This window comes from Patagioenas fasciata, chromosome 11, assembly GCF_037038585.1.
Source record: "Patagioenas fasciata isolate bPatFas1 chromosome 11, bPatFas1.hap1, whole genome shotgun sequence".
NCBI classification, from domain to species: Eukaryota; Metazoa; Chordata; class Aves; order Columbiformes; family Columbidae; genus Patagioenas; species Patagioenas fasciata.
The window spans coordinates 2,866,364-2,937,205 of NC_092530.1; the positions used below are offsets into that span (position 1 = coordinate 2,866,364).

Consider the following 70,842-nt stretch of genomic DNA (forward strand, 5'->3'; position numbering starts at 1 on the left):
GGATGTGAGTGAATATATATAGATGATATTTATTACCTATTTAGACTATGTAACATGTAGTAATTATACATAGCTCTACCTACTCACACTTTTTTCTATTTTAAATTCCTGTCTAGATACTTTTTTCTTTTTCAAGTCCTTCATTTTTTAATCTACAAATAGATAAGATGTTTGTATTCTTAAAACCATCAACAGAAATTTTTTACGTTCTAAAATCCTTTATATAATATAGTAGAAAAGGGGTTTTATTTTAAAATCATTTTATATATACATGAATACCATTCTGCAATATATAAATACAAACGACAGACTTCTCTCTGTTTGAAATTCTCACGCTCATATTTACAGGGTTTAATAAGTTTTATCCTCCCCCAGGAATTTTCAGGCATTTTTGGACTGTGACCCCCTCTTTTCAGGGGGACTCCCTTTTGAGCCCCACATTGTGGGAGATTTGAGGGATTTTCTTGAAGTCAATGAACATTGTATGGAACTGAACTGAACTGAACAGGCCTCTGAGGCCTCTGTGTCCTGTAAGAAAGCAAGAGAGCAAGAGTCGAGCAGCCTGCGTGTCTTACGTGACTCTGTACAACCTTGAGTAAAACAAAAGAAAGACTGTCTAGTGAAAAAAGAGTCAGCAAGTCAGCTGTAATACAGATACATTTTGCTTAATATTAGAGCTTGTGCAGAAATGTATAAACCAATCACCTATTAGTTTGCAACACGTGAACAGTAGCTATTGACCAATTACAAGCAGCCTCTGATGCTTGGGCAGCGCATGGACAGATCAAAAGATACTTAAGGAGAGCTGAAACAACCAATAAACGGCTTTGCTTAAATTCACATTGGATTGTGTGGAGTCCATGAATTTTCGCCCTCACACCACATCCCCCACTCACCTGCTCCACCACCCGCATCACCAACCCCTGGTCACACTGAGGTGCCACAAGTGACACCATCAAACAAAACAAGGGAAACGGCCCCAACAGGCAGCTACTTACTCTCATAATGCCATTTACATATGTACATACCACAACCCCCAAAAAGTGGGGGGGACTCCCCGAGGAGAACAAAACGGGAGCAGCACCCCAAACAGCCGCAGCCCCCATCCCGCAGGCCGGCAGCTGCCCCGTGGCACAGTGGTAACGGAGGATGGTGCTGCGTCTCACGCTCGGGCACTGCTCCCCACGTTCTGCTCCCTGCCTGGGCTGGGAGGTCTGTGAGCATCAGGCGTTCACAGCTCCCCCTCTGAACAACAGAAATTCCAAACTAGAGTTCCGCTCAGCTTTTTTCTCGTGTAACTGTGAAATGTCAGTACAGGGAATCCGCCTCTGTCAAACACACGTCAGTCCTGCCTCACTTTTGCTTTGTTGCCTCTACCTAGATGATTTCCCTTTCCTCTGTTCACTTGAGCAGTCATGGCTGTGCTGTGTTACACACAGACATAGCAAACGCACACCAAGTGTCGAGAGACACACTCCGCTGAGCTCAACACTAGCACAGATGCACATGTGCGACGAAATCAGCACACATGCTTGTGGAGGGAAAGCCATGTCACGTGCTTGTGGAGAGACAGATAGATTTAGCAGGCTCTAACAAACACAGGCTTTCAGGCACACTGTCTCCACACAAACAGGGTCCAGTCTGCAGGTATCCTAGACGTTGATAGTCGAGCCCACCACATGTAACTGTGCAAAACTATTAAACGTTGTAAGTAAGAAACCAATCTTTTACTTATGTAACTGTGTACTAGTTGTGGTTCCAGGAGAGCTACTGACGTGGAGAGGTCAATCGGCTGAGACTTGAAGCTCCTCAGAAGCCCCACCGAAACAGACTGCATATGCTCTCTAAAATACGCTAGATGGCAACAAAGACTGTGAAATAACGAATGTCAGTTTAACTCTAGGTTTATGCAATTGTTTTTTACTATAGATGCATTGCATGTTAAAAATTCCCCCAAAGTGTAACAAATATGCAATAATTCTGTGAATACAAGCACCACAAGAATGTTCAGTTTTGTAGCAGTTATGGACCGTGACAAACCCTGACAGAGCCTGACAGTACTCAATAGGGCCTGACAAATCCCGACAGTGCCTGACAGCGAACAGTGGAGTCTGGCAGGGTCTGACAGAGGCTATCAAAGCACGACAGAGCCTGAAAGAGCTCAACAAAGCATTTCAGAGCCTGACAAGGCCCAACAAGGCTTGAAAGACTCCAATAGCCCCAAAGGAGCCTGACAGAGCCCGACAATACCCAACAGTGCCCAACAAAATCCAACAGAGCCCTACAAATCCAGACATGGCCTGACAGAGCCTGATAGACCCTAAGAAAACCCGACAGAGCCCAACAAAGCCTGAATAATGGCAAGAAAGCCCGACAAAGCCTGACAGAGTGCCACAGTGATCAAAAGTGCCTGACAAAGCCTGAGAGAGACTGACAGGTATTGACAGGGCCCGACTAAGCCAAAAAGTGCCTGAGAAAGCTCAACAGGGCCCGACAGAGCCAGACAGAATCCAACAGACCTTGACAAAGCTTGACATAGCTCAACAGAACCTGAGAAAGCCTGACAGAGCCTGATACAGTCTCACAGGACCCGACAGAGCCAAACAGGGCCTGAAAGAACACAACAGAGCTCGAAATGGTTCGACAAATACTGAAAGTGCCTGATAGCGAGTAATAGAACCTGGCAGGACCTGACAGAGGATGACAAAGTGCAACAGAGCAGGACAGAGCCCAATAAAGTGGGAAAAAGTCCCACATTGCCAAACAAAGCTTGACAGAGAGTGATAGAGACCGACAAAACCTGACAGAGCCAGATGGAGCCTGACAAAGCCTGACAGAGCCCAACAAACCCAACAGGGATCAACAAAGCCTGACAAGGCCCGACAGAGCCTGAAAAAGCCCATCAGTGCTCAACAGGGCCCAACAAAGACCGACAAATCCTGACACAGACCTTCAAAGCCAGAAAGAGCTTGACAGAGCCTGAAAAAGCTGGAATGAGCTGACAAAGTACAACAGAGATCAACAAAGCCAGACTTTTTGAGGTTCTGTAAAACCCTCTCATGCTCTGTCAGGTCATGTCAGGTTCTGTGAGGTTCTGTCAGTCCCTGGCGGGCTCTGTTGGGCTTTGTCATGCTCCATAAGTGCTCCAAAAACTGGATGCTCTTGCGATACTTGTATTCGCACAATTATTGCATATTCATTACAATTTGGGGGAATATTGAACATACAACACATCTATAGAAAGAAATAATTGCATATACCTAGGGTTAGGCAGACGTTTGTTATTTCACAGTCTTTGCTGCCATCTAGTGTATTTACAGAGAATGCAGTCTGTTTCGACAGAGCTGCTGAGGAGCTTCATGTCTCAGGTGATCGAACTCTCAACGTTACTGCAACTGCACCTAGTACACAGTTACATAAGTAAAAGATTGGTTCCTTACAATGTTTGATAGTTATAGGGAGAGGAAGAGAGAGCATGGGAAATCTTGCCTTCTGCCTTCCTCAGTGTTGGAACCTAGTTGCTTACGCTTTCTGTTTGTCCACGTGCACACACACCATTCCTCACTGAAAAACAGGCAGAAACCTTTCGACAAGCACCCAGGTCTGTGCATCCAGGCTTTGTCTATTCCTGTCAGGTTTGCTGGGCTCTGTCAGCCTCCTCTGGCTCTGTCGTGCTTTGATAGCCTCGGTCAGACCTTGTCAGACTCCACTGTTCGCTGTCAGGCGCTGTCGGGATTTGTCGGGCCTTGTTGAGTTCTATCAGGCTCTGTCAAGCCCTGTTGGGCTCTTTCGTGCTTTGCCAGGCTCTGCCTGGCTTTATCATGTTCCATAAGTGCTCCAAAAACTGGATGCTCTTGTGATGCTTGTATTCACACAATTATCGCATATTCATTACAATTTGGGGGAATTTTTAACATCAAACGCATCTATAGTAAGAAAAAACTCCATAAACCTAGGGTTAGACTGAGGTTAATAATTTCATGGTCTTTGCTGCCATCTAGCGTCGTCTACAGAGAATGGCCCAGAAGACACATTTGGAGGGTGCCTGCAGATACGTGCCTGTTCTTGGACGAACCTGTGCATGAAAGCATTCGTGCCAATAACCGTTTATTTGTCCACATGCGTGTGCCTTGATGTAAGTTCCCTTCATGCTTAAGCTGGAGTACAGAGCTGTGCTGTTTCTTGGCAAGGTTCCTCGTGCTGCACGGTCCTGCATTTCTCGTGCGGACAGATGCAAGGGAGCTCTGCTGGTAAAGGAGCAAAGACAGTCGTAGGCAGTACTGAATGCTGGTCCATGCTACTTCTCTCCTATTGCAAATGCTTCACAGTCGTCCGAGGAAAGACACTTAGCAATCGATCCACAAGAGAAGCGAAACAGACCATGACATAACACGAAAGAGCAACAGGGTGTCTCCTCAAAAGCTTGTCCCTAATCTATAGCTGAGGGTAGACATTTGTGTGCTTGTGGGAGAGCATGTGTCTTTCCTCTAAGTGTTTGGGAGTTTTGCGTAGGTCCCTGTGGTGGGTTCGATAATCAACGTCTAGGATACCTGCAGACTGGTCCCTGTTTGTGTGGAGACAGTGTGCCTGAAAGTCTGTCTTTTTTAGTGCCTGCTGAATCTATCTGGCTCTCCACACGCGTGTGGGTACCTGCCTTTCCCTCCACAAGCATGTGTGTTGATTTCGTCGCACATGTGCATCTGCGCTAGTGTAGAGCTCAGCTGAGTGTGTCTGTTGGCACTTGGTCTGCGTTGGCTGTTCCTGTGTGTAAGACAGCACAGTCATGACTGTGAACTGAGAAACGGCGAGGCAACAAAGCAAAACCGAGGCAGGATTGATGTTAGCTAGATAGAGATGGAATCCCTGCGCTGACATTTCACAGTGTAGATCGACCGGAGAAATGTTTCCAAAGAGGTCATTTAGCGAGTGAACAGCAGTGTGGGTGGCTTTCAGGAGTGTGCCTGAAAATTGCCACAACCAGCACAACCTGTGTTCAGAAGTTGGTGGCTATGTGACTGCCTTTATGCAAGTTCCTGTGTCTGCAAGTGTATAGACGCCTGTGGCATTTTCACACAAAGGTCAGTTGTCAATTTTTTACTCTGTGCGTGCATACACGATTCAACTGTCACGTCCAAACAGAGGTACGTCTGCGCATGCAAAACTACGTGTTAAAATGCGTCTGCATATGTTTTGGTAAACAATAGAGTGTGCATGTTCAGATAGCGGCATCTATGCAGACATCTCTACGGACACAGTTCTGAAAACCCTGCACCCAAGGACTGAATGTATAAACAACCAATTGCACCAGTGTGCGCAATCACATATTCAGACAGACGTCTTTAATCTCACAGAAGCACAAACATATTTGCGTTCAAGCATATATCAGAAACAATGTTGTGAACCGAGGATCTGTTGGCATTTTCTCCGTCCGACACACTACGTTGTAGCTCTCTTGTCGATCGCAGGCTTAGAGGTTTTTTTTACACGACTAGGTATAGCGAGAGAAAGAGAGAGTGTGGGAAATCTTGCCTTCTGCCTTCTTCAGCACTGGCTCCTAGTTGCTACGCCTTCTGTTTGTCCACGTGCACACACACGATTCCTCACCGAAAACCATGCAGAAACCTTTCCACAAGCACCCAGGTATGTGCACCCACCACCGCGTGCACACACACACACGCAGCTACACACTGATGTGTAAGCAAACACGTGGCCACACACATGCACACTTCCACAAGCATGCCCAGTCCCATCTATTGACAGAAAGACGTACGTGAAATGTACTGACATGATTGAGGGTAAACACGTGCGTGGATGTTGGGCATACTGCACACACGCACACGTCTGAACGATAATGCTCCAACTTTAGCATAAATGGAGCTTACATCAAGGCACACACATGTGGACAGACCAACGTTTATAGGCACTAAGGCTTTTGCGCACAGGTTCGTCCAAGAACAGGCACATATCTGCATGTACCCTCCAAATGTGTCTTCTGGGCCATTCTCTGTAGACGACGCTAGATGGCAGCAAAGACCATGAAATTATTAACCTCAGTCTAACCCTAGGTTTATGGAGTTTTTTCTTACTATAGATGCGTTTGATGTTAAAAATTCCCCCAAATTGTAATGAATATGCGATAATTGTGTGAATACAAGCATCGCAAGAGCATCCAGTTTTTGGAGCACTTATGGAGCATGATAAAGCCAGGCAGAGCCTGACAAAGCTCGACAGAGCCCAACAGGGCTTGACAGAGCCTGATAGAACTCAACAGGGGCCGACAAATCCCGACAGCGCCTGATAGCAAACAGTGGAGTCTGGCAGGGCCTGACAGAGGCTATCAAAGCATGATAGAGCCTGAAAGAGCTCACCAATGCATTACAGAGCCCAGCAAGGCCCAAGAAAGCTTGAAAGACCCCAACAGAACCAAACAAAGCCTGACCATACCCAACAGGGCTACACAAAAGTCGACAGAGCCCTACAAATCCTGACATGGCCTAGGAAAGCCTGATAGACCCCACCAAAGTCTGACAGAGCTCGACAAAAGCCTGAATAAGGGAAGAAAACCTGACAAAGCCCGGTAAAGCTTGACAGAGCCAGACAGGTGTTGACAGAGCCTGACTAAGCCTCACAGTGCCTGACAAAGCTCGACAGAGCCCACAGAGTCATACAAATCCAACAGAGCCCAACAGACTATGACAGATCTCCACAAAGCCATACAGAGCAAGACAAATCCCGACAGAGCTTGACAGGCCCTGACAGAGTACGACAGAGCCCAGTAAAGCTGGACAGAGTTTCACATTGCCAAACAAAGCCTGACAGAGTCCGACAGTGACTGACAAAGCCTGACAGAGCACAGCAAACCAAACAGGGATGGACAAACACTGTCAAGGCCTGACAGAGCCTGAAAAAGCCCATCAGTGCTCGACAGTGACTGACAAATTGCGAGAAACAACTACAAAGCCCAGAAGAGCTTGATAGGGACTGAAAGGGCCTTAATGAGTGAAAAAGCACAACAGAGATCAACAAAGCCTGACAAAGAGTGACAGAGCTCAAAAGAGATAGACAGAGCCCAACAGAGCCCGCAGAGCCCAACAAGACCCCGAGAAAACCTGAAGAAGCCTGACAGGGCCTGACTGAGCTTGACAGAGCCCTCAAGACCTATCGGGTTTGAATAGTTTTTCAGGATTTCTTGGGATTTGTCAGGCTCTGTGGTCTCTCTAGAGCTGTTTTGGGCTCTGTCAAGCTCTGTCAAGGCCTTTCGGGCCTTTTCTGGATATGTCAAGGTCTGTCGGGCTTTGCCCTGCTCTGTTGGGCTCTGTCAGGCTGTCAAACCCTTTTGTGCCTTGTCGGGCTTTGTCAGGCTCTGTCCAACCCTGTCAGGCTCTGTTAGGTTCCTTCAGACTCTTTTGAGCCTTGTTGGGCTGTGTTGAGCCTCTTTGGGCTCTGTCCGGCATTGTCAAGTTTTGTCAGGTTGTGTCGGGCACTGACTCTGGCAGGAACTGGCAATTTCCGTCAAGCTCAGTCGAGCTCAGTCAGGCTCTCTCGTGCTCAGTCAAGCTCAGTCGGGCCCTGTCGGGAACTTGCTCTCACACAAGAACACAAGTGTTCTCCCTCAGCTTCTATATCCCGAGCAACATTGTGAAGAGATGCTCTGCTGTTCTTCCGCATTATGGCATGATCGCTTTTCGTTTCTCTTGTAGATCGATTGCTAAGCGTTTTTCCTCAGGCGACTGTGAAGCCTTTGCCATAAGAGAGAAGTAGCACGGAGCATCATTCAGTACTACCTTTGACTGTCTTTGCTCCTTTACTAGCAGAGCTCCCTTGCATCTATCCGCAGGAGAAATGCAGGACTGTGCAGCACGAGGAACCTTGCCAAGAAACAGCACAGCTGTGCACTCACTCAGGCTTAAGCATGAATGGAGCCTTCATCAAGGCACACGCACGTGGCAAGAAAAACGTTTTATAGGCAAAAATGCTTTCATGCACAGGGTCATCCATGAACAGGCACATATGTGCAGGTACACTCCAAATGTGTATTCTCCTGCAACCACGTATACAGTTGTGCAGTACGCCAACCATCAACGGACATGTTTACTCTCAATCATGTCGGTATGTTTCACGTACGTCTTTCTGTCAATAGATGGGAGTGGACGCGCTTGCGGATTTGTGCGTGTGTGTGGCCATGTTTGCTTTGGCATTGGTGTGTGAAAAGGTAGGTGCTTTTCTCTAGCTGCGTGTGCGTGCACGTGGTGGTGGGTGCACATACCTGGGTGCTTGTGGAAAGGCTTCTGCATGGCTTTCGGTGAGGAATCGTGTGTGTGCACGTGGACAAACAGAAGGCGTAGTAACTAGGTTCCAGCGCCAAAAATGCAAAAGGCAAGTTTTCCGATGCTATCTCTTTCTCTCCCTATACCTAGCCACGCAAAGAAAGCCGCTAAGCCTGCGATCGTCAAGAGAGCTACAATGAAACATGCTGAAAGGAGAAAATAGCAGCAGCTCATCTGTTCACACATTGTTTTTGCCATATGCCTGAACGCAAACACGTTCCTGCTTCTGTGAGATGAAGGACGTCTGTGTGAATTTGTGATTGTTCACAACGGTGCACTTAGTATATACCTTCAGTCCTGGGCTGTGGGGCATTCAGAAGTGGGTCTGTGGAGACGTCTGCATAGAGGCAGCTGTCAGAACACGCACACTCGATTGTTTACCAAAACATATGCAGACAAGTCTTTACCACGTAGTTTTGGATGCACAGAGTTACCTCTGTTTGCAAAAGACCACGTAATCGCATCTCTACGCACAGAAGAAAAACCAGGGACCATTTCCCTCTGAGTGAACATGAAACAACCGTCTATACACTCGCAGACACGGGAACGTGCATCGATGCAGTCACAGAAGCACCAGCTTTTGAACACAGGCTGTGCTGGTTTTGGCACTTTTCAGGCACACTCCTGAAAGCTGCGCACACTACTGTTCATTCGCTAAATTGACCTCTTCGGCAACATTTCTCTGGACGATTACCGCTCAGTTTTCTTCTCGTGTAACTGTGAAATGTCAGTGCGGGGAATTCGTCTCTACCTAACCAACATCAATCCTGCCTCGGTTTTGCTCTGTTCCCTGTACCTAGATGATTTCGCGTTTCTCTGTTCACTGGAGCAGTCATGATTGTGCTGGGTCACACACCGACACAGGCAATGCACACCAAGTGTCAAGAGACACACTCCGCTGAGCTCAACACCAGCGCAGATGCACATGTGTGACGAAATCAACATACATGCTTGTTCAGAAAAAGACATGGACTTACATACGAGCGGAGCGATGGATAGATACAGCAGGCGCTAACGAACGCAGAGTTTCAAGAACACTGTCTCCACACAAACAGGGACCGGTCTGCAGGTATTCTGGATATCTATTATCGACCTTGAGGAAACATGGATTTGAGCAAATCTCCCAAGCGCTTCCAGGAAAGACACAGGCTCTCCCACAAGCACACAAGTGTTTGCCCTCAGCTATAGATCAGGGACAAGCTTGTGAAGAGATGCCCTGCTGTTCCTTCACTTTATGGCATGATGTGCTTCGCTTCTCTTGTATATCTATTGCCAAGCGTCTTTCCTTGGGTGACTGTGAAGCATTTGCCACTAGAGAGAAGCAGCACAGAGCAGCATTCAGTACTGCCTACGACTGTCCTTGCTCCTTTACAAGAGGAGTTCTAAGAACAGGCACATATCTTCAGGTAGCCTCCAAATATTCTCATGTAGCCACGTATGCGGGCGTTCAGTACACCAGCCATCAGCGGACGTGTTTACCCTCAAGCATATCAGTACGTTTGACGTACGTCTTTCTGTCAACAGATGGGAGCGGGTGCGCTTGCAGATGTGTGCATGTGTGTGGCCACATGTTTGCTTAGGCATCAGTGTGTGAAAAGGTAGGTGCTTTTCTCTAGCTGCGTGTGCGTGCACGTGGTGCTGGGTGCACATCCCTGGGTGCTCGTGGAAAGGTTTCTGCATGGTTTTCGCTGAGGAATTGTGTGTGTGCACATGGACAAACAGAAGGTGTAGCAACCAGGTTCCAGTGCCGAAGAAGGCAAAAGGCAAGGTTTCCGGCGCTATCTCTTTCTCTCCCTATACCTAGTCACGCAAAGCAAGCCGCTAAGCCTGCGATCGGCAAGAGAGCTACAACGAAGCATGCCGAAAGGAGAAAATACCAGAAACTCATCTGTTCATACATATTTTCTGCCATATGCCTGAACGCAAATACGTTCGTCTTTCTCTGAAATGAAGGACATCCTTCTGATTATGTGGTTGCTCACACCGGTGCACTTGTTAGTTTATACATTCAGTCCTGGGCTGCGGGGCATTCAGAAGTGTGTCTGAGGAGACGTCTGCATAGATGCAGCTGTCAGAACATGCACACTCGATTGTTTACCAAACACATGCACACGCATTGTATCTCGTAGTTTTGGATGCCCAGAGTAACCACTGTTTGCAAGAGACAAGGGAATTGCGTCTGTACGCACAGAAGAAAAAATGGACTGTTTCCCTCGGAGTGAACATGAAAGAGCCATCTATACACTCGGAGACTCGGGAACGTGCATCAATGCAGTCACAGAGGCACCAGCTTTTGACCACAGGCTGTGCTGATTTCGGCACTTTTCAGGCACACTCCTGAAAGCCGCGCACACTGTTGTTCCTTCGCTAAATGACCTCTTCGGCAATATTTCTCCGGTCGACTACCGCTCAGTTTTCTTCTTGTGTAACTGTGAAATGTCAGCGTGGAGAATTCGTCTCTACCTAGCTAACATCAATCCTGCCTCGATTTTGCTGTGTTCCCTCTGCCTAGATGATTTCCCTTTTCTCTCTTCACTTGAGCTGTCACGACTGTGTTGTGTCACACACCGATACAGCCAACGCAAACCAAGTGTCAAGTGACACGCTCTGCTGAGCTCAACACTAGCACAGATGCACATGTGCGACAAAATCAACACACATACCCCAAGGAATCCAGGAGTTCGAAAGACACCCAGGAGTTTAGGAGGGACCCAGCAGCGCCCCAAATGACTGAGGAGTTTGGGGAGGGATCCAAAAGTGCCCCAAGGGACCCAGGAGTTTGGGAGGGAACCAGGAGTTTGGGAGGGACCCAGGGGTGCCCCAAGGGACTCAGGAGTTCCTTAAAGGACCCAAGACTCTGGGAGGGACCCAGGATTTCCCCAAGCGACCCAGGACTTCAGGGTGGACCCAGGAGATCAGGAGGGACCCAGGAGTTCCCCAGCGGACACAGGAATTCGGGACGGATCCAGGAGTTTGGAGAGAGACCCAGGAGTTCAGAAGAGACCCATGAGTTCGGGAGGGACCAAGGAGATCGGGAGGGACCCAGGAGTGAGGGGAGGACCCAAGAGTTCGAGGAGGGACCCAGGAGGTTGAGACAAACCCAGAAATGCCCCAAGGGATCCAGGAGTGCCCTCAAGTACACAGGACTCTGTGAGGGACTCAGGAATGCCCCAAGGGACCTAGGAGTTCGATAGGGACCCAGGAGTTCGGGACGGACCAAGGAGTGCCCCTAGGGACCCAGGGGTTCAGGGTGGATCAGGGTGTGTCGAAGGGACACAGATATCAGGAGGGACCCAGGAGTTCCCCAAGGCACCCTGGATTTTGAGAGGGACGCAGGAGTTTGGGATGGACCCAGGAGTGCCCCAAGGGACCCAGGAGTTCGGGAAAGTGACCCAGGAGTTGTGGGAGGGACCCAAGAGTCAAAACGGAACCAGGAATGCCTTAAGGGACCCAGGAGTTCGGGGAGGGACTCAGGAGTTTAGAAAGGACCCAGGAGTTCCCCAAGGGACCCAGGAGTTTGGGAGAGAACCAGGAGTTTGGGAGGGACCCAGGAGTGCCCAAGGGACACAGGAATTCGGGAAGGACCCAGGTGTTTGGGAGGGACCCAGGAGTGCCCCAAGGGATCCAGGAGATCGGGACGGACCCAGGAGTTCAGGAGGGACCCAGAAGTGCCCCAGGGGCCCAGGAGTTCAACAGGGACTCAGGAGTTCAGGAGGCACCCAGGAGAGCCACAAGGGACCCAGGAATTCAGGGGGAACTCAGCATATCGGGGAGGGACCCAGGAGTGCCCCAAGGTACTCAGGTTTGCCTTAAAGGACCCAAGAGTCTGGGAGGGACCAAGCAATGCCCCAAGGCACCCAGGAGTTCGGGAGGGACCCAGGAGTACCCCAAGCGACCCAGGATTTTGGGGGGGAGCCAGGAATTCAGAGGGCGACCCAGGAGTTCGGTGAGGGACCCAGGAGTTCAGGATGGACCCAGGTGAGCTGAAGGGACCAGGATATCAGGAGCGACCCAGGAGTTTCCCGAGGGACCCAAGAGTGCCCCAAGGGACCCAGGAGTTTGGGACGGACACACGAGTGCTGCAAAGGACCCATGAGTTTGAGGGAGACCCAGGAGTGCGGGAGGGACCCAGGAGTGTCCCAAAGACCCATGAGATCCGGGAGGGTCCCAGGAATTTGGAACAGACCCAGGAATCTCCCGAGAGACCCAGGCATTTGGGAGGGACCCAGATGTTCAGGAATGACCCAGGAATTCCGCAAAGGACCCAGGAGTTCGGAGAGGAACCCAGGAGTTCAGGAAGGACCCAGAAGTACCCCAAGGACCCATGACTTCTGGTAGGGTCCCAGGAGTTCGGGATGGAGCCATGAAATTGGGAGGGACCCAGGACTGCCCCACAGCACCCAGTACTCTTGGAGGGACCCAAGAGTGCCCCAAGGGACCACAAAGTTTGGGGGGGGGACCGAGGAAATGGGGATAGACCCAGGAGTGAGCCAAGGGACCCAGGAGTTCCCCCAGGTACCCAGGTGCTCGGGAGGGACCCAGGTGTCCCCCAAGGAACGCAGGAATTTGGGAGGGAACCAGGAGTGCCCCAATGGACCCAGTACTCTGGGAGGAACCCAAGAGTACCCCAACGGACCTAGGAGATGGGTATAGACCCAGGAGTGACCCAAGGGACACAGGAGTTCTGGAGGGACCCAGAATGACCCAGGGGACCCAGGAGTTCAGTAGGGACCCAGGAGTGCCCCAAGGGACCCAGGAGTGCCCAAGGGACCCAGGGGTGCCCCAAGGGAAACAGGATTTCGGGAAAGGGACCCAGGAGTTCAGGGTAGGACTCAAGAGAGTTTCAAGGGACACAGGAGTTCTGTGAGGACCCAGGAGTTCGGGATGAACCCAGGAGTATCCCAAGGACCCAGGTGTACAGAATGGACCCAAGAATGCCCCAAGGGCCCCAAGAGTTTGAGAGGGAGCCAGGACTTCGGGGAGGGACCCAGGAGTTCGGGACGGACCCAGGGGTGCCCCCAGGTACCCAGGAGTTCAGGAGAGACCCAGGAATTTAGGAGGGACCCAGGAGTTCTCCAAAGGAACCAGGAATCTGGGAAGGACTCAGGAGTGCCCCAAGGGACCCAGAGGTTTGTGGGGGACTCAGGAGTGCCCCAAGGCAGCCAGTACTCTGGGAGGAACCCAGGAGTGCCCCAAGGGACCCAAGAGTGCCCCAAGGGACCAAGGAGTTCGGGGCATACCCACACGTGCCACAAGGGATCCACGAGTTTGAGGGAGACCCAGGAGTGCAGGAGGCACCCAGGAGTGCCCTAGTTGACCAAGGAGTTCAGGGAGGGACCCAGGTGTTTGGGAGGGACCCAGGAATGCCCCAAGGGACCCAGGAGTACCCCAAGGCACCCAGGATTTGGGGGGGAGCCAGGAGTTCGGAACAGACCCATAGTTCGGGGAGGCACCCACAAGTTCCCTAAGGGATCATGAGTTCAGGAGGAACCTAAGAGTTCGGGACAAACCCAGGAGTCCCCCAAGGGACTGAGGAGTTCTGGACGGATCCAGTAGTTCGAGATGGACTGAGGAGTGTCCTATGGGACCCAGGAGTGCCTGAAAGGACCCAGGACCCTGTGAGGGACCCAGGAATGCGCCAAGGGACCCAGGAGTTTGGGAGGGACCCAGAAGTTCAGGGAGGGACCCAGGAGTTTGGGAGAGACCGAGTAGTTTGGGATGGACTGAGGAGTGCCCTATGGGACCCAGGACTGCCCCAAAGGACCCAGGACTCTGTGAGGGACCCAGGAATGCCCCAAGGGACCCAGGAGTTTAGGGAGGGACCCAGGAGTTTAGAGAGGGACCCAGGAGTTCAGGACGGACCCAGGAGTGCCTTAAGGGACCCAGGAGTCCGGGGAGGGACCCAGGAGTGTCACAACGGACCCAGGAGTGTCACAACAGTCCCAGGAGTTCAGGGGAGACCCAGGAGTACGGGGATGGACCCAGGAATGCCCCAAGGGACCTCAGAGTTCAGGGAGGGACCGAGCAGTTTAGGGGAGACCCAGGAGTGCCTTAAGGGACCCAGGAGTTCGGGAAGGGTCCCAGGAGTTTGGGAGGGATCCAGGAGAGCACCCAGGGATGCAGTAGTTCAGGGGTGACCCAGAGATTGGGGATGGACCCAGGAGTACCCCAAGGGATCAAGGAGTTCAGGAGGGACCCAGGAGTGCCCCAAGGACCCATGAGTTCCGGGAGGATACCAGGAATTCGGAACATACCCAGGAGTCCCCCAAGGTACCCAGGAGCTCAGGAGGGACCCAGGAGTTTGGGAGGGACCCAGGAGTGCCCAATGGGACCTAGGAGTTCGACGGAGACCCAGGAGCTTGGGAGGGACCCAGGAGTATGGGATGGACCCAGGAGTTCCCCAAGGGATCCAGGAGTTCAGGAGGGACCCAGGAGTGCCGCCATGGACCCAGGAGTTCAAGCGGCATCCAGGAGTCCAAGAGAGACCTAGGAATTCAGAACTGATGCAGGAGTTCTGGAAGGACCCAGGAGTTCGGGAGGGACCTAGGGATCCCCTAAGGAATCAAGGAGTTCAGGAGGGACCCAGGAGTGCTTCAAGGACCCATGAGTTCCGGGAGGGTCCCAGGAATTTAGAACGGACCCAGGAGGCCCCCAAGGGACCCAGGAGTTCGGGCAGGGACCCAGGCATTCGGGAGGGACCCAGGAATTTCCCAAGACATCCAAGAGTTCGGGAGGGACCCAGGAATTTGGGGAGGGACCCAGGAGTACAGGGAGGGATCCACGATTTCAGGAGGGACCCAAGAGTGCCCCATGGAACCAGGAGTTCAGGGAGGGACTCAGGAGTGCCCCAAGGTATACAGGAGTTTGGAAAGGACCGAGGAGTTAAGGAGGGACCCAGGAGTTCGCCATGGGCCCAGGAGTTCTGGAGGGACCCAGGAGTTCCCCAATGGACAGAGAAGTTTGGGGAGGGACCCAAAAGTCCTCCAAGGGACACAGGAGTTTGGGAGGGACCCCGGAGTTCAGAGAGGGACCTGTAGTGTTCCAAGAAACCCAGGACTTCGGGACAGACCCAGGAGCATCTAAGGGATCAAGGAGTTCAGGAGGGACTCAGGAGTGCCCCAAAGACCCATGAGTTCCGGAAGGATACCAGGAATTCGGAACATACACAGGAGTCCCCCAAGGTACCCAGGAGTTCAGGAGGGACCCAGGAGTGCCCAATGAGACCCAGGAGTTCGACAGAGACCCAGGAGCTTGGGAGGGACCCAGGAGTATGGGATGGACCCAGGAGTTCCCCAAGGGACCCAGGAGTTCAGGAGGGACCCAGGAGTGCCCCCATGGACCCAGGAGTTCAAGTGGCATCCAGGAGTTCAAGAAGGACCCAGGACCTCGGGACGGATCCAGGAATTTTGGAGGGACCCAGGAGTTCGGGAGGGACCCAGGAGTGCTCCAAGGACCCATGAGTTCTGGGAGGGTCCCAGGAATTTAGAATGGACCCAGGAGGCCCCCAAGGGACCCAGGAGTTCGGGCAGGGACCCAGGCGTTCGGGAGGGACCCAGGAATTCCCCAAGGCACCCAGGAGTTCGGGAGAGACCCAGGAATTTGGGCAGGGACCCAGGAGTACAGGGAGGGACCCACGATTTCAGGAGGGACCCAGGAGTGCCCCAAGGGACTCAGGAGTTCCCTAAAGGACCCAGGACTCTGGGAGGGACCCAGGAGTTCCCCAAGTGACCCAGGACTTCGGGGCGGACCCAGGAGTTCAGGAGGGACCCAGGAGTTCCCCAATGGACAGAGGGGTTTGGGACGGACCCAGGAGTGCCCAATTGGACCAAAGAGTTTGCGGGGACCCAGGAGTTCAGGGGAGAATCCAGGAGAGTTCCAAGGGACTCAGGACTCTGTGGGGGACCCAGAAGTTCAGGAAGGACCCAGGAGAGTCCCAAGGAACCAAGGAGTGCCTCCAGGGACTCAGGAGTTCAGGACGGACCCAAGAGTTCGGGAGGGACCCACGAGTTTGGGAAGGACAAAGGAGTTCAGCAGGGACCCAGGAGTTCGAGGGGACCCAGGAGTTCCCCAAATGACTGAGGAGTTTGGGGAGGGACCCAGGAGTGGCCCAAGGGACCCACAACTCTGGGAGTGACCCAGAAGTGCCCCAAGGGACACAAGAGGATTCCCTTGGCTGCAGCTCACAGCTACAAGAGCGTCCGCTGATGAGTACTCACACACGTACTTCATGGAGGACTCTGGACAAGAAATCCCTTCCAAGCGGAGCGTTCCTCTCACCGTCGAGCTTCAGGGTGGGTTGGTCTTGTCTTATGGCTCGGCTGCCATCAGAGCTGGCACCACGTACCGCCCTCGAGAGCGACATCTTGGCCGATGGCCTTGTCCTTGGGTCACCAGTGGACACATAGAGCTGCTCTGACCTCTCACAAGCTTTTGTGCTCCTGGATTGCTCTGACAAAGCAGGAATTTGTTGGCCTGACCGCTGTGTCAGCTCCAGGAAAACTTCCAGCAGGGTTTGGATTATATTAATGCCTTCTTACTTTGGGCACGTCAAAATACTTATTTTCTGCACTTCAGTGAATGGAAAGAAATAGTGGAAGCTGCGCTGAGCTCTGAGATGCACGGGCCTTTTTTCCTCTGCCCTTGGACACAGAAAAGAGAGATACAAATGACCCCCACACTCTGTTTTTTGTTTAAGGCTCCGTATTTGCCTCAACAGCAATCAGAAAAAGAGTAAAATGATTTTCTAGGCTGAGTCATTGCTTTCTGCACAGGTCCTGGTGTCAATGCATAGGCAATTGTTTGAGTTCTGTGTTGCGTTATCACAGTATCACAGTTTCACAGTATGTTTGGGATTGGAAGGGACCTCAAAAGATCATCTAGTCCAATCCCCTTGCTGGAGCAGGAACGCCTAGGTGAGGTCACACAGGAAGGTGTCCAGGCGGGTTTTGAATGTCTCCAGAGTAGGAGACTCCACAACCTCCCTGGGCAGCCTGGGCCAGGCTCTGCCACCCTCACTGAGAAGAAGTTTTTTCTCAAATTTAAGCGGAACCTCTTGTGTTCCAGCTTGATCCCATTACCCCTTGTCCTATCTTTGTTTGTCACCGAGAAGAGCCTGGCTCCATCCTCGTGGCACTCACCCTTTATATATTTATAAACATTAATAAGGTCACCCCTCAGTCTCCTCTTCTCCAAACTAAAGAGACTCAGCTCCTGCAGCCTTTCTTCATAAGGGAGGTGCTCCACTCCCTTAATCATCTTTGTTGCCCTACGCTGGACCCTCTCCAGCAGTTCCCTGTCCTTCTTGAACTGAGGGGCCAGAACTGGACACAATATTCCAGGTGTGGTCTCACCAGGGCGGAGTAGAGGGGAAGGAGGACCTCTCTTGATCTACTGACCACCCCCCTTGTAATACACCCGAGGATGCCATTGGCCTTCCTGGCTACAAGGGCACAGTGCTGGCTCATGGTCATCCTGTTGTCCACCAGGACCCCCAGGTTCCTTTCCCCTACACTGCTCTCCAATATGTAATTTCCCAGCCTATACTGGAACCTGGGGTTGTTCCTGCCCAGGTGCAGGACTCAACACTTTCCCTTGTTAAATTTCATCAGGTTATTTCCTGCCCAACTCTCCAGCCTGTCCAGGTCCCGCTGGATGGCAGCACAGCTTCCAGTGTCAGCCACTCCTCCCAGCTTGGTGTCATCAGCAAACTTGCTGATAGTACACTCAATTCCCTCATCCAAATCATTAATGAATATACTGAATAATATTGGCCCCAGTACTGACCCCTGAGGCACTCCACTAGATACTGGCCTCCAACTGGACTCCGCACCATTGACCACCACTCTCTGGCTTCTCTCCTTAAGCCAGTTTGCAACCCACCTCACTACCCTATTGTCCAGACCGCACCTCCTCAACTTAGCAGTGAGGATGCTGTGGGAGACTGTGTCAAAGGCTTTACTGAAGTCAAGGTAGACCACATCCACCGCTCTGCCATCATCCATCCACCTTGTTACATTCTCATAATAGGCTATGAGGTTGGTCAAGCATGACTTACCCTTGGTAAAGCCATGCTGACTGCCCCTAATAACCCTCTTATCCTTGATATGTCTTCAGATGGCACCAAGGACAAGCTGTTTCATTACTTTCCCAGGGACAGAGGTGAGGCTGACCGGTTTATAATTACCCGGGTCCTCCTTCTTGCCCTTTTTAAAGACTGCAGTGACATTTGCTTTCCTCCAATCCTCGGGCACCTCTCCTGTTTCCCAAGACTTGGCAAAAATGATGGAGAGCGATCTTGCAAAGACTTCAGCCAGTTCCCTCAGCACCCGCGAGTGCATCTCATCTGGACCCATGGATTTATGGATGTCCAGATTGCCTAACTGCTCCCTAACCCAGTCCTCATCGACTAAAGCAAACTCCTCCATTGACCTGGCTTCATCCGGGGTCTCAATGGTACGGGGCTCCCCAGGACAGCCTCCAGCAGAGTAGACAGAGACAAAGAAGGCATTCAGCAATTCTGCCTTCTCTGTATCTTCTGCCACCAGGGCACCCACTCCATTCATCAGTGGGCCTACATTGCCTCTGGTATTAGTTTTATCTGCCATGTATTTGAAAAACCAGCCATTATCAAAAAAACCAAAGCCCTGCCTGTAGCACCAGTCTTGGAGCCAACCATTTAGAGATTGAATCTTCCCATTCCACCCCACATCGTCACTTGAAGATGGAAGGAGCGAAGAGAAGATCACTTGAGCCCCTGAGTCTTTCACCATCCTTCCCAAGACCTTGAAATCGTTCTTCATTCCCCTCAGATTATGGGAAGCAGCTTCCTCCCCATCTGTCTGGAAGACCATCAGCGGGTAGTAGTCTGTCGGGTGCACCAGTCTGGGGAGCTCTCTAGCAATATCCTTGATCCGGGCTCCAGGTAGAATACAGACTTCCCTAAGATGAGGATCAACCCTGCATATTGGGCCCTCTGTTCCTTTCAGAAGGGAATTTCCTATTACAATCACCCTTCTTTCTTTCTTATCGGAGGCAGTCTTCAGTTGTGTAGTCAACCGCCTCTTCCTATGTGATCTTGTAGGCAGGCTTGGCACCACCTCCTCACCTACCTCCTCCTTCAGATCCAGGGCCTCAAGCCTATTACAAAGGGGCACCTGGGGAGGCAACGCAGGCAGGGAGGGGGGCTGCCCATGGTGCCGAACTGGAATACACTTCCAACCCTCGTGGTCTTTTAGGTCCCCTACCTCTGCCCGTCAGTGACAAGGGTGGGGCTGTCTCAGGACCTCCACCTCTGTCCGAGAGGGCAGGAGGTCCATATCCTTTTCTGGGATACCTCCTTGGGGCCTTTCCGACTGGCACATCAGGATGTTACTCCACCAGTCGATCTCCCTTTCGCACTCCCTGATGGACCTCAACATCTCAACCTCCTCCTTCAGTTTCACAACCATGTCGAGCAGATCTTGCACCTGCTCACACCTCACACAAGTAGAGTGCTGGCCTCCATCCCCTGGCAGCAGCAGGCTCTGGCACTCCCTGCAGCCGGAGACCTGAACAGCCACCATTTGGGACAGAACCTCAGTCTGCGTTGCCACAGTCTTTTTGAGACAAGCTCTCCTTCTGGAGGTGACCATGGTCATCAGCAGAGACACTGGCAATAAGTCGGAGGGAATGACAAGCAACAAGTGCTCTCTGCACCCTGCTGCACAAGGTACCACACCCACTGCTGCAGCACAGTGTGGGTGGGACTCACCCGCTACACAACCTGGATGCTCCTCTCTGCACCTAGTGGGCAGTGACTAGTACCTGCCCTCCCAAAGGCTTTTTCAAGCCAAGAGGAGGGAGTGTGGTGGCCGTCAACGTGAGAACACCCCCCACCACCTCAGCCGCTCTCTCGCAATGGCTGCCAGGACTTCAGAGGGATTGGGACCGCTGGGAATCACGCTGTCCCTGTACATTTCCCTCTGAGCTTCCCAATCTTGGCTGAACCTCGTGGTTGCCTGAACCTCGTCAGCTCTGGCTCTTGCTGCGCTGGCTCCGATCAGCTGACTGATGTTGGTTTGTTGTGTTGATTTTGGTTTTATTAATTTTTTTTTTCCAGCTGCTCCCGTGGCCCCAACTTTTTCCCTTTCCTAAAATCCTGACTCTACTCTTCACCTGGCCCATATCCCTCAAGATTGCAAACTCCACCAGGGCGTAATCACTGCCTCCCAGGTTGCCACAAATCTCTGCCACCAATCGTGACATTTCTAATTAGTTCATCTACGTTGGTATGCAACAAGTAAGTAGCACTTCTCTTCTAGTCAGGCTGTCTTTCACCTGGATTAAGAAATTATCCTTGTCACTCACCAGGAGTCTCCTGGACTGCTTACAGTTTGCTATGCTGCTATTGCAACAGATGTCAGGGAGATTGAATTCCCCCAACAGGATCACAGCCTGCAAGCATGATGTTTCCCGTCGCTATCTAAGAACACTTCATCAACAGGCTTCGCTTGATCAGGCAGCCTGTAGAAAATACCAACCATGAGGTTTCTTTGGTTGGTATGGCCCCTCATTTTTTTACCCATAAGCTGCCTGCTGCTTTTCAATCACCACTCTGTGCAGTCAATACCCTTTTATACACAGAGTAAAACCCTCCACCCCTCCTTCCTTGTTTGTCCTTCTGAACAGTTTATAGCCAGGTTTATAGAACCGCGAACTACGTCAGGCTCCTCTGCTCCATCCCCTCGTCTCCGGATGATGTCAGAGAAGTCCAGAGCTACACTCACTTTGGCCTTGCAGTCTCCATCCCAGTGTCGAACATGAACAACTACAACTACGATCTCGGACTGACGGGAGATAACTCATGGGCTCCTACAGCTGTGCCTATTTTGAATATAAATCTGCTCGTCCCATTGGCTCAGAGAGAAGCCACTGGATCCGTGTGACTGTGAAATGTGAGTGTTCAAACCCTTCCTCACTGGAGCCTCTGGGAACTGCCGCCCCATCATTAGTTAATTAATTCCCCATGTGTTTGTCTATGGATTCATCCCTGAGTCCCATCTCCATCCCTTCCTGTCCTATCACTGTGATTCAGTCCAATATTTGAGCCCGGGCTCTTCCTGCTTCTCGTTGGATCTTTTTTCACTGATCTCAGATGAGCCTTTGTTTTGTCAAACTGCCGATATTGTTTCTAGTCCATCACCCTGAAGGGGTTTAGTCTGAATAAATCCTTTTCTTCCCAGCAAAGTGCACAACAGGCCCTGTCATGTCTTCCTTTTAGCCTTGAAGTCGTTCTTTTCTCCCCAGTCGATTCCGTTCTTCCCAGCAAAGTGCGAACCAGACCTGATCTCACAGGTGGTCAGTGCAGTCTGGAGCCGTTTTGGTGAATACCAGCAGAATTCTACTGCTTCAGATTTCTGCAAATTCAGCTCACAAAGTACCACGAAGCAAAGAGGATATTAAAAATCACACAACCTTATCATGCTGGGTGATTCGTTCTATCTAGGAGGCATTTATTTAAGCCAGGTGATTGATGTAAAACTTAAATGGGGCTCGTCCACTGACCCATGAGCAGCACAACCATTGCTGTACGGGCAGCTTGTTCAGCAGAGAGCTCACAGCAGCTCCCCAGGCTGCCATACTGATGGAACAAAGTGGCTGTTTTGTAGTCCAGTGGTAGACCCTGGGAAAGGTCTGCACGAGGCTCCGTGCACCCACATCTTGAACCTCTCTGGATCTCCTAACCAGCCCCCTTCTAATCCACCCCAGGATGCCATTGGCCTTCGTTGTCGCAGTTCAGAGTGTTGTTTGCTTCCTCGGGGTTTCCCAGCGGGAGTTCTGGGCTCAGCTGCTGCTCTGGCCTTTCCCTCCTCTGGAACCTGCACCCAACTGCTGCAGGTTTGGCTGGGGGGTCGATGCCTCCGCCAACTCCCCCACTCGAAGCCACAGGACGAGCCCCAGGTTTGCCCGTCTGCAGCTCAGAACCTGCGCTCGTCCCGTCTCCTTCCCCGCGGGCTGCTGGAAACCACGTTCCTGACCCCATGAACGTCCCCGTTCTCCATCTGGCTCCTCTGCTGAGGGGGCGTTTATGCCCGTGCAGGCGGCAGCCATGTTGCCCCAGCAGAGCCCACAGGGTGTCCCCGCCCTGCTCAGCCCTGGGGACCCCAGTGTGACGTCAGAGCCGCCACTGTGATGTCAGAGTAGGCAGCGTGGCCTTCCCGCCTGGGGAAGGAGCCCCAGCTGCCATTTGGCTGCGGCCCTGGGCAGGCAGCTCCTGCTGCGCGTGCTGTTGGGCTGCTCGAGCTGTTGGTGCCTGGACAGGCCAAGTGCTGCGCTGAGCGGGGAGCCCCCCTTTGCCAGCCATGGCCAGGAGAAAGGCACCCCAGAGAAGATGCCGAGAGGCCTCCAAAGGCTCCTCGGAGGCCAAGGTCGACCAGGAGCCGGCAGGGGAGGCAGCGGGGCTGAGCCGCTGCCACACGAGTGGGTAAGAATTGGCTGCTCCTGCCCGGGGCAGCGGGTTGGGGTGGGAGCTGGGACGCAGACGGACACGACCCGTGGGGCGGGGAGCAGCGTGGGGAAGATGACAGAGGCTTCTGGAGAGAGAAACGGAGCTGGGGAAGGGGCTGCCTCTATCCCCGCAGCTGGGACGTCCCCTGCGAGGCTTCCCGAGGCCGAGCTCTGGTCAGAGCCTCTCCTCACACAGCGTGGGACTGGTGGGCAAGCGGCATCTCCCTTTGTCCTCCCGCAGGAGCGCCGGCACGAGGTTGGAGCTGGTGACGCGATTGTGGAAGTCAAGTCCCGGCTCGGCCACTCAGGGATTTGCAACGTGGCGCAATGAGGCCACAAAAATTGCATGTAAGCTCAGCCACTGCTGCTCACTGTGAAGTGCTTGGGGGTGAACTCCTGGAGAGGAGACCTCAAGAGACAGGCCTGACTTTTCCCTCTTTTTTTTGCCCAGGGATGGTCTTCAGCCTCACTTGCCTTGGGGCAGGAGCCCTGGTCTCCCTGTGGACACGTCTGCTGAGTGTGTCCATCTTTGCCGTGTACGTAGTGCAGGTTTCTGCTGCGGACGGGGGGAAGGGGATGTCCAGGGCCAGTGCAAGCAAAGGGGAGAACAGGGCGCGTTCCCCAGCCCAGACACGAGGCAGAGATTGTTGCCCCTGAGGGTGGTGAGAGCCTGGCCCAGGTACCCAGAGAGGTGGTAGTTGTCTCATCCCTGGAGACACCCCAGGCCAGGCTGGATGGGGCCCTGAGCAACCCGATCAGGGTGAAGACGTTCCTGCTCATGGCAGGAGGTTGCACTCAATGTGCTTTGAAAGTCCCTTCCAACCCAAACTATTCTGTGATTCTATGTGAGAACAGTCCTGGTTTCTCAGCCAAAGAGAGAGCGAGGTCCACACCACAAGGCTGCTGACAAATGTCTTCAGTTGCTCTTTATGGGTTATTTTCCTTCTCTTTCAGAAGGTGCTCCTGTGGCTCTTCCTCTGGGTAAGAGCTGCCGGCAGTGTTGAGCAGTGTGGACAGAGATAATTTTCCTCCAGTTTTTCAGCCTAAGAATGCAAATCCAGCTGTGAAGGGGTTTGCTCGAGACTTGGTTCCCTGACAGCCCCTGGACTCCCTCTTTTTCAGGCACAAGATGGCCCCAAGAAAGAAGTGGTTTGTGATGGACAGGCAGAGGATGCACTTCATGAGGGACATGAGGTTCTTCCAAGTCATCCTCCTGTTGCTCCTGGTGGCTCTTGGCATTCACTCTGCGACCTCGATGCCAGGGTGGACAACACGGGCAAAGGGATGGATGGAGGTGGGTGACTCCTGCAAGGCAGCGCTGCTGACAGCGGTTGGAGAAATCAGGGGCTCTTCTGCTTCCGTGCAGGGCGACCCGAAGAAAGAGCAGCTTGTGCCGTGTCTCCTGGGGAAGCCTCCCCCGGGGAGCCCCGGCAGCTCTGGTGGTGGAGACTCTAACGGGGAACTGTTCCCTTTCAGGAGCAGATATGTGGGTCTGCGATCGAGCGGAAGATCCGGAGGTAAGAGATGTTTCCTGAGCTGGAACTGGGTCTGCGCAGAAGCCTCAGCCCACACCTCGTGCTACCTGCACCCATTTTCCTAAAGCCAGGGCTCCCGCCATTCCCTCTGGCCTTTGCATTGCTCGGCCTGGTGAGGAGGGAAGCGCTGGCAAAGCCGGGCGAGCACACGTGTCTGTGCTCCGTGCTGAGCTCCGACGCTCCCCAGAGGGGATGGACATCTCTCTGACGAGATCTGCTTTCCTGGTCCTTCAGCGATTACCAGGCTATGCTGGCAGCACAAACTCTAAAGGTGCGGCGTCTGCTGCAGGAGGTGGCTCAGCTGAGGGTGCAGGTCATCAGTGCGAGGAAGGTGAGCGTGCATTTGGGGAAGGAGGTTTGGCTGGGCAGAACCCCTGAGAAAGCCTCCTTGGGGTTGTTGGTGGGCTTGGACTGCTGACCGTGCTGTTCCTCAACCAGGCAGCGTCCGAGGCGGCTTCGCCAGTCTCCGTGGAGATGTCTGACTGGGCCCTGCAGAGCGCTGGTACGGACACAAGCAGCCCAGCCGTGCTCCCGGCGCTGCTCTCCAAACTGGTGATGAGGACAGGACTGGAAAACGAGGAGCTGGCAGCGGCCTCACAGGTCGCATCTGAGCACCGAGTCCTCCGCCTGCAGTCATCTGCCTCCCCTTCCTTCCAGGTGCCACCATCGACACGCGGAGAACTTCCCAGACCTACGGCTGCCAAGGGAATTGGATCTGCAGCATTATACAGCTGTTTCGTGCTGCCAACACTCCTGAGGCTGTTCTGCAGGTATGGCAGCAGAAATCCTCAGTGCTGGTTTCCTTCCTTCCTGGGAAGTTGCAGGCTGAGCTCAGGGGCATTTCCGAGCTGCAGCAGACCCCACAGACACCCTGGTGCGTGCGCTGCAAACTCCAGGAGCAGTTGTGTTGGCCCCAGCGCTCTCTCACGCTTCATTTCTCTGCTGTTCTGGTTGCAGCCGGATGTTTCCCCAGCAAACTGCTGGCCTTTCCAAGGGCGTCAGGGCCAGGTGGTCATCCGGTTGCCAGCTCGAGTCCACCTGAGCGCCGTCACCGTGCAGCACATCTCCAAGGAAGCCTCTCCCTCTGGGACCATCATCAGTGCCCCCAGAGACGTCGCCGTCTTTGTAAGTGTCTGCTGGGCGCTTCTGCCCTGGAGCAAAGCCATGACAGCGACTTTGTGCATCCTCGGAGGTTTGTGTCCCTCTCTCTCCTGAGCCCGGCCGTGCCCTAGCGTGACACTTCAAGGGCTCGAGAGGTTTCCTCCCTCTCCAGACTTAGTCTGGCCAGGGCACCTCAGGGTTCTTCACCAAAACTGCAGGCGGAGACTGAGCTCCAGCCCAACCAGTACCAGACAAGCGCTGGGGTCCCAGGAGAGGCTGGGAACACGATGGGGCTGATCCAGCGCGTACGTCCCCGCGGTGCTGGGATGAGTCTGAGCTGCTCTCCTTGTGCTTTGCCCCTGAGGGACTGGATGCGGACGGAGAAGAGGAAACGCTGCTGGGGACGTTCATGTACAACGTGGCGAAAGAGCCCATCCAGACGTTCCCTCTGAAGGTACGGTCCGCACGCGGGGGAAAGGTGCCAGGGAGCAAAGCAGGTTTGCCCGCAAGTCCGCAGCAGGAAGAGCGTGAACGCTTTCTCGCTGGGCACAGGGGCCCGCAGCACTTTTGGGAGCTGGTTCCTGCGCAGGAGCCGGGCTGGCAGGGGCAGATCCATTGACTGCACTCTGGCTCTTAACGCCTCCCTTTCCTTTTGCCTCTTTTCTTCACAGGCACTTCCCAGAGCCTTTTCATATGTCAAATTTCTTGTCAAGAGCAACTGGGGAAACCCGAAGTATACCTGCATTTATCGAGTGCAGGTTCACGGGAAGATGGCGAAACCAGAAAGCCTCAGCTGAAACCAGAGCAGAAGCAAAGGCAAAAAATAAAAAATGATGTGTTGGTTTAGATCGGTGTAGAAGATTTGCAAACCTGATTCCTCACCCCATGAATGTTGGGGAGAGACCAAAAACAGCACTTATGGGCAACTGCTGCAGTTTCTTGCGCTCTCCCAGGAGCTGCGTCACCGGGAGCCTCGAGTGCAGTGCTGCCTGCCCTGGGCCCGATCCTGCGCCCTGGTGGAATAACGGAATCAGAGAATGTCCTGGCTGCCAGGGACAATGGTGGCTCATGTTCAATTCGCTGTCGACCAGAACCCCCAGATCCCCTCACGAACCCGCGCTGGCTGGGACCAATGACTGCGTTGTCGTTCAGATGTTTTTCATCTGAAGGCGTTGCCCAGAGTTACCCCCGTGCCTGTGTCTTTCTAGCAAGGGGTCTGTCCTGAGAAGGGGATCCAGTGCATCCTCTGCCGCTCTCTGGAGAGACCAACCCTGTGTCCATGGCACCGGGGGACACAAAGGGTGACTTGTGCAAGACCACCCTTCATCTGAACCACTTAGGTATGTGCTTGTGGATGGGTATCAAACCTTAGAGTGTAAACGCCCACATAACTGGCACTACCCAGAACGGCTACCACAGACTGCTGTGTTGCAGAGATTTATATTTAGGCAGATTAACCTTTTGTTTCCTTTTTGATTTTTATCCCACCCCATCTCACGGGCGTGAGTTTTAATGTCATGCATTAATTCTGCCCATGTGGGGGCTGGAATCTGGGCGGCATTGGGGCCTAATCCATTACTGTAGTGTGGGTCTCTCCTGATTTCATCTCGTTTTGCAACCAGGCAGGGTTTAAGAATCGCCGGAGCCCCTCTTATCAGTGGTTCTAGCCTTGCAGAATCACTTATGGCAGACACTGGGGTTGCGTTCTCTCCTCTTTCATACATTGCTTGTGTGCAGGCAGCTTTTGTAATAGCTGTCTGCATGTCATCAACAGGTTTTCTGAGGATCATCGAGGGTTCACCTCATTCCGTAACATCTGTTAGATTCAGCTCCAATAAGAGTTATTCGGTCACTGCCAGTTAGACAGACTCACCACAAATACTCTGTCTCAGTTTCACCTGGTTTTCTGCTGTACTTTTCCTGTAAATTTTCCAGTTGCACCAGATCCCAGGGAGTAACTCGCACATGAGGTCGCTGCGCACCACTGTTGGACTCAGCAGACGTTTCTGTTTAACAACAGGAATGGCTTCATATTCAGGGGAGTCCAAAGAAGACGAGGAATCATCCTCCCTTAGATCACTGTCATCAGGTTCACCCCGACCATTTCCCTTCGTTCTTCAGGGGACACAATTAGTTTCTTAATCCGTAGAATATCAGGGGAGTGAGGAACCTGCATAAGTATCATGTCATTTTTTTCCTCTAATTTTCTTTCCCCCTCCCTTTCTTCTTGTAGCTCTTTCTGCAGTTGCTCACTTTTCAAGGACAATAACAATTCAGCAGCCTTTTTACTTTCTATTACTGCCCTCAGATCTTGTTCTTCCTGATTCAAGGTTTTCCACTCCTCACAAGCACTTTCTAGGCAAGGACATAACACTTTGCAAATCATTCCCTTTCCAAGGCTGAACACCAGGACTGGCCACTGCCCCGCCCACTTTTTCAGAGTCAGGCTGACTCACCAGGAGCCCATGGGCAGAGGCACGGTTCTTCATCGGGTGCTCATCAAGCACCAGCCAAGGTTCTAGCTACAAAGCTGAAGGGTGGTCTCCTGGAAGCATAAAAGTGTCTCTGTGTGTGACAGTAGGGCTTGTATGAGAAATGGCTTTGATTTTGCTCAGAGAATTCTTTTTCAGCTTGTCATTGTCTTTTTCTCCTGTGACATTGTCCTCATGCGCACAGGCAGCAAATGTCCAACAGCAGCTCCATCACCCAGTTCCTCCTCCTGGCGTGCACAGATACACGGGAGCTGCAGATCTTGCACTTCTGGCTCTTCCTGGGCATCTACCTGGCTGCCCTCCTGGGCAACGGCCTCATCATCACCACCATAGCCTGGGACCAGCACCTCCACACCCCCAGGTACTTCTTCCTGCTCAACCTCTCCTTCCTCGACCTGGGCTGAATCTCCACCACTCTTCCCAAATCCATGGCCAATTCCCTGTGGGACACCAGGGCCATTTCCTACACAGGGTGTGTTTCTCAAGTCTTTCTGTTCGTCTTTTTAGCTTCAGCAGAGTATTGTCTCCTCACCGTCATGTCCTATGACCGCTACGTTGCCATCCGGAAACCCCTGCACTACGGGACCCTCCTGGGCAGCAGAGCTTGTGTCCACGCGGCAGCAGCTGCCTGGGCCACTGGGTTTCTCACTGCTCTGCTGCACACGGCCAGTTCATTTTCACCTCCACTGTGCAAGGGCAATGCCCTGGGCCAGTTCTTCTGTGAAATCCCCCAGATCCTCAAGCTCTCCTGCTCAGACACCCACCGCAGGGAAGTTTGGCTTCTTGTGATTAGTGCCTTTTTGTTCTTTGGCTGTTTTGTGTTGACCGTGGTGTCCTATGTGCAGATCTTGAGGGCCATGCTGAGGATCCCCTCTGAGCAGGGACGGCACAAAGCCTTTTCCACGTGCCTCCCTCACTTGGTCTTGGCCTCCCCGGTTTTGATCACTGCCATGTTTGCCAATCTGAAGCCCCCCTTGTTCTCCATCCAATCCCTGCACCTGGGGATGACAGTTCTCTACTCATTGGGGCCTCCAACATTGAACCCCCTCATCTACAGCATGAGGAACCGGGAGCTCAAGGATGCAGTGACTTCTTGACTGAGTGGCTGCGTAAATGAGGAGCTGGGCTCTATGTGTGTTGAAACAAATTAAAAGGTCTTGCAGCAGGTATTTTGTCCTGAGAACCTTTCACCAAGGCCTGTTGGGAGATGCAGGGACAGTTCCTGTGTGCATGGCTGGAGGGAATAGAGTCCAGCATGGCAGAACTTTCAGGGAGCACCAGTTCTTGTTCTTCCAGAGCTGTTCTCATTCCACTCCACACTCTCCTTCTCATCCCCTGTGTTGGTGCAAGGCCTGAGTGCTCTGGCAGCTTGGTCCCCGTCCTGCTGTGTGTCAGTGCTGTGAGCGCAGGCAGGGACAGGCAATGGGCACTGCTGTGACAGAGCTGGCCTCACAACAGCCTTTCTGTAAAGAAGGTTGGTCTCCTCAGGGCAGTGCTTGGAGGCTTAGGTCTTTTTTCAAATTTTTTCTTAAGAAAATGCCCACTTAAATGGCCCAGAGTTGCAAACAGCAGGGTACAGTTAAGCAGTGCGGGTGTGCAGGCTGGGGCACACAGCAGTGTCCTCTCACAGCCAGGCCTCCTGCAAGAGACCTGCAGGACCAGCAGAGCAGGGTCTGGGCTGTGCACGTGTGTGCTGGACGCCCTGGGAAATCTGCCTCAGGGCATCGTCATGGACCAGTCCCTCACAGACACCATTTTTAACACCAGCCTCTCGCCCCAGCTCCGAGAGGTCCTTTGTCCTTCCATGGAGGGACACTGAATGAGTAGGTCAGAAGTCCGTGTTTGCATTGTGCAGATGACATGTGAGCATGCACTTCTGTTGTGGTTTAACCTGAGCTGGCGATACCACCGTGGTAGCCGCTCTCTGAGGTTTACATCACTTTTCTTTACATCAGTCTTCTCCACTCAAGTTTGCACCTGACTGTTAGAGCTTCTTTGCAGGAATTCCTGCCTACTTTCCTTGAAGAACTCAATGTAAACAGGCACAGATGGTTTTTGGTTTTAATTGGGTGGTTTGACCACAGGGTGTTCCACATCCAGTGGACCAGACCCTACGGCCACAGCAGTGGCCCCAGCCCCCCCGGTGCTGCCAACGTCCAGCCCCAGCCCCCCCGGTGCTGCAGCATCCAAGCTCTCCCTTCCATCCCGTGTGACAGCTCCACCTCGCCTGCCCTGCCCAGCCCTCCTGCCCAGCCCGGACCCTTCTGCCCAGCACCGCAGCCAACAGCACTCCCAGCACCCACCACCCGTGTGCCCCGGCACATACGGCACTGGGCAGAACCAGGGGCTGTCGGTGATGGGCGCCAGCTCGGGGGTGCCCATGGACACCTCCCCTGGCCCAGCACGGCTCCCTCTCCCCTACACAGGGCTGCAGAGAGCACCATGCGGCTGCCGGTTTGACCCCCGGGTGTTCCACATCCAGTGGACCATCCCCTACGGCCACCAGGGCACAGCGGTGGCCCCAGCCCCACCGGTGCTGCCAACATCCATCCCCGGCTACCCGCACATCCAGGGGCAATGGGCACCGATCAGCGTTCCCAGCACAGCCACTGCCGCGGGGGCACCTGGAGGCGGGAACATCCCCCGGAGCAGCCCCTCTGCTGCCCTGCTCAATGAAGCCCCTGAGAACCCCACCGATGGCTCTGACGTATCTGAGGAGATGCTCCTGCTAGAGGCCCATTGGCTGTTTGGTGTCACACCAGCTACAGTGCGGGTCACTGAGGATGGTCCCAGAAGCAGCCCCACGCCTGGGGACCTGGGTGACAGCGGCACAGAGGGGAGTGCAGTGGCCCCATCACCTCTGGAGCTGCCAATGGCCATCAATGGGCAGCGGGCATCGCTTAACATCCCAGGCACTTCAGCCACCGTGGGGGCATCTCCGGGCAGCACCAGCCCCTCTGTTAGATGTGATCTAGGTAGTGACTATATAAGCAAATCCTATAGGAATAGGACTGAAATAGATTTTCCTGGTCCTTGGGGCATTTCCTTAATGTTATGCAATTTTTCTAATAAACTTCCCAGATTTCCATTTTAAGTTATTATAGAGTAAATAGCTTCTATTTTTTACTGAAAGGATATTTGCAGAATATCCGACTCGGTGCAAGTGACGTGTATCAAACTTGCCTTCCAGCTGGAAAACGCCAAACTGTCCTCTGACCAAAACGACAAAGCGGCTGGTGCGGCGCGAGAGGAGCTGAAAGAGGCTCGAATGAGAATAGAAGCTCTCAGCTACCAGCTCTCTGGCCTTCAGAAACAGGTAAAGGCACTACATTTGCTCTCATAGCTAATCCAGAGCACTGCGGTGTTTGCATGGATTGACATTTCCGTCCCTTTGTGTTCCCTGAATTTTGCAGAGAGAAATCTTGACGTTCATTTGGGAGGGAGATGGATTTTTGAACGTTTTTACTGTACCACATAGATGCCAACTCTGTTTTTCACAGGCCAGCACCGCGGAAGATCACATTGGCGAGCTGGAGGAAATGATGGCTGGCGAGCAGGAGAAGTTCAGGAAGATGCTGGATGCAAAGGAGAGGGAGATGACAGACATGAGGGACCAGATGCAGCAGCAACCGACCGAGTACCAGGAGCTGCTCGACGTTACATTAGCACTCAGCACTTACGGGAAACTCCTGAAAGGAGAAGAGGGCGACAGTAGAAGCTGCTGCTCAGCCTTCCAATGCGCACCTCGCCCTGCGTGGGGGACTCAGAACTTGGCAGATTTGCCAGAGCTCGATGCTCCTCTCTGGGAGCTCCCAGCACTGCAAACACACTCCTTCTCCTCCCTTGTTTCAGTGAAGCAGTTGACTTTCCTGCCAGCCTCGCGCAGTAGTGTTGGCGGAAAAAGGACGAGAGTGATGAGTCTTGAAGTGGATCGTGCGGTGTCCAAAAGGCTGGAGCGCCTTCTGGCCTCTTTCTGAGCCCCTGGTGTGGGCAGAGGTGCGCGCTCTGCCGGGGAGGAGCCCCTGCCCCGCGGCTGGTGCCTGGGGAGGCCCCGCAGCCGCAGCTGCGGGAGGTGCCGGGCGGTGCCAGCCCCATTGTTGCGCGGCCCCGCATGGCCCCGTGTCACAAAGGGGTTCCCAGGCCCGGGTGCTCATAAGGGGCGTCCCCCGGCAGCTCCTGCTGTGCTCTCGCACTGAGCTGGCGGCTGTGCTGGCGAGCGTGAGCGCGGGCTGAGCTCGACGGCGGAGCCACTCAGCTCCTCGCTGTCTGCGATTCCTTCTATATTCTTCTTTTCTTCTGGAAATTACGTCCTTTGTTTTCTCCCTCCCCTTCCTGACAATTCCAGTTTGTGGAAAAGGTAGTGCTTCGTTTCCCTTGAGACAGGGGATGGCGTAGAGAGAGAGAGGGTAGAAGTGTGGGTTGGCCTGTACCTTCCTCAGTGTCCACTGGGCTCTCCCGTTGGGGTTTGGGTAGATGCAGGCTGTCAGCGTAATTCCTGTTTCCTAGTTATCTTTTCTGTAGCACACCCAAAGAGGGTCAAGTCTAGGCTCACCACTCGAGGGCTTTCCTTATCCAAACAAGGAGATCTCCTTTAAAATCTGATTTCCTTGCAGGCACCGGTGTCAGAATGGCTCTGCCAGAAAGGGACCTGTACCCTCCGCAGAAGATTTGCGCGGCCTGGCAGCAAACACGCAGGGTTGGAGGAGGCCTCTACAACCTGAACAATACCTGCTTCCTCAATTCCGTCCTGCAGTGTTTGACGTACACCCCACCGCTGGCCAACTACTTGCTGTCTCGCCAGCACAGCCAGTCCTGTGAGTCCTTGCTACGTGTTCTTTTACACCTCTTGGGCAGCTCTAAATGATGAAGAAACCACAGTGACTCTGGGAAAACAGCTCTGAGGACGAGATGTAGAGGATGGAGAAGGGAGAGCGGACGTCGTACCTGTAACCCGGGGGGGTGGCTTGGTGTTTTTCTTCCTTGAAGATTTTCCCAGCCGTGTGTATTTCACTTGGACTGCTTCCTTCTTTCCCTCCCCTCTTAGGCGCAAACAAAGGCTTCTGCATGATGTGTACGATGGAAGTGCACGTGGAGGAGGTCCTGTCTTGCTCGGGCAGTGCCGTGGCACCTGTGGATGTTGTCAGCGAGCTGCCACGTGAGTCATTTCAGACGGTTTCATGTGGAGGTATTTTTCATTGCTGAAGAACCCCGTGTGTAACTGTTTTTTCCGGGTTCCAGTTAAGGAGGAGAGCTTTTAGAAGGGTAAGTTTTCTTTCCTTTTTTGGTGAGATTAATGTGAAAACCTTCTTCTTCCTCCTCAGGAATAGGAGATTTCCGGTTTGGCGCCCAGGAAGACGCGCACGAATTCTTCGGCTGTGCCGTGGGCGCCATGCAGACAGCTTGTTTGAGCAGCAGCAACGAGTAAGCTTGAGCACATGACCATGGAAATGTTCTCTAGCCCTCTCGACTCCTTCCTTTAAATTACCAGCGAAACCCGCTCTCTGGGGCTCTCCTAACAAGCAAAACTCTTGCAAGAGCGAGCTCTCTGCCTTCCACCTTCTGAGCCGCGATTACCGTTTCTTTCCAGCTGGGACACATCTCAAGGCAGCACAGTCATTGAGCAGGTCTTTGGAGGACTTCTAAGATCCAGAGGTAATTTTAAAAAGTATCCCTGTCCTTAGAACGGTCTGTGGCTCTTCCTCTCTTTGTGGAAAACTGCTTTTTGCAGGCAGCAGCATGGCCAGGCTGCACTGGTCAATTACATGGGCAGAGTCAGTGTCCGTCCCAACCTGAGAACCTTTTCTCCTTGCCTTCCAGTAACATGCTGGAGCTGCAAAGCTGTTTCAGACACCTATGAGGCATTCCTTGATATTCCTTTGGATATCAAGGTAAGATGTTTGGAAATGGTGGTGCAAAACGTTTCAAGGTCCCTGCAGGGGCCTCATTTATCTCCAGAAAACTCCATTGACTTCAAACTGCAGGTTGTTACCACGCAAGATGGTGGTGGATGGGAAGGGAACTGGACTTGTGTGCTCCTTCCGTAGAAGCCCTGTAAATGGTCTCCCTGCGCTGGGTGCCAGCTGGGCAGAGAGCAAGGATGCTGTCGACAGCCATGATGACGCTGTCCTACCGCCCTGCTTTGGACTCCTCAGTACGCACGTGATTGCTGGAGGGGTGGCTTTTGTGGCTTTTGCTGGTTTTGACCAGGCAGAGCACAGGACACTCTGGTGCTGCCCAGGAGCAGCTGTTTATTGGGTTGACGCTGGCACCACATGGGGAGCTATTTCTTGGGATTTTGAGTTTCCAGGAGCTCAGTGCTCTCCTTTCTTTCTCATCCAGGCAGCCTCATCTGTCACCGGAGCTCTGGAGGACTTTGTCAGACCCGAGCATCTGGATGGCAAAACCAGCTATAAATGTAGCAAGTAAGATCTTTACTAATGACACCTTCATAGTAGATACTGGGTTACGGTTTTGCACGTCTGGAAGCAGTCGTTAGGTTTGGACATCACTGAGAAACCCAGTCGTGACACAGCTTGGGGTTTTTTCTGTTTGTTTGGTTTTCTTCCCCGTACAACTAAACCTCCTGAATCATCCACAACTTGGAATAAAATGCATTTGTTTCTAAGATGGGTACATTTTTCTTCCCTTCTGCCTGAACTGGGCAAAACAAGCCTTAACTCAACCCTACATGGATGGGGGGTGGAGTGTGGGCAAGACAGGTTGCAACCGTTGGGTCTGTGTTTTCAAGGTGTGAACAGCGGGTCAGTGCATCCAAGAGGCTTACAATCCATCAGTCCTCCAATGTCCTGACCGTGTGCTTGAAGAGATTCGATCCTCTCTCTGCCAGAAAGATGAGCAAGGTATGTAAACAATGCACGGCCACGTTGTCTACTTGGAAGGAGTCCTTTCCCAAAGGAGAATGCTTGTTTTGGAAGTTCTTCGTGTCTGCACACGATGGCTATGGGGTGCAGCTGTCTGAGAAAAAGACTTGCAACAGCTCTGCCCTGCTCTTCCCCTGTGGCCAGAGGAAAGTTCCAGGGTGAAGATGAGCACCTGGGCGCTCATAAAGAGCTGGTTTGGCCGAGAACAGTTTTCTGCCACTTTGGTGATGGCACGGCAACACCTGTTTCTGACGAAATGAGAAGATCCTTTGACAGGATTTTCTCAGGCTGCTTCCCAAAGACTCTCAGGACAATTTGGGAATCCTCTTGGTCTCTCCTTAGGTCGTGTGGTACCCAGAATATTTGGACCTTGGCAAATACACATCTGAAGCAGATGGAGGACCACTCCTCTACTCCTTGTATGCCGTCCTGGTCCACGAAGGCCGCAGCTGTCAGCAAGGACACTATTACTGCTTTGTAAAGGTAAAAGTGTGGTTTGCATTGGTCTATCGTGTCCTTCAGTGACATACTGCCTGTGTTTTTGTTTTAAAAAGCCTGCCGTTCATCTGAAGACAGAATTGCTTTGCTTTGCAGGCCAGCGATGGACGGTGGTACAAGATGGACGATGCGTCTGTGGTGCCGTGCGACATCCAGACGGTTCTCGGCCAGCGCGCATATTTACTCTTCTATGTCAGGTAAGAACAAGTGTGAAAGGGTGTTCAGAATACACTCCCTCTCCTGTTACTGATCTTGTCGTTGCTGTTCTTCTCCGGTGGGTTTTGCTTTCTGTCCTAAGAGAGAAAGACTGAGCTGAGTTCTGTCTGCTCTGCAGTTGGCCCCGTCCTTTCTTCTTCTTCCTTGTTTGGCACTAATCTGTTGTGCTTGCTTAAATTGCTATCTGTTTGCTCTCTGGGCCTGGCTGGCTGTGAAAAGAGATGAAACGGGGGTCCGAGCGGGTGGAAAGATGAATTCCTGCTCTGACTGGCAGAGCACGATCTAATTTCCAGCTTCCAGTCCTGGTTCAGCCTTCTGCTGTGTCATATCAAGTGCTGCCAGAAGATGCCAGGATGAGAGTGAAGCCACGTGGAGGCTGCCAGAACAACCCTAGACTAAGATCCCTGTTGTTTCTCCAGGCACCACGATTTGACCCCTGGAGCGGGCGCTGAACGCCAAGAGACACAGAGCACTGGGTTGGCAAAGTCGGTTCAAGAGCCGAAGAGTCCGATTTCTGAAGGCTTCGTGGCACCGAGAAAGCCAGAAGATGAAGCAAATACGCAGAGGACCCACAGGAACGGAAGCCCACGGGACTGGGCAGCGCCTCGCCCTCAGCGCTGCCCCACGAAGAGAGGGCACTCTGCCACTGAGGAGGGGGAGAAGCTGGACGGGAGCCACCCAGACTGTCCGCCTGCCAAGCACAGGTGCGCCGGCCCTGTGCAAACGCAGAAGCGCGCTCCCCGTCAGCTGCGGCGTGGCCGTGGGATCCTGCGCCGCTCTTCCCACAGGGACAGAAACAGCTCTGCTTATGGCAGAAGATCCATTTGGGAAAGGCTGTACAGCTCGAGCCGCCACCGAGCAGACGGGCACCCTGGGTCGCGATGGGAGCAGCAGCCTGGGAAAGACTCCCTTGAAAAACAACGTGTGCTCCCCCCAGTGCCCGTTCGCCCAGAGGTTGCAAACAAAAAGCCACCGTGCAGAAAGAGAAAACACTGCTGCGCAGAGGAGGGTGAAAGTGCACCCAAAAGAAAGCAGTGAAGGACAGAAGTGAGCCCTCTGGTGATCCAGCCTTGAAAGGGAAATGCCAGAAAAGGAAGAAGATCACGAAATCCAAAGAGAGCACTGGAGAGGAGGACTGCAAAGGAGGCTGTGTTTGCAGCCTCGCCTGGCAATGTTGCCAGCCTCTCTGCCAGGTGTTCCAGGTGCACGGCTTATGGACAGAAGCGTTCAGTACTCGTGACTGAAATTACCATCGAAACTGGCAAGAGACCGTCAGAAGCCACAGACAAACATTCTCAAGAGGATGCTGACCACAATAAAATTGCCATCATAGCCAAACCCGGTCCTAAGTGGTGCATCTGATTTCCCTAGAGAGTTTGATGACTCAGGAAAGAATGGAGGAGCTTGATTTGGGTTTTGTTTGGTTGTTTACTTATTTAAGTTTTTTAAATTTCAGACTTCATCGATGCAAGCAGCCTTGTGAGCTAGAAGGGCAGAAGCTTTCTACAGCTGCTGAGCATATTAAATTAGCATCTAGAGTTCTCAGTGCAAATGTGCCGAAGCACAGAGCATCTCCAGAGCTACTCGATTAGAGACTCAGGTGCTTGCGTTCTCCTGGCAAACATGGACAGTAGTGTTGGGGAAAAAAAGACAGCAGTGATGAGTCTTGAGGATGATATTGGAGTGTCCTACGGGTTCAAGCAGCTTCTGGCCCTCTCCTGACTGCTGTAGTTTGTTGTTCCTTTTGTTGTTTTCCCCCTTTTCTTAAACACACCATCACAGAGGTGCCACCGCTGATTGGCTCAGCCTTGGCCAGGTCTGTGTTGGAGCCGGCTGGACTTGGCTCTATGGGACACAGTAGAACCACCACACAGAGGCCACCCCTGTCACCCTTTTGTAGCTTTTTCCACCGAGGAGGGAGGTTGGGAGGGGTCCACTGCTCGGGGCCTGGCTGAGCGTCAGTCAGTTGGTGGGGAGCAAGTGTTTTCATCTGCATTACTTGTCTTTCTTGGGTTTTGTTTCTCTCTCTATTTGCCTTTTCATTACAATTTGTAATTATTATCATTATTTCACTTTGATTATTCAACGCTTTTGATCTCAACCCACAAGTTTTCCCAGTTTTATTCTGATTCTCGTGGGGTCATGGGCACCAAACCCAGCTTGGGTGGGAACCACCCCTTGTGTTCAGGGCCCAAAGCGCCATCTGTAGCATCTGCCTGTCCTTTTGAGTGCCCAGAGCCTCCTTCTTAGAGCCCAAACCCTCACTTTTAGAGTCCTGGCATGTCTTCCATTACCCACAGCCTTTGCTTAGAGCTCACAGCTTCATTTTTAAGTGTACCTCGTTGCCTGGCAACAACCACCCAGAAGTCGGTGTGGGAGTCAGGACAGCCAATGGCATTTGAGGAGGTGGGGAGAAGGCCCGTGATTGATATGTAACCAACCAATAAACTTTGAGGCTGTAGGGGAGGGGGCAAGGGTTGAAAGGCTGGGCACTGTGAAGGGCAGGCCATGCTGGCTCCACCAATCATACCTGGAAGGAGAGTGGCACATGGATGATTGACAGGCTTTCTGACCAATCTTTTGATGGGAGAAGCAAGGGTTCAGTCCCAGGCAGCCGCCCAGAGGAAAGGCCAAGCAGCCCCGGCCCCAGGCCCAGGGCCTCTGTCCCCACTCCCTCGCCTCCCCCTCGGCCACCCCCATGTTCTAGAGCCCCCGTCTCCAGGTCTCCACTGCATGTGGAACACCCTGGGACCGAAGCAGCAGCCGCACAGTGCTCTCTGCACTCCCCCTGTGTGGGGGAGTGGGAGCCATGCTGGGCCGGGGGGACCCTCCATGGGCACCCCCTGCGCCGACCCCCATCACCAACAGCCCCCGGCTCTGCCCAGGCACATGGGCATCCCCATGGGGTGAGCTGCTGAGCAAGGAACGGGGCTGCAAAGGGTAAGCAGACTCACTTCTGGGAGAGGAAATGGGAGAGATGGCCCCAGGGACGGGGGAAATTCTCTGGAAATGGGATTTTCTGGGCACGCACCAGCCGGGCCAGGGCAGGGGTGGTGGGTGCTGGGGGTGCCCGGGGTTGGGGATGGCGAACGGGCCGAAGGTGCCGGGGTGTCCAAGCAGCCAGGGGTGCCGTACCTGCTGGTGGGGCCTGGGGGCCGGGGGTGCCCAGGCTGCGGGGAAGGGCTGCTCCTGCCCGGGCAGTGGGCACAGGGGGGCTGAGCCTGCAAGAGAGGCAGGAGCCATGGCCGGCGCTCACCTCCGCTCTTGCCCCCAGGAGCGTCCCAGGCTGCAGGGGTCGGGGTGGGTCCCTACCTGGGGTGCAGAAGCTCTGGGGGACCACAAACGGCTGCAAGAGCTGCAGAACCGGGGGGGCCTGGGGGCCGTGCACTGGGAGCCGCAGTGGTGGCTGCGCCACGGTCCTTCCGGCCGTTGGTATCTAAGGACTCTTTGGGGCAGCAGGCAATGTTGGGGCTCCCCGTGTTCCACCCCAGCCCAAGAGCCTCCCCAGCTCCTCCTGGGCAGGGAAAGGGTTCAGGGGGCTGGGCTGCCCCCGGCTCCCACAGGCGACTCCCAGGGGCTGGGGCTGCAAGTGCCTTTGGCTGGAAGCCTTGGGCCGTTCCCAGAGCTGGGACATCCTTGGCATGGGGGGACTTGGTGGGACGAGTCCCACGCCTGCAGTGCTGGGCAGGAGGGTCCGGGCTGGCAGGAGGGGTGGGCAGGGCAGGCGAGGTGGAGCTGTCACACGGGATGGAAGGGAGAGCTTGGATGCTGCAGCCCTTCCAGTCAGACGTGAGGGGGCTCAGAGCCTCTGGGGGACAACTTCCTCCCAGAAGAAGCTTAAAGAACATTTTTTAAATAAGTACCAAGGCCTCATATTTGTTCTGAAATGGTTTGGTTTATTTTCAGGGAATACTGTTTAATTTAATTGTCTTAGCTGTCGGGCATTAGAACAGGCTGCCCAGGGCAGTGGTGGAGTCGTATTATTCAGGATCATTCCGTGATCGTTTCTGTGTGCAGTTTGATTTCCCAGCCAGGCTGGGTGTGCAGGATCTTTGGTTCCCACACGAGGGCTCTGTCCGCATTGGCAAAGGCCACACGTCGGGTTTTCTAGCAGAGCCCATCCCGACCCAGCCCGGCCCAGGGAGATCATGGACAAACTGAGCCCCAGGCCCGGGCAGAGCTCGGTTGGTGCGGGGGTGGTTGGGGGTGACTGGACCCATCGCTGCCCGGGCCGGGGCTGGTGGTGCCGGGGCTGTGGGCGCTGCCGAGGCCGCGGCTCCGCTCGGGCCGCAGGGACTGGGGTCAGACCCGTTATTTCTGCTGGTGGGTGGCGATTCTGGTCAATACGCTGCAGCTGGTGGGGCTGTCGCGTCTGGGCCGATGTCGGAGCTTTGGCTCGTTGTCTCCCCAGGCAGCTCCAGCCCTGGGACGTCTCTTTCCATAGATCGCCGCACACAATCCGGGATCCGCGGGTTTGGTTTGTGGGCACCGATGGCAGCAGATCAAGGGATCCACCAGCCGCTCGGTGGCCACCACGTATCCAGGTTCTGATGATCTGCCAGACTTTGGAAGCGCCTGTTCTAAATGAATGGTCTCTCGGGGAATCTTCAGATCTTAATTCAGCCCATTTCTCTGCGAGAGAGCAGAACCCAGCTAGAATGTGGCTGCACGCTGCTTTTTCAGGTCAAAGATGAGTAGGGGCAAGTTTTTATAAGCTTCTTACTCGCCCTTAAGAGAAATAGGGGAGAAACACCAGCACAGAGCGTTTGATGTGATGCTGAGGGTCCCTGCAATCAGTTGCCTGTGTACACTCAGAAATTGCTTTGGACTGCACGTATAATATATAATCAATTTTGTGGTTTGCGTTGAGGTTTTTTGTTTGTTTTCTTGGGGTTTTGTGTTTGTTGTTGGTTTTTTTTTTCAGGTTCCTTTTGCAGAGGCCAGCAAGAACTTGATGACATGAACCCAGACATTTGGACTCAATGGAGCACTTTTGTCCTGTGCTAGAAACACATTGGCATGGGAAAGGAAAAGAAAGACAGGAAGAAGAAAGAATGACAAAGCAAGATAAGATGAAAAGAGCAAGGGGGAGACGAGAGGGGGTGATGTATCCCCCTGTAAGCAGCTGAAGCAGGGGATCAACCATGAGATTCAACACTTAATGAGCCAAATCCCACCCTGAAAATAAAATGTATGTTATACCTCTTCCTTTATTTTTGCGCGGGGAACATCTCTGCTTTTTTTGTCACCTCTTTTTCCAGAGAGGATTTTTAATGCTGCATTTTGAGCATTTGCAGGAGCATGAAACCATGTGGATTCTCTGCAAATTTGCCCCTAGAAAGACCGAACAAGCCAATTGTTATTTTTATGGCTGGATGCAACAGGTTTGACGTTTCCTGCATCAGCAGCTCTGCTTCTCTCACCTCTGGGAGCAGCGCCAAGACCCAAAGAGCTGCTCAAAATAAAACAAACCCAAAATCAACCAGCACCTTGCAAATTGCAAATGAGTCCCATCCTTGCTCTCTGCTGTTGCTTAGAAGCAAGTAGGAAATAAATAAATAAATATCTATATATACATATATTTATATTAGTATGTGCCAGCACCAGCATGTCTCTGGCACCAGGAGGAGGAACCTGCTTTCCTCAATGGGTAAAGACCTTCAGACACCTCCCTTTCTCCCCCCAGGTCACTTGAACATCTGGAAAGCAGCAGCTGTGCGTTGGGAAGCAGCTCTTGGGGCCGGTGCAGCCAGCGGAAGAGCAGAGCACGAAGCGGGGGCCGTGACAGCCGGGGCACGACAACGAGTGTGGGGTTTGAGCTGTGACTCCAGCCACAGGAACCACTGCTGCTGCAGGTCCCTGAGCTCGCTTTTGCTCCGTGGGGGACAAAATGAACCTCTAGGTCTAAATCCTGATGGCACGAGGGCAGGGACCGGCCGTGGCGCTGAGCACCGTCTACACCAGCCCAGAGGTGCCGCCGCGCTCGGCCCCCGGCGCCTGCGTGAAGTTTCCCGGTGAGTGAACGTGTTGGTGCTGTTTCTCTGCTCATCCCGGCCCCGTGGGATTGGTGATGGGTGGGGGCTGGAGGAGCAAGTGTCCCGATGCTGCCAGACCCCTGCCCTGCAGGGAAGCACAGGGACAATGGATTTTTTGTATTGAAGACTGAGGCAAAGAAAACATTAAACGTCTTGGCTTTGTCTATGTTCCTCTTTGTGAGGTGACCATGTTCATCAACGTTATTTCTGGCTTGCCTTTTGCTATTAACTTATTTTTAAAAGCCCTTCTTATTGTCTCTCACAGTACTGGCCAGTTTCAACTCTAATTGACCTTTGCCCGCATGCATTTCCTCCCTACAGTGGCGAGCAGCATCTCTGTAGTCCTCCCATGACTCCTGACTTTCTTTCCACTGACCGTAAACATTCTTTTTTTACTGTCGTTCAAGAAGAAGACCCCTGCTCAGCCAAGCTGTCTTTTTGCCTTGCCTGCTTGACTTCTGACATTATGGAATCTCCTGGTTCTGTGCTTTTAGGAAGTCACCCTGCAGCTCGCCCCCACCACCCCACTACCAAAACCTTGCCATGTAAACCAAATATAATCATTAGCACCCCTTGTATCCTTTATCCCAGGTCTTTTGTGGATCCCTATTTGGCATCTCACAGTCCTGAGATACATATCTTCCTTGTTATGTTCTCAAAGTGCATGAAATATGGCAATAGTTTATTTACTTGAAGATTAACTTAATCACATCATAAAAATGTCTGTTTTCTCTATTGAAGTGATCAGCCCAGGTGTACATTCGCTTTGAAAACATGAGTGATATGAATTCCATGATTGTGTGGCTGCATGCAAGGGAAAATATTTTTAGATGCAGATTTAAATATAGTTTAAAATATACAAGGGAGCAGAGAGATAGATTATGGATTGTACTAGTAAAATAAATTACCATGAGCATTCAGACCTTTATTTTTGTTTATTTTTATTATTTCAGGAATTCTCCATGGAGAATAGCAAGTAGAACTGCAACCCTGGACTTTGGCAGGGCTAATTTCGGCCTTTTCAAGCAATTGCTGGGGGAAATCCCACGGGCAAGACTGCTTGAAGGAAAAGGGGCCCAAGAGAGCTGGATCGCATTCAGAGATTGCTTCTTCCATGCTCAGGATCAGAGCATCCCCACACGTAGGAAGTCGAGGAAGGGAGCCAGAAGGCCTGCATGGTTGAATAGGGATCTGTTGGGTATGCTCAAGCAGAAGAGGCGAGTTTACAGGTCATGGAAGCAGGGACTGGCCACTTGGGAGGAATATAAGGCTGCTGTTAGAGGATGTAGGAAGGCAGCTAGGGTAGCCAAGGCCGCCTTAGAATTACAGCTGGCGAGAGAGGTCAAGGACAGCAAGAAGAACTTTTTCAAATACATAGCAGATAAAACTAATACCAGAGGCAGTGTAGGCCCGTTGATGAATGAGGTGGGTGCCCTGGTGGCAGAAGACACAGAGAAGGCAGAATTGCTGAATGCCTTCTTTGTCTCTGTCTACTCTGCTGGAGGCTGTCCTGGGGAACCCTGTACCCCTGAGACCCCGGGTGAAGCCAGGTTAATGGTGGAGTTTGCTTTAGGCGATGAGGACTGGGTTAGGGAACAATTAAATAGTCTGGACGTCCATAAATCCATGGGTCCAGATGGGATGCATCCCCGGGTGCTGAGGGAACTGGCTGAAGTCATTGCTAGACCGCTCTCCATCATTTTTGCCAAGTCTTGGGAAACGGGAGAGGTGCCCGAGGATTGGAGGAAAGCCAATGTCACTGCAGTCTTCAAAAAGGGCAAGAAGGAGGACCCGGGTAATTATAGAGCGGTCAGCCTCACCTCTGTCCCTGGGAAAGTAATGGAACGGCTTGTCCTTGGTGTCATCTCAAGGCACATCAGGGATAAGAGGGTCATTAGGGGCAGTCAGCATGGCTTTACCAAGGGTAAGTCATGCTTGACCAACCTCATAGCCTATTATGAGAATGTACCAAGGTGGGTGGATGATGGCAGAGCGGTGGATGTGGGCTACCTTGACTTCAGTAAAGCCTTTGACACAGTCCCTCAAAGCATCCTCACAGCTAAATTGAGGAGGTGTGGTCTGGACAATAGAGTAGTGAGGTGAATTGCAAACTGGCTTAAAGAGAGAAGCCAGAGAGTGGTGGTCAATGGTGCGGAGTCCAGTTGGAGGCCAGTATCTAGTGGAGTGCCTCAGGGGTCAGTACTGGGGCCAATATTATTCTATATATTCATTAATGATTTAGACGAGGGAATTGAGTGTACTATCAGCAAGTTTGCTGATGACACTAAGCTGGGAGGAGTGGCTGACACTGGAAGCTGTGCTGCCATCCAGCGGGACCTGGACAGGCTGGAGAGTTGGGCGGGGGATAACCTGATGGAATTTAACAAGGGAAAGTGTAGAGTCCTGCATCTGGGCAGGAACAACCCCAGGGTCAGTATAGGTTGGGGAATGACCTATTAGAGAGCAGTGTAGGGGAAAGGGACCTGGGGGTCCTGGTGGACAACAGGATGACCATGAGCCAGCACTGGGCCCTTGTGGCCAGGAAGGCCAATGGCATCCTTGGGTGTATTACAAGGGGGGTGGTCAGTAGATCGAGAGAGGTCCTCCTTCCCCTCTACTCCGCCCTGGTGAGACCCCATCTGGAATATTGTGTCCAGTTCTGGGCCTCTCAGTTCAAGAAGGACAGGGAACTGCTGGAGAGGGTCCAGCGTAGAGCAACAAAGATGATTAAGGGAGTGGAGCATCTCCCTTATGAAGAAAGGCTGAGGGAGCTGGGGCTCTTTAGTTTGGAGAAAAGGAGACTGAGGGGTGACCTTATTAATGTTTATAAATATATAAAGGGTGAGTGCCATGAGGATGGAGCCAGACTCTTCTCAGTGGCAAACAATGATAGGACAAGGGGCAATGGGATCAAGCTGGAACACAAGAGGTTCCACTTAAATTTGAGAAAGAACTTCTTCTCAGTGAGGGTGACAGAGCACTGGAACAGGCTGCCCAGGGGGGTTGTGGAGTCTCCTTCCCTGGAGACATTCAAAGCCCGCCTGGACACATTCCTGTGCGACCTCACCTAGGCGTTCCTGCTCCAGCAAGGGGATTGGACTAGATGATCTTTTGAGGTCCCTTCCAATCCCAAACATACTGTGATACTGTGAGAATCATGATGTGATAAAGACTGCAATCGGCACAAATGAGAAGAAGATGAAGAAGAAAGTGCAGAGAGACCTGCTCCCACTGTGAATGATCAAAACAAGAGCCAAGGTGCCATGACCAGGGTCACTGGGAAGGGCATGCTGCCACCATGGGGGTGGCCTGGGCATAAGGGGTGAGGGCTGCTGGACGTCAGAGTCCAGGAATCTGTCACCTTGGGGTCCCACTGCTCCCCTCCTTCCCTGCACTGGTCCCAACACTGCCTTCCTCCTTCCCCCTGTGGCAGAGGTGGATGGGGAGCTGCCAGCCCACTCTCCCCATTCAGCCCTCCTCCAGCACAGCCCAGAGGAAGGGTCCCAGCATGAGCTGGGGTGGAGAACCTGGCACAGCCGGTTCCCAGACATCCCTGCCTGGGCCACCAGGGCTCAGCAGCAGCCTGTGGCCACCCCACACCCGAGTCAGTACAGGCTTCCTAGCTGTCCCTGCAGGTGTGGGAGGCCAGGGCTGTGAGCCCCCATTGCTGTCCCGCAGGGCTGTCCCCAAGAGACCCCCAGGTGTTTGGGCCAGGGACTGCCCCAGCTCCCTGAGGGCAGGATGGCCTCTGGAACAAAGACCTGCTCACCCAGCTGCCCCTGCATCGAGCCAGTTAACTCAGTCTGTGCAGGGGGTTGCAGCACTTACAAGGGGTGCAGAGCCAGCTTGTTCCCCAGGGAACAGGGACAGGAAGAGCTGTGGGAAGGGAGCTGCTGCCAGTTTTGCTGCAGGCACTGCCACCAGCGCTGCCAGACATCTCTCACCAGGGCTGTCCAGCTTAGAAGCACTGTCAGGGCACTTGGTGTGACACAACTTCGCTTCTTTCCTCCCTTCCTCCCATAGTCCTGTGTGTCATACCTCAAACTTTCTGAGAGGACAGACATTGTCCTTGTGTTCATTGAAGTGATGAGAGACCTCTGCATCTTAGACAAGTTGGTGGCAAGAGTCTTGCTAGATGTGATCATGGAAAACCCTAAGCTCTGGTTGGTGGACGTAAGTGACCTGTGGCTGGATTCCCCCGCCTTTTGACCCTGTCAGGCCTTGTACCTCTCTCCATCCCTCCCTTCCAAACCCTGGTGTCTTGGGCATCTGAAGCCAGCTGAAGGCAGCAGAGAGGGCTGGAAAGGGCAGCTGAGGAAATGGCCGCACTCCAGTGGCAGCACCATCCTCACCTGTGTCCCCTCCAGGTGCCAAAGATCACAGCACTGTCTTAGGGAGCAAGACCCTCTGCTTTGGCTGCATGGCTGTCCAGCCTTGTTTCTGATGTTGCCCTTCCCTCTCCTCCAGCAGCTGCCTCCCAGCAGTTTCACCCTTTTCTGGAGACACTTTTCCAGTGGCACTGCCAGGCTGAGCCATGGCAGTGGCAGGTTCATAGAATCATAGAATAGTTGGGGTTGGAAGGGATTTTCAAAGCTCATCTAGTCCAACCCCTGCCATGAGCAGGGACATCTTCAGCAGCTCAGGTTGCTCAGACCCTCGTGCAGCCTGGCCTGGGATGTCTCCAGGGATGGTTCATCTACCACCTCTCTGGCCAACCTGGACCAGGCTCTCACCACCCTCAGGCGCAACAATTCCTTCCTCATGTCGAGCCTGAATCTCCCTCCTTTAATTTAAAAGCATCACCCCTTGTCCTATCCTAACAGGCCCTGCTAAAAGATCTGCCACATCTTTCTTATGGGCCCCTTTTAGATAGTGAAAGGCCACAATAAGGTCTCCCCGGAGCTTCTCTTCTCCAGGCTGAACATCCCAACTCTCTGCCTGTCCTCACAGCAGAGCTGTTCCAGCCTTGGATCATCTTGGTGGCCTCCTCTGATCCCTGTCCAACAGGTCCTGTGTTGAAGGCTCCAAGAGCTGGATGCAGCACTGCAGGGGGTCTGTCTGTACTTTCTGGGGGTCATGATCACAGCGTGGGGTGGGGGGGAACACACACCATCTCCCTTCCACCTTTACTTGGTTTCAGACACTCCCAGTCCCTCCCTGTCCCTGGGGGAATGCTGGTAGGGGGGCCCTGGGGGATGGAGGATTGCAGGGGACTCCCATGGGCCCCAGGAGGAGGAAGTGCCAGACCCAGTGTTATCCCTAACCATAGCGCTGAAAACAGGGGGGACTGCCAGGAGCTGCACGTAGAAGGTGTGGGTAGTGACAAGACCCTGGTGATGCTGGAGGCTCTGCAGGGACAGAATGACCAAGGACAGCAGCAGCAGCCCCGGGGGGAATGTGTCCATTGTGGGGGTGATGGAGTGTTGGGCTGGAGCAGGTGCAGTGGGGGTCAGGGTGTTGGGGTGCAGTGCATCTGGGGGGTCACCCCAGCAGCTGCCTCTCTTCCTCAGGTTGGGGGGTGATGGTGGCACCATCTGTGCCAACAGCAGGAGGTTGGGGCATGGGAGGAGGGGGATGGTGGTGATAGAAGGAACTAACATTTTAAGGGTTAACTAAACATATAATGGGTGCCTACTAACGAACTAACACTTTAAGGCTTAGCCACACAATAAGTGCTTAGTTTAGAGCTTTATGTAAACTTATGTTAAGAAAAACAGAACCCCATCAAATGCTAAGATAAGAAGTTTTACTGCACCAGCTGTAAACTTGAGGAGACATGATAACGAAGATTTACAGCAAAAGGGGGCGCCAGTCTGGTTTCAATCGACTTGGCAGCTTGGGTTTCAGTCCATTCAACATAATGAGCCAAAGGTAAAGAGTTCACTGTGACGAGGCTGAAGGAGCCTTCATCCAAAGACCCCTCCTCAAGACCACCAGATGGCACTGCGCAGGTGCAACAGGGAGGGGTCAAGGAGGAGACTATGGAAATGATCACCTGGGACTCATTTTAATAAGAAGCGGGGAAAGGTTATGAATATTTATAGGTGTTCCTGGGGTCATTATGAATATGTAACACCTTACTGTATTTAAACACACCTCATATTTTTAGAAGTTACGCATGAACGGTGGAATGATCCCCCTTGCACCTGAAGTCAAAATAAAGATACCTGCTTTATAACTTTGTGAGTTGTAAAGTTTTATGACTTTATAGGTTGTAAAGTTGTTTCCGCACGTCAGTTTTGGCGACCACGAAGGGACAAGCTCTGCCTGGCTGTGCGGACTGCCTGAGACAAGCGGACCTCCTAGACGTGTCCCGAACCTTTTGTTATGGGGGGGCTTCGCTCCGCTCCGGCTGGTCACCACGGGGGCAGACAACGACCTTTTGCATTAAGTGGATAAGGTATGTTTATGTTTTCTGTAACAAGGGCCCATAACATGGGGGGCCAGTAACTCGCGAGGGACGCCTGCGCATGGCCAAATTCCCCGTACTGGTGTAAATGGATACCTAAGGGGGTTACTGACTTGACCCAACCAGAAGGGGGTCAGCCGCTAGCGATCTTGGGGGTAGATTGAGTAACCCTGAGACTTCTGCTGCGTCTCAATTACGGGAGCCAGGATGGACCTGCTAATGATTGTCATGGAAGCTGGAGAAGGGTAAACACAGTCTCCAGCCATGGGTTCGAGTCCCACTAACAATTGTTGGGGTTTCGAGTCCCCATGGCAATTGACATCTTATAACATCTTAACCCATGGGAATTGAAATTTATATTGCTGTAGCTGTAATTGGAATACTTATGGTGACAGTTACATGTTGTTTGATCAAGAAGTTTTTGTGCCCGGAACCGTGCTTTGTGTGAATGAATGCTTTGTGTGAATGAGCGCTCTGTGTGAATGAGCGCCTGAGACGCAGTCTGACCGCGAAGCGAGTGCGGAGTCCCGATCCGCGGTTCCGTGTTCTCCGCGAGGAGACCGGCCGGAGACAGATGAAGTGAATGATAAGTGTTTGTTGAACTAATAGCTGGTTTGGTAATCATGTGTGTTATCTTTATAAGTGCCTGGGCATTCCATGTCTATTGTAATAATCTTTAGACTACAACCATCTGTACGATGAGCAATTTAGCTTTTAACTGTGTGCATGTGGTGAGAAGGTTTTGTGTGTGATAAGCTGTGCCTCATCTCGGCATACCAAATTTAGCTTTTTGTATGTTCACCAGGTAAGAAATCCCGTTTTGGGATAACAGTTGTATCACCCCAGATGGGACACAGATAAAAGCCTTGCCCAGTCCAGCTGGCTGAAGGAAGCAGGGGGGCGGGTGCCGATGGGGCTCCAGCCGCACTGCCCTGTTTTGTCAGGAGACCCAGCGGTGCCTCCACCCAGCTGAGCAGTGAATGGCCCAAAGGTGCAATGCTAAAATCGAGATATTGTCTTGAATGAATGTGATTGTGATTTATTTGTATATTTTAGCCAGGTATTTGGTTTGCATGTCTGAGCTCAGTATTTTAGTTTGTATATTTATATTTGGTACCAAAATAATTTTGTTTGGAGAGATAATTACAAAATGAGAACCGGTTCTGTTACTAAAGTACCACCTTGCTCCCCGTTAAGATGCATCTGTACACATGAGAGTAAATTAGTGGGGGAAGTGATTTGAACGTGAAATTCTGGGTTAGCTGTGTTGCAGTCAGTGTCGTTCTGTGGATAGACTGTTTTGGATCTAAAATTAATGCAAGGGATTGATGCTTAATATGCTGTTTATTGACATCTGTAAGAAATTACCAAAGGTAGGAGCTGAGGGATCTAACTATTGCTCAGCTAATTGAAATTGCATATAAAGTTTATAGTCGCAGGAATTAAATGAAGAGAGAAAAAGGGAAGGAGGAGCCCAAGCCTATGCTGTGAAGTTTGAACATAAATGTCTCACCCCCTCCATAAGCTGGGGCGAGAAGAAAAGGAAAAAGCTGACTGCCTGTTAAAGCGGCAGAAAAAAGGTGGCGGGGGGGGAGAGCGGCGGCTGCTGGAGCCGGAGCTCAGCTCCTCTCCTCCGGGCTCGCCGCCCGCGGGGGATGGAGCGCGGGGGCAGCCGCCGCTGCCTGGCCCGTTCCTGCTGGGCTGCTCGGTTGTGTGTAAGGCGCACACAGCACCCGGATTTCCCCTTAGATACCCACCTTCTGACCCAGGCTCAGAAGTAGGGATACAGCAGTTAGTCTTGTTATTTACAAGTCAGTCAGCAAATGATACTCGGAGGAAGCTACAGAAACTGAAAGCAAGATTCTCGTTCTCAATGCCAATAAGTAATGACTACATAGTAGTAAAGGGAGCCACTGGCCAAAGTGAAAGAGCATATTTTTGTGAACCTTGGAATACAGGTTGGGTAAACAAGTAGGCATTCACAAATTTCTGTATATGCGTAACTCCACGAATTCTCTTTTGGAGAGAGACCTATCGGAACAAATGGGCGCAATGATAAGATTTGAAAAAGGAGAAATTACTCTGGAGGCAAATGATCAGCAATATGTGCAAACAATGAGTTTCCTTTTAGTAACTGTTCCCACAGAGGGCAAAATTGATGAAGAGGTTGTGAACCAAGCGTATCCCGGATTATGGGCCAGTGATGTACCTGGAAGAGCCAAAAATGCCTCACCAGTTAAGGTAAAAATCAAAGGACGGCAGCTGGTAAGGATCAAGCAATACCCTTTGAAAAAGAGGACAGGGAAGGAATTTGACCACTAATAGAGAAATTCCTGCAAAGAGGGTTATTAAAGGAATGTGAGTCCAGTTATAACACCCCTGTGTTGCCTGTCCGCAAGCCAGATGGGTCATATTGGGCGGTTCAGGACTTATGAGCTCTAAACAAAATAGCTGAGGACCTCTACCCAGTGGTAGCAGAGCCATACACCCTTCTGACAGTGTTAACACCTCATTTGACTTGGTTTATCGTTTTAGATTTAAAAGATGCTTTCTTTTGCCTCCCTCTCCATGAAGCCAGCCAGACAATATTTGCATTTGAATGAGAGAACCCTAAAAATAAATGTCAAACCCAGCTCACATGAATGGTGTTGCCACAAGGATTTAATAATAGCCTGACAATATTTGGAAATCAGCTTGCTAAAGATTTTGAATCCTTGGAAGCCCCGTCTGATGAGGGACAGATACTACAATATGTGGATGACATTTTAATCGCTACTAGAACCAAGGAGCCTGCGTGACCTGGACCCTACAGACCAGAAACACCTGCAATGGAATAAGGAAGTCACATGAGCCTTTAAAGAACTTAAAAAGGCTTTGATGTCAGCCCCTGCTCTAGGACTCCCAGATGTGAGTAAACCATGTTTCCTATTCTCTCACGAGAAACAGGGAATAGCCTTGGGTACATTGGCACAGGATCTTGGACCATATCGACGAGCAGTGGCCTATTTCTCTGAACAGTTAGACGCAACTGCAAAGGGGTGGCCTGGATGCCTGCGGGCAGTTGCTGCAGTGGTACTGGATATACAGGAGGCCTGAAGATTTACCATGGGTCAGAAAATGACTGTGCTAGTATCCCACACAGTGTCTAACAAGATGGTGTAGAAATTACCGTCACTAACGTTGTCAACCCAGCTTCTTTCCTCAGTGGTAACTTTGGAGAACCAGTTCATCGTGACTGCCTGGAGACCATCAAAGAAACATAATCCCATCGACCAGATCTAAAAGACATTCCTACTGAAAACACTGAAAACTGGCTTATGGACAGAAGCAGCTGGCCGGGAAGTGATCTGAACCTTTGTTTAAAAAATCCTTTCGCACAGAAGGCAGAAATAATTGCTCTTACTCTGCTCTGGAACTAGCTCAAGGTAAAACTGTTAGCATCTATACTGACTCCAAGGATGCTTTCAGGGTTTTGCAGGTGCACAGAGCAATTTGGAAAGAAAAGGGACTTTTGAACTCTCAAGGCAAACAGATCAAGCATGCGGAGGAGATACTGAAACTACTGGAAGCAGTTCAACTTCCTAAGAAAAATGGCAATCATGCATATTAAGACACACCAGTAAGTGAGCTCGGAATCGGAAAAGGCTGGCGGACAGAGAGGCAAACCAAACGGCTCAGCAAAAGGTAAAAACAGAAAGTGGTGATTGCACTGGCCACTGTCACTTGGCTGGTGACAGGTCAATGGAGGAGTTTGCTTTAGTCGATGAGGACTGGGTTAGGGAGCTATTAAATAGTCTGGACATCCATAAATCCATGGGTCCAGATGGGATGCATCCCCGGGTGCTGAGGGAGCTGGCTGAAGTCATTGCTAGACTGCTCTCCATCATTTTTGCCAAGTCTTGGGAAACAGGAGAAGTGCCCGAGGACTGGAGGAAAGCAAAAGTCACTCCAGTCTTGAAAAAGGGGAAGGAGGACCCGGGTAATTATAGACCGGTCAGCCTCACCTCTGTCCCTGGGAAAGTAAAGGAACAGCTTATCCTTGGTGCCATCTCAAGGCACATCAGGGATAAGAGGGTCATTAGGGGCAGTCAGCATGGCTTTACCAAGGGTAAGTCGTGCTTGACCAACCTCATAGCCTTTTATGAGAATGTAACAAGGTGGATGGATGATGGCAGAGCGGTGGATGTGGTCTACCTTGACTTCAGTAAAGCCTTTGACACAGTCTCCCACAGCATCCTCACAGCTAAATTGAGGATGTGTGGTCTGGACAATAGAGTAGTGAGGTGGGTTGCAAACTGGCTTAAGAAGAGAAGCCAGAGAGTGGTGGTCAATGGTGCGGAGTCCAGTTGGAGGCCAGTATCTAGTGGAGTGCCTCAGGGGTCAGTACTGGGGCCAATATTATTCAATATATTAATTAACGATTTGGACAGGGGAAGTTTGCTGATGACACTAAGCTGGGAGGAGTGGCTGACACTGGAAGCTGTGCTGCCATCCAGCGGGACCTGGACAGGCTGGAGAGTTGGGCGGGGGATAACCTGATGAAATTTAACAAGGGAAAGTGTAGAGTCCTGCATCTGGGCAGGAACAACCCCAGGTTCCAGTATAGGTTGGGAAATTACATATTAGAGAGCAGTGTAGAGGAAAGGGACCTGGGGGTCCTGGTGGACAACAGGGTGACCATGAGCCAGCACTGTACCCTTGTGGCCGGGAAGGCCAATGGCATCCTCGGGTGTATTACAAGGGGGGTGGTCAGTAGATCGAGAGAGGTCCTCCTTCCCCTCTACTCCGCCCTGGTGAGACCCCATCTGGAATATTGTGTCCAGTTCTGGGCCTCTCAGTTCCAGAAGGACAGGGAACTGCTGGAGAGGGTCCAGCGTAGGGCAACGAAGATGATTAAGGGAGTGGAGCATCTCCCTTATGAAGAAAGGCTGAGGGAACTGTGTCTCTTTAGTTTGGAGAAGAGGAGACTGAAGGGTGACCTTATTAATATTTATAAATATATAAAGGGTGAGTGCCATGAGGATGGAGCCAGGCTATTCTCAGTGGCAAACAATGATAGGACAAGGAGTAACGGGATCAAGCTGGAACACAAGAGGTTCCACTTAAATTTGAGAAAAAACTTCTTCTCAGTGAGGGTAACAGAGCACTGGAACAGGCTGCCCAGGGGGGTTGTGGAGTCTCCTTCCCTGCAGACATTCAAAGCCCGCCTGGACATGTTCCTGTGTGACCTCACCAGGGCGTTCCTGCTCCAGCAGGGGGATTGGACTGGATGATCTTTTGAGGTCCCTTCCAATCCCAAACATACTGTGATACTGTGGTGGCCTCCCTGCTGCAGGTCACCTGAGGGAAAGGGAAGTGGTGAGAGGGGGGGATAGGGTGGCAGTGGCATGAGGATGGGGTGGAGCGGGGAAATGGGGGGCAGGAGTGGTCATGGTTGAGAGGGTACAGGCTGAGAGGACACAGGCTGGGAGGACATGGGGCCATGTCTGAGAGGTCACCGGTTGTGGGGGATGACAGGAGGACACAGGGACGCGGCTGAGGTGAGGCAGCTGGCAGCCCCGGGGCCGCCCCTCAGCTGTGGGAAGCCGCTCTCCAAGAGCGGGCAGTCCCGCAGCTGCCCTCCTGGGGCAGGCAGCAGCACGGCCACCGGCACAGCCAACCTGTAACCGTGGCTGGAGGTGGGCGGGGCAGCCCAGAAGGTGACATGGAGCTGGCAGAACCAGACGCAGTGGCTCAAGGGCAGGCAGCGCTGCCACCACTCAAGATGGCGCCCACGGCACAGCAGTGCAAAAGATGCTGCGTGCAGGAAAGGCGTGTGACAGCCCCGCCCCCTCATGCTTTGCCCCACCCCATAGCTGGGGGTGTCTGGAATCTGGGGAGACCCTGCTATCTGGGAGGGTCCCCAATACTTGAAAGGGTTCCCAGGACCTGAGAGGGTCCCAGGTATCTGGGGGAGCAGTGGCAGCTCCCCAGTGTGTGCCTCTCCTCACACAGTGCCCCAATGACGAGGCAGGTTGGCTGGGGAGAAGGGGGTGATTTAGGGAGCTTTGGAGGGGTTAATTGGGGAGTTAAGTTGGGATGTGTTTAACTTGGGGGTGTATGTTTAATTTTGGTGGTGGGCTTAATTTTGGAGTGTGTTTAAATCTGGGAATGTGTGTTGTGGGGGCTGTGACTAATTTTGGGGTGACGTTTAATTGGGGGTTGTGTTTAATTCAGGGCTTTAGGTCTAATTATGCAGTTGTATTTAACTGGGGGGGCTGTATTTAATTGAAGGTTGTATTTAATTTGCGGGGCTGTGTTAAATTGGGGAGTGTCTTTAATTGGGGTTGTGCTTTATTGGGGGGATCAGTTGGAGTGGCTTCATTTTGGGGGTGCAGCACACCCTGTGATTTCCCCCCCCACCCAGGGCTGGAGGAGGGGGGCAGAGGTGCCCCCTGGAATAAACAGAGCCCCCAGCTTCTGCTGCACCCACCTACATCCATCTCTCCTTCTGGGGGGCGATCCAGGGCTGGAAGGGGGACACCCACTGGCTCTGTCCCCCTCCCCATGTCTGTCTGTCCTTCCTGGGGGGTTACTGATGGACTGGGGGGTCAGAGGAGGGCCCCTGGGCTGGGGGAGAGGGGTGACAATGGGGTGACCCACTGACTAGGTGGGTGTTGCCAGATGGGCCAAGAGACAAATAATAAATGAGATGTGCAGCAGCAATTAACTTTTAATTGTAGAACAAAGCCTGTCCCAGAACTGATACGTCAGCCAGGAGCAGTCAATTGACTTCTGAGCAGTTAATGACACACTTGTGGATGTGCTTAACTGAAAGACAACTTTGCTCATTATAATATCATTTGAATACAAAGCCACAGCTCCTGGTCGAAGGCTGCTCCCCCAAGAAGCCCCCTCCTCACTGAACGTGCATAGGAAGAGCAGTGTGCTGCACAGTGTGCTGAGCAGTGTGATATATCTTGTGTGCAGATGTTGTCAACATCAGCCCTGTGGGACCACCCTGAGGGGGTGTGATCACATTTGGTACAAATGAGCCCGACTTTGGGATCACTGGGCTGCTGCTGCAAGCCGACATCCAGACTGGGACAACTCTTGTCAGAAAATCAATATCTGAGCTCAGTGGTCAGAATTTGGCTCTTTTGCAGCACAGTGGGTCAAGAGCCCTGTTTTTGGGACACTGCCGTGCCTGACTGTCCTTCCTGGGGGTCAAGTCTGGTCCCAGCCCTGGGGGCGGGGGGCGCACCATCTCCCTTCCACCTTTACTGGGGTTCAGGCTCCCCCAGCCCTGCCCCGTCCCTGGGAGGGTCTTGGGGGAGCCTCCCGCCGGCCTCTCGCAGTACGAAGAGGAGCCGGAGCCAGCGGCTGAAGAGGCGCGGGAGGCGCGGGGGGGGCGCCAGGAGCTGCAGGTAGAAAGTCCGGCCGGTGACCAGACGCACGCGCAGCTGGTGACGCTGGAGGCTGCGCAGGGACAGACGGACCAAGGACAGCGGCAGCAGCCTGGGGGGGATGTGTCCATCGGGGGGTAATGGGGTTTTAGGGTGAGGGGGATTCAGGGTTTTGGGGTGCAGTGGGTCTAGGGGGGCTCACCCCAGCAGCTGCAGCTCCTCCTCGGGGTCGGGGGGTGACGGCAGCACCGGCCGCGCCAGCAGCAGGAGGTCGGGGCGCGGGAGGAGGGGGCTGCTGGCTGCAATGGCCACTGTCACCTGGCTGGCGGCCTCCCCGCTGCGGGTCACCTGTGGCGACGGGGAAGTGGTGAGGGGGGATGGGGCGGGGGAGAGAAATCAAGCGGGGGCCTCGGGGGAGTGTGGCTCAGGGGACAAGCTGGGGGGGCAGGGCGGATATGAGGGCAGATGGAGGGAGGGGGCAGGGTCACAGCTGAGAGGACACAGGTGCGGGGAACAGGGCTGTGGGGGCCACGGCTTAGGGGCCACAAGGCTGGGGAGGAGACGGAGCCATGACTGAGAGCACACAGATCAAAGCAGGACAGGGCGGTGGTTGAGAGGACGTGTAAGGACAGGGCCAGAACTGAGGGCACAGAGGCCTCGGGGAATAAGGCCATGGCTGAAGGGACAGGTGGGAGCTACAGGCCCACGGCTGAGGGGACACAGCTAGCGTGCGCGGGGTCACCCCTCACTGCCCTCACCTGCAGGAAGTCGCTCTCGAAGAGTGGGCAGTCCCGCAGCTGCCCGTACTCCCCCCGGGCCAGGTAGCGCGACAGGCGGCCCATCCGTGGGTGGAGGCCGGGGAGCAGCCCGGGGAGGACACAGCAGTGCCAGCAGGTGACACAAGGACACCGGATTGGCTCGGGGTGGCGCTGGGAGAGGCGTTGCCGCCACCGCTCAAGATGGCGCCCGCAGCGCCACGCACTGCAGGGGGAAGGCACGTGACAGCCCCGCCCCTCCTGCCGCCCCGTGGCCGGGCGGGGGCAGCGGGGGGGCTGCCGGGACAGCCTCGGGCTGCGGGTGGTGGGGGTGGGGCAGGGGACGTTTGTGCTTGTGGGGGGGCCGGTTCCTCCCGGGATGGTGGCTATTGCCATTCATTAATATTAATGAGGGGGTGGATCCCACCTGACACTGGTTTGGTAGCACTGGGGATGGGTTCAATGTAATAATCAGCCGTTCATATTAATGAGGATTCCGCTCTATCTGACGTTAGTTCATTAATATTCGTGGAGGTCGATCACTACTCCCCCACAGCTTATATGTATGAGGGGGCAGGCACTACCAAGAGACTCATTAATATTACTGAGGGGTGTGGGCTGCCACGTGAGATCATTAATAGTGATGAGGAAACTGTAGACCAGGGGATAGCTCATTAATATTCATGAGCGCAGGCAATGCTTCGCCCATGTTCACGAGAGGGCAGGCAGTACCCACTAGAAGGTCATTAATATTAATGAGTTGGTAACATTAGGGCTTCACAACAAGCAAACTGTATTTCATACAGCAGAGAAAAATCCTGGTCCCGCTGCCAGACATCATGAAGATCTTGCGGGATACCAACGGTGGTGTCAAGGTGAAGGCCCTGGCACTCTTCAGGAACATGATGGGTCACCTGGAGGGGAGGAGCGCGCCCCATCGCTCTGCAGCTGGCAGAGAAGCTCCTGCCCCTCTTTGATGAGGTAAGGCTGCTGCGGGAGCCCCAGCCCTACAGGTGGGCACTGGCAAAAACCGCCACCCCTCAGCCCAGCCCCGCGGGCAGCCCTCGGTCGGGGCTCCCCTCGTGCTCCTCTTGCGTGGCCTTTCAGGGCTCTGGGGCCATTCAGCGGCAGCTGCAGATCTGGCCCATGGCTCCTGTGGTCAGGATCCAACCCCTCACACCAGCCACGCTGACGCCCTTGCTCACCGTGGGCAGGGAGCAGCTGTAGTTTAAGCTACGCATCCTCCTCCCTACTGAGAGTCCAGCCAGGTGCAGGAGCTCTCCATCAGCCTCCTCATTGTAAAAGAGATGATTGAATGGCTGTAGGAGCTGTGTCACACTGAGCATGTGCAAAGAGCGTATGCTCTTAATTGTGGAGAAGGTACTGCATTCAGTTATGAGATTCAGATTCATGTGCTGCAGGAATTCGAACTTTCTGATGCTGCTGCTGAGCATCTGCAGAATCCTCACAAATTCTTTCCTGATGAGTGATTTGGGGACAAAAGCCTGCTCCTGACAATGAGACAGTCTGCATGATGCCACGTTAACAGCACTCCCACTGCAGAAACCATGTTTACAGAACTGGACTCTTTTGCCCCTCCTCCACCTCCACACCACCCACCAGTAATTCATATTCATGATGTGATAAAGACTGCAATCGGCACAAATGAGAAGAAGATGAAGAAGAAAGTGCAGAGAGACCTGCTCCCACTGTGAATGATCAAAACAAGAGCATGGCCAAGGTGCCATGACCAGGGTCACTGGGAAGGGCATGCTGCCACCATGGGGGTGGCCTGGGCATAAGGGGTGAGGGCTGCTGGACGTCAGAGTCCAGGAATCTGTCACCTTGGGGTCCCACTGCTCCCCTCCTTCCCTGCACTGGTCCCAACACTGCCTTCCTCCTTCCCCCTGTGGCAGAGGTGGATGGGGAGCTGCCAGCCCACTCTCCCCATTCAGCCCTCCTCCAGCACAGCCCAGAGGAAGGGTCCCAGCATGAGCTGGGGTGGAGAACCTGGCACAGCCGGTTCCCAGACATCCCTGCCTGGGCCACCAGGGCTCAGCAGCAGCCTGTGGCCACCCCACACCCGAGTCAGTACAGGCTTCCTAGCTGTCCCTGCAGGTGTGGGAGGCCAGGGCTGTGAGCCCCCATTGCTGTCCCGCAGGGCTGTCCCCAAGAGACCCCCAGGTGTTTGGGCCAGGGACTGCCCCAGCTCCCTGAGGGCAGGATGGCCTCTGGAACAAAGACCTGCTCACCCAGCTGCCCCTGCATCGAGCCAGTTAACTCAGTCTGTGCAGGGGGTTGCAGCACTTACAAGGGGTGCAGAGCCAGCTTGTTCCCCAGGGAACAGGGACAGGAAGAGCGGTGGGAAGGGAGATGCAGCTGAAAGGGGGCTGGCCCTGCCTCTCAGGATCAAAACTCTGCCCACTGGGAGTCTGGGCATGAAGAGCTGGGGCAGCCGTGGCTGGGGAACCAAGTGTCCTGCTGGGCAATGCCCTTGGGAGGTGCTGCTGGCTCTGTCCTGCCCCGAGGTCTCTGGGACTCCAGCCCTCACCATGGGCCCATGAGCATCTCTGCCCTTCAGGCTGCCCCGAGCCCCAGCAGCAGCTCAGCAGTTCTTAAGGATCTTTCTTCTTTTGGGCAGCAGCATGAGATACCTGAGGTGGTGGCTGCCCTGTGTCCCTGCCCTGGGCACTGCACCCAGTTCAGACTCGATCCCCTGATGTCTCTTTCCATAAGGGGCTGGGAATGGCTCAGAGCTGGGCCAAGAGGAGGAGAGCACCAGGTGTCCTCCCCTGGGCTGTGGTGCCATCTCCCAGCCTCTGCTTCTCTGCAGGCATCTGGGGACACCCGGCTGGCCTGTGCAGAGCCTGGGCTGGAGGAAGCTCAGCACCCTGGTCCAGACACATCAGAAACATGAGACTGGAGAGTGTTTGGTGAGGACCAGCCCCCAGCCCTAGGGCTGGGCTGGATGAGGGCTGCCCCAGGTGCCTGTGGGAAGGGCTGTGCAGCTCAGCCCTGCTTTAGCCCAAAGCCCACAGCCTGGATCTGCATCCTCCTTCCCTGCCTTCAAGCACAGACCCCACCCCATGGGCTCTTCTCCTGGTCCCTCTCCCCTCCCTGACCCCAGCTGGTGAACAAGACCCTGGCATTGATACCAAAAAGTCGGTTAGAAGATTCCTTAACACTGTTTTGAAACTGTTAAAAGCAGGGACTGTTTTTGCAGCGCACCGGACGCTCGGAGGATTGTTCCTCTAATCAAGCATGTGCACAATTCACACTTCTTGATATTTATTACATATAGCTATTGCATATTCATTTGTTTCTACTGCTTAGTTAATGCCTTAAACATAAATTATTTATGTAACCCTGCCCTTTGCCAGCAGTCCGTCTTTGGTATTTGAGAGTCTTCATTAGGGTTCTCTAGTGGCCTCCAGTGTCTTCGCAGCTGGTGCCCCCCAGTGTGTTGGCTTCTTGACCTAATTTCTTGAATATGCATATTGTCATTTTGTGCCACTACTCAGCAAAAGTCATGTAGCTCTTTCTTCATTTTGTGGGACATTCTGTTTTCTCAGTCTGCAAGCCCATGACATCCCGCTTTGCCGCATGTCCGGTCTCCAGGCAGGTGTTGTTTCTCGATTAGGTTTCTGTTACACTATGCCTGTTCTTGCTACTTTAGGCCTAGTCTTGCTACATTATGCCTAGAGGTTTCTAAAAGATTTTTGTTCCTCTTCTCAGCATGTGCTCGCCCTGGCAGCGGGACAGAATGGTCAGCACTGCCAGCCCCCTTGTGCCCTCTGCTCTCTCTGAGCCTCAGCCCTACAGGGCTCCTGTCTGGAAGGGAAGCAGGGCACTGGGAGCAGTGTCTGTCAGCCCTGCGCCCTTGTGCTCTCTCCAGCTCCAGCAGGACAGGAGCAGGCTGGAAGAACAGCTGTGTCAGACCCTGCTGTACGTGAAGGACGCTCAGGCCACCCTGTGGGTGGAGGCCGTCAGGTTCATCGTTGAGCCACAGTCCCCAGGGACCCTCTGCTGGCAGCCTGGCCTCCGTCCCCACCACTGCACGGGCAGCAGGGGCGACCCTGGGGCTGCCAGAGCCCTGGCTGCCTCCAGGAGGGCCCAGCACGCAGGGGGCTCGCTGGGAGCCTTGCTCAGCCCCAGCGGCCTCGGATCCTGTCTTGCCCAGGGCCAGCCTTGCCCAGGGGTGCAGGGTGTGCAGCCGAGCCGGCAGGGCCGGGGCCGTGCTGCTGGGAGCGTGCTGGGGAGCAGGGGCCTGACAGGAGCTCTGTGCACAGGGCTTGGCGCACGGTACCTGAGGAACCAAAGCAATAGGGAGCAGAAGCTGTGGGACATCAGCAGAGGTGAGTGGGGGCCGTGCTGTGCTGGTGGGCAGAGGACAGTGCCTGGGCAGGACGCTGCCGTGCCTGGTCCTCCTCCAGGAAAACACTTCAGGGACAGAGGACATGTCAGGGGCACATGACGATTACCTGAGCAAGAGCTTCCAGCTGGTCAGTGGCTCTCAGTGGCTCTTGCAGAAGCGCCTGGGAGTGTAAGTACTGCAGATTGCTAGGCAAGTAGAATTGCTGGTATTAGATATATATCTAGTTAAACATAGTGAATACAGTGGGGTTTGTTTTGTTTTGTGGTTTGTCTTTGAGGGGGGGTTGTTCGTGTTTTTTCGTTGTTGTGTTTTTTGGGTTTGTTTATTTTGTTTTCAGGGGTTGGGCTTTTGTTTTTTGTTGTTTTTTTAATTGATTGCCACATGATTCCCTCTTTCCCTGTCACTTTAGCCATTGAACAACAGAGTATAGTTATAGAAGTTTGCTCTGGAGAAAGATTCTAATCAGAGGCTTGAAGTATAAACTAAAACTGTAGCTGCAGGCTCTCTGTGGCACAGCAGTAACATATTTCAGTGAAAAAGCGGGAAAAAATAACAGTTGATGTGTGAGCATGAGGAAAAAACGTTTAAGCAGCTGGTGCTGCCTCTGAGCAGCAGCGTTAGCAGCGCAGTAACCTGGGAGCGTGGGGGTGTTGGTGCTTCAGTCGTATGGGGTTCTCACATCCATCCCCCACAAAGCTCTTGGCAGTCAGTCAACCCTGAGCCTGAGGGAGGTTCCTTAGTAGTGGAAATGCCAGCCTGGAATTTGAACCTGTGCAGATCTCCCAAGGAGAGAAGCTCTCTAAAATGCAAAGAGTAAATATTTACAGTCACAGAAGGCAAAATAATGGTGGTCCTTCTAAGGGGAGAAAAGCAAATGAATGATCCAGAGCTGGTGCTGATCAGCACCGTGTATCAGTCCCCCAGAACAGAGTATTTCCCACCAAAGAAACACTTGTGAGCCAACAAAAAATATTATACTACATTGTCATCCACAGGAAATTCTCCTGTTTAATCACTGACAGCAAAGAACACGAGGGTTTCTAGGAACAATCCATTTCCCACACAACACAGCACCAACACAGCTGTGGGAACTACCCCTGTGAAAGGCTGTGAAAACAAACCTTTCTGAAGACATCTTCATCTGGTCTACTACCTCAAAAATTAGGATGTCTTACAAATTTTTAAATACTTGTTAGAACAGTAGAAACTGAATCATTCTTGTTCTCCTTTTATTTCTACATGGGTTATAAGGCAAACATGTATCTCCCAGCACAAAAAAGATTTTAAAATGTTCTTCAATAAATCCTGCATATGAAGAAAATGAGGCATTTTGAGAGGCTTGAGCTTTAGGGGCATCTCAAAATGCTGAGACATGCAGAAGAATCTCTGCAGTCTCTGGGACAAAAGAGAGCAGCAGCAGAGTGCTGTGGGCAGTGCCTTCGACGGGTATCCTCATGGATCATGTTCAGAGACAGCAACGTTGCATTACAGTGCTGGAGCTCTTGGGAAGCCGTTCTGCTGCAGCAGGAGGCTTGTGACATCTTGCTGCAGCAAGATCGGTACCTCTGGTGTACCCTAAGCGGCAGATCTATTGGCTCCAGAGCTAGAGGAAGACTTGCTGTAGTTCCCCCTCCCTGTCCCCTTCTTTCTTCTTCTTCTCTCCAACCCCCATCCCTCTCTCCTGCTCCTCAGCCCTGCTGTTTCTTCCTCCATGTCTTGTCACGGCTCCTCATCCCTATTTGTCTTGTTCTCTCCATCCTTTTCTCTGTGCATTTCTTTCTCTCTCAGCTCCTCTGTCTTCTCTCTTGTCTGATTTGTCTCTTTCTAGTCCTCTGTCCTTCTCCCCAGCAGCTTAAACTGGATGACCAGGTGTCCCTGCGCTCTGGTGGTTCCTCATCACTGCCCTGGGGAAGATCTGTGCCTGTAGAGTCTGTAGAGATTCACGCAACCCGTTTTGAAGACCATGGTGAGGCAGTTTGGCCTCTACAGCACATGGAGGTCCACAGTGGAGCACTTACCAACACTGCAACCCATGGAAGACCCCACACTGGATGAGGTGAATATGCCCTGAAGGAAGTTTTAAAACATGATGTCCTCTTCTAGAGTCATGAGCATGTTGTCATATTGTCTCCCTTACTCTGATGAGGAGGGGGAGCAATAGAGCAGCTTGGCAGGCACTTGGTGTCCAGCCAAGGTCAACCAACCACACACCCTTGCTAGATCCTCTAATCTGAAATGACAAAGTCAGTCTTACCCATGGTCAATCCCATAAACGAGCTCTTTACATCTGACCTGCCCCTTGGCAAAAGGGATATCCTCCCCTCCTCACCTGCCCTGCCACTCTTTCTGGCAGAGTCTCTCTCCCTCCATTGCAGCACCCAGGTGAGCAAGCTGTCCCAAGCTGTCCCAAGAGCCAAAGTATGGATAGGCTTTGCTTCAGGGCACAGACATACCGGAGTGTTTGGTAGATGACAAGGTAATGAGGAAATGAGGTACCTACAGAGAGAGAACAAATCCTGCTGTCCCCAAGGCCAGAGGCAGGGCTGGGCAGTGACACCTCACCCAGAGAGGGCTTTGGTGTTTCTGATAAACTTTGCAGAGCTGTGGGGCTTTCAAAGCAAATTCCAGGAAGGACAGGGGGCTTCAGAGAAAGTCTTTGGGTGTAACAGATTTTGATCCAGCCCCACTGTGAACATTGTTGTCATCTTCCCTCTTCACATCATCAGACAGGTGAGTAGAGATTCAGAGAGAGAATGGTCAAGGGTTGAGAACACAGGTGCAGGGTGGGGGGCATCCTGGTGTGATCTGCCTCCCAGTCCTGCAGTGCCCTGGGTGAAGACAGGACAGACCATGCATCAATGCTGTGGTGTTGGTGTTCAGGTGGTACCCAGGTCCCAGACTCACCTGTGGTCCCTAGGTTGTCCGGCCCACACCAGCTCCAAGAAGACACAGCCCTTCTGGAGGTTGCATGCTGTGTTCACCTGCTGAGTGCAGTTGTGCTTGGCACCCCAGCATGGCACTAGAGGCTTTCTTTTTATACCATTAAATTAGAGGCCTTTGTTCAGTGCAGGCATGTGGATGTGACTTAGCTTTGCAGTGACTGGAGCTCTAGTGAGCACTGTGGATAAAGAGATCACAGAATCACACAGAATCATAGAATGTCAGGGATTGGAAGGACCTCAAAAGTCCAATCCCCCCTGGAGCAGGAACACCCAGATGAGGTTACACAGGAAAGCATCCAGGTGGGTTTTGAACATCTCCAGAGAAGAAGACTCCACAACTTCCCTGAGCAGCCTGTTCCAGGCTCTGACACCCTCGCTGGGAAGAATTTTCTTCTTATATTTAAGTGGAAACTCCTGTGTTCCAGTTTGTACTCATTGCCCCTTGTCTTATCATTGGTTGTCACCGAGAAGAGCCTGGCTCCATCCTCCTGACACTCACCCTTTAGATATCTGTAAACATCAATGAGGTCACTCCTCAGTCTCCTCTTGTCCAGCTCCAGAGCCCCAGCTCCCTCAGCCTTTCCTCACACGGGAGATGCTCCACTCCCTTCAGCATCTTGGTGGCTGCGCTGGACTCTCTCCAGCAGTTCCCTGTCCTTCTGGAGCTGAGGGGCCACAACTGGACACAATATTCCAGGTGTGGTCTCACCAGGGCAGAGTAGAGAGGAAGGAGAACCTCTCTGACCTACTGACCACCCCCTTCTAACCCACCCCAGGTACCATTGGCCTTCCTGGCCACAAAGGCACAGTTCTGGCTCATGGTCACCCTGCTGTCTCCAGGACCCCCAGGTCCCTTTCCCCTAAACTGCTCACCAAGTAGTCATTCCCCAATTTATACTGGAACCTGGGGTTGTTCCTGCCCAGATTCAAGACTCTACACTTGCCCTTGTTATATATCATTAAGTTTTTCCCCGCCCAACTCTCCAGCCTGTCCAGGTCTCTGGATGGCAGCACAGCTTCCAGTGTCAGCCACTCCTCCCAGCTTGGTGTCATCAGCAAACTCGCTGACAGTCACTCTATTCCCTCATCCAAGTCATTGATGGATATATTGAATAATACAGGCCCCAGTACTGACCCATGGGGCACTGCACTGGATCCAGGCCTCAACTGGACTCTGCCCCATTGACCACGACTCTCTGGCTTCTTCCCTTCAGCCAGTTCGCAGTCCACCTCACTACCCGCTCATCCAGACAGCACTCCCTCAGTTCAGCTGTGAGGATGCTGTGCAGACTGTGTCAAATGCTTTACTGAAGTCAAGGTAGACCACATCCACCACTCTGCCATCATCCATCCATCCATCTTGTGATGTCCTCATAAAAGTCAATGAGGTTGGTCAAGCACGACTTCCCCTTGGTGAAGCCATGTTGACTGCCCCTAATGACCCTCTTATCCCTAATATGCCTTGAGATGGTACCATGGATAAGTCATTCCATCAGTTTCCCAGGGATGGAGGTGAGGCTGACCGGTCTATAGTTACCTGGCTCCTCCCTCTTGCCCTTTTTGAAGACTGCAGTGACATTTGCTTTCTTCCAGTTCTCAGGCACCTCTCCTGTTTCCCAAGACTTGGCAAAGATAATGTAAAGTGGTCCAGCAATGACCTCAGCCAGCTCCCTCAGCACCCACGGGTGCATCCCATCCAGACCCATGGATTTATGGATGTCCAGATTGCCCAACTGCTCCCTAACCCAGTCCTCATCAACCCAGGCAAACTTCTCCATTGTCCTGCCTTCCTCTGGGGCCTCAGCGGTACGGGGCTCCTCAGGGCAGCCTCCAGCAGAGTAGACAAAGAAGGCATTCAGTAACTCTGTCTTCTCTGTGTCTTCTGTCACCAGGGCACCCACCTCATTCATCAGTGGGCCTACATTGCCTCTGGTGTTAGTTTTATCTACCATGCATTTGAAAAGCTCTTCCTGTTGTCCTTGACCCCTCTCGCCAGGTGTAATTCTAAGGAGGCCTTAGCTTTCCTAGTTGCCTCCCTACACCCTCTGACAACAGCCTTATATTCTCCCCACGTGGCCAGCCCCTCCTTCCATGATCTATAAACTCTTCTCTTCCACTTGAGCATATCCAGCCAGTTCCCTGTTTAACCACACAGGTCTCCTGGCTCTCTTCCTTGACTTCCTACATGTTTGGATGCTCTGATCTTGAGCTTGGAAGAAGCAGTCCCTGAACGCTAACCAACTATCTTGGGCCCCTTTACCTTCAAATACCTTTAGCCATGGTATTTCCCCCAGCAATTGCTTGAAAAGGCCAAAGTTTGCCCAGCTGATGTCCAGGGTTGCAATTCTGCTTGCTATTCTGTTCCTGCCACACGAGATGCTGAGCTCCATCATTTCATGGTCATTGCAACCAAGGCAGCCCTCAACCTTTACTGCTTTAAACAGACCCTCCTTGTTAGTGAGGATGAGATCCATCAGTGGGTCATGATGTGGGTCTCTCCTGTGACAGTCCTCCATTTGGTCAGCTCAACAGCTTTGCATGCTGCAGGAGATATTTGATAAAGGTACATCAGTGGTCGGTATCATTGTGGGTGGCAAAGGTTGTCCCCCTTCCCTCTCTGGCCTTCAGCTGATCACAGAATCACAGAATGGTTGGGGTTGGAAGGGACCTCCTGAGATCATCCAGTCCAACCCACCTGCTAAAGCAGCGTCACCAGTGCAGATCACACGGGAATGCATCCAGGTGGGTTTTGAATGTCTCCAGAGAAGGAGACTTCACACCCACTCTGGGCAGCCTGTTCCAGGCTCTGTCACCCTCAAAGTAAAAAAGTTTATCCTCATGTTTAGATGGAACCTCCAGTGTCTCAGTCTTTACCTGTTGCCCTTCATCCTATCATTGGGCACCACTGAAAAGAGTCTGGTCCCATCCTCTCGACATCCACCCTTGAGATATTTATAAGCATTGTTAAGATCCCCTCTCAGCTTCTCCAGGCTGAACAGACCCAGCTCTCTCAGTCTTTCCTCATAAGAAAGATGCTCCAGACCCCTCAACATCTTTGTAGCCCTCTGCTGGACTCCCTCTAGTAATTCCTTGTCTTTCTTAAACTGGGGAACCCCAAACTGGATACAGTACTCCAGATGTGGCCTCACCAGAGCAGAGCAGAGCAGAGGGGGAGGAGAAACTCCCTTTACCTGCTGGTTACACTCTAATTAATGTACCCCAGGATGTCATCGGCCTTCTTGGCCCAAGGGCACATTGCTGGCTCATGGTCAATCTCTTGTCCATCAAGACTCCCAGGTCCTTCTCTGCAGTGTTGCTTTCCAGCAGGTCCACCTCTCACCTGTACTGCTGCCTGGGGTTATTCCTCCCCAGGTGCAGGACCCTACAAAGAAAAGAAGGCATTCAGTAACTTTGCCTTCTCTGTATCTTCTGTCACCAGGGCACCCACCTCATTTAGCAGTGGACCCACATTTTCCCTAACCTTTTTGCTGTTCATGTACTTGAAGAAGCCTTTCTTGTTGTCCATGACATCCCTGGCCACATATGCTTCCAAGTGGAGCTTGGCCTTCCTCACCGCATCCCTGCATATTCTAACAGCCTCCTTATATTCCTCTCAGGTGATCTGTCCCTTTTTTCACATTACATAAACATGCTTCTTCCATTTGAGTTTTGACATGAGCTCCTTACTCATCCATGCTGGCTGCTTACTCCCTTTACTTGATATCGTGCTCATAGGGATGCATTGGTCTTGAGCTTGGAGGAAGTAATGCTCTAATATTAACCAGCTCTCCTGGACTTCTCTACCTTCTAGAGCCCTATCCCATGGGATTCTTCCAAGCAGGACTTTGAAGAGGCCAGAGTTCACCCTGCTGAAGTCTATGGTTGTTATTATTGTTGCCCTGCTTCCTCCTTGCCAGATCCTGAACTTCACCATCCCGTGGTCACTGCAACCAAGGCTGCCCCCCACCTTTACATCTCCAAACACTTCTTCTTGACTTGTTAGGACAATGTCCTTCATTTTCAAAAGCATATTATAGTGTTGCCTGGGATCCTAGACATGTTAATGAGGGTTAACGGTAGTCAATACAGGAAACAGTAGTCAATATAGGATGGGGAAGAAAAAAAGGTTTACAATCATTTGGAAAGAGGCAGAACAGACAATTAGAAACAACAGGTGAACCCTCAGGTATCTGACCTCTTATGATATTTTGGGTAAGAATTGACAGTTTCTGTACCCAGTGACACATGTGGTAGCAACTTAGCTAGCATCACAGTCATCTCCATTTGATTCCCTAGCCAAATAGGCCTACCTTAAGTTACTTAATGCACAAGCCCAAGTTGTGCTGAGGGAGACTGTGAAATCAGCAGGAGTTGTTAGGAAGTGGACTGACAATTTTTCAACCTATGAATCTGAAGCAGCAACATGGTATCATCTGCAAGGACTGTGAAACTAGAGCACCTCAGGGAATCAGGTGGGAAAAGAAGCAGTGGTGCAAGTGGCAAGTGGCGTTTTGCACAGACAGCTTTTGTTTTCTTTATCTTATAAGACTGGTTGAGGAAGTGACAATAGTAAAAAAAGCATTTCCTGAGCCATGACAATGACAGGTTCTGTACAGAGAGGGAAGGGGAAAGTGATTAAAATTTGAGCGACCACACACAATAAACTGGATATTTTTCCAGACATTATGCTGAAGACATCATGGCTTTTTAAACAGTGTTTAAGGAGCTCAGCACTACAATCTGACACAAGGTTTTTATCTGGACTGTATATCACAGAATTTCATCACAGGAGAAGATCAGGTTTTAAGACCACCTGAGGAACCTGAAAATACCTAAGTCCACGGCACCCAACTTGATACAACCCAGGTTCCTGAAGGAAATGGCTGATGTAGTTCCTGAGTCACTCTCCATCATATTTGAAAAGTCATTGCAGTCGGGTGACATCCCCAGTGACAGGAAAAAGGGAAAAAATGCGCTTTTTTTTTTTTTTTATGGTAAAAAGAAGTATCTGGGAACTAGCATCACTACCCATGACTGTGAAGATCATGGGACAGAGGTTCCTAGAAGATATGTCAAAATGTATGGAAGTCAGGGAGCTTGTTAGAGACAGCCAACATGGCTTCACCGAGGTCCAGTCGGGGGAGACTATTGATGAAACCTTCTTATTCCAGCTACAGGAGGCATCACACTTGCAGAGCCTCATCCTGCTGGGGGACTACAACCACCTTGGCTTCTGCTGAGAAAGTAGCACAGTGAGATCCAGGCAATCCGAGAGACTCCTGGAATGCACTGAGGAGAACTTCCTCAGTCAGGTAATAGCCCTGCCAGGAGGGGATGCAATCCTGGACCTCACGGTCACCAATGCAAGTGAACTAATTGAGACTGGAGGCAGCCTGGGCTGCAGAGATCATACACTTGTGGAGATTGGAGTCCTGAGAGGTGCATGATGGGTAAAGAGTAAAGTCAGGATCCTGAATTTTAGTAAAGCTAAATTCCAGCTCTTCAAGGAGTTGGTCAGTAGGGACCCCTGGGAAACTGCCCTCAGGGACACACCACACAGTGGAACCTGCAGTAACCAAGTGGCTGGGGAAGACACACGGGAATGTGCCCCAAGTCAGCCAGTGCCTGGGTGGCAACGTGTGCAGGAGAATTTGGACGGGTGTCTAGAATAGTTTTCATTTTCAATGGCCTGGGAAGTGATGACCAAATAGATGTGTAATCTTGCTGAAATGGCAGATCATGTGAAAGAAGGACTTCTTTTTTATACCCAAAAGAGATGGTGAATTCTAATGTTGAAAGGTAGAAGTCCTCTTCCTTCTGAAAACTCGTTTCACCACAAAACAAAGCAAGGTCAAAGACTGCACAAAAGATCCAGATTTGGGTAATAAAATGGCAGAATGGGTATTGTCACATCCCAATAGATGTGCTGATTAAGATAACAATCATGTCCACACCGGCTAGCAAAAAAGAAACACAAACTTTCCTGGGCATTTTGAGTTTCAAGAGAAAGTATATTTCCTCTTCCAATGTGAGTCCTCTTAACTGAGTGACCTGAAAGACCAACTCTTTCAACTGGACCCTGAGATGCAAGGAGACTTGCAACAGACCACACGAGATAATTCCCGCAGCAGCCCAGTCATGCCAAGTGCTGAAGAAATCAAATGCATAAACAAATCAAACTGCATTTACACTCACAGAAAAGAAGATAAATTGTCCCTTAAGTTCTCCCCTTAATGAAAGTAAAAATATACAGTTATTTTTTTTTTCCTGTCTTTTCTGCATTGCAGCTCAGCTTTAGCAGGATGCTTAGAGAAAAACATCGTCTCATCTCCCACCTAGATGCCGCACAATGACAGTAAGTGCACTATAGGTTTCAATCCCATCAGCTTGAAAATTTTGAGAACTCGTCTCTCACTCTGTTACAGTCTAGACTGTCTCCCAAATGCTACCTAAATAAGGTCACAACCACCCCTACTTCTAATGTCTAATTGCGTTTTAAGAACAACATTTTATGTAGCTTTTTTTCCGTAAATCTATATTATATGTTTCTGTCATGTTAGATATATTATATGTTCTGGTGTTAGATCAGGGCTCACCCTGTAGCCCAACATCTGGGTGGCAGCATTCACACATCAGATCTCAGTTTGGGTAGCTGCATCAGTAGTGGTGGGGGCCAGCCTTGCGGAGGCCATGGCTTTCTGCTGGGTGGACACCCTGGTTTTGCTGACAGAGCTTCCCCGCCTTTCCTGCGTGCCCTTCCACACGAACTGCCACACAATGTGCCTTGTCCCGCTCTGCAGCGTTCCTGGGGGCAGCGCTGCCTAAGCTGCTTTTCGGAGGTGTGGTCACCGTTGCCCTGGCAACTCCCAGGTCTCCGTGACTCTCAGGAGAGCTGCCATGTAGTGGCACTGCTCTGGCAGTCCACTGCCCCAGGGAAATGCTACCTGCACCCCAGATCTCCCGCTTTTGCCACGCATTTGGATCAGCTCTGCAGCAGCTCTCCTCAGCACCTGACGAGGTGTTGAGGTGGGTTGTCCATCTCACTTCCTCATATCCTGTCCATGGTCACGCAAGTGAAACCACAGGGTGCGTCATGGTGTGTACCCCCTGTATTCGCTCTCTTGAGCAGAAAAATGCTTCCTCCTAATAAATGAGATACTGGTCCATACAGGTGTGGAGCACGACATATCCTCTTTGAATCTCTGGAACTACCAGGACATTTTCTTGGCTATCATGACCAGTAGTTTCACCGCAGGTGAGAGAAAGGAAAAAGAGAGATTTTCTTGGCATTGCTGGAGCTGGCCAGCCAGTTCCTCCATGGTTGGTCCCTCTCTATCTTTCCAGTTCAGTACTGTCAATGACCTGGCATATGATGATGGTGTGCTCTGTACAGCCTTAGTTCACATG

At 52.4% G+C, this 70,842-nt stretch overlaps 1 protein-coding gene across 1 annotated transcript; it reads right to left on the reverse strand.

Moving 5' to 3' along the window:
- Positions 1 to 54,672: 54,672 nt before the first annotated feature.
- LOC136106396 (Golgi-associated RAB2 interactor protein 5A-like) lies at positions 54,673 to 56,514 on the reverse strand. The gene is made up of 3 exons (XM_065846737.2): positions 56,122 to 56,514; positions 55,566 to 55,711; positions 54,673 to 55,475 (listed from the first exon to the last, which is right to left on the reverse strand). Exons 1-3 carry the CDS (start codon positions 56,512 to 56,514, stop codon positions 55,238 to 55,240), a joined length of 777 nt encoding a protein of 258 aa, XP_065702809.1. The 3' UTR covers positions 54,673 to 55,237.
- Between the last annotated feature and the right edge of the window lie 14,328 nt (positions 56,515 to 70,842).

Excerpts from the sequence above, each read along its gene's own strand:
- LOC136106396 (XM_065846737.2), bottom strand. The coding sequence starts at position 56,514 with ATGGCAATAGCCACCATCCCGGGAGGAACCGGCCCCCCCACAAGCACA. Across the intron at positions 55,712-56,121 it reads TCGAGAGCGACTTCCTGCAG|GTGACCCGCAGCGGGGAGGC; the intron begins GTGAGGGCAGTG and ends CCGTCGCCACAG. Across the intron at positions 55,476-55,565 it reads GAGGAGCTGCAGCTGCTGGG|GCTGCTGCCGCTGTCCTTGG; the intron begins GTGAGCCCCCCT and ends CATCCCCCCCAG.